Source organism: Juglans microcarpa x Juglans regia, chromosome 5D (assembly GCF_004785595.1).
Source record: "Juglans microcarpa x Juglans regia isolate MS1-56 chromosome 5D, Jm3101_v1.0, whole genome shotgun sequence".
In the NCBI taxonomy this organism is placed as follows: Eukaryota; Viridiplantae; Streptophyta; class Magnoliopsida; order Fagales; family Juglandaceae; genus Juglans; species Juglans microcarpa x Juglans regia.
Window position 1 is genome coordinate 9,792,689 of NC_054602.1, and position 72,089 is coordinate 9,864,777.

Genomic DNA, 72,089 nt, shown 5'->3' on the forward strand with positions numbered 1-72,089 from the left:
CTTAAGTTTTAGGGTGCGTTTGGTTACTAAATTCACCTCAACTCATTTTAATTCATCATTATAATTTTTTCAAATCTCAATACAAAATATAATAAATAATTCAACTTTTTCAAATTTTAAAATAATAATAATATTAAAAATAATATTCTAATAATATTTTATCATCACAATTCAACTCAACTCAACTCATTTCAACATCCACACACCCTTAGACTCAGCTAAAATATTGATGCCACTTAAATCTGAAATATAGATAACTTTTATCAAAATGATATGTATTAGACTCATCAAAAACATATAACTTAAGTTTTGAGCTAAGTAATTTAACGTTTTCTCTAAATTTGGAGAGGTAATATTTATCTATCAATTAATATTTTATTTCCAAATAATTAAAAAATAAAAATTAGGAATTATATACCTACTGTGTGTATCTATTGTATTGTGAATTTGAATTATTATTAAAATATATAATATTATATTATTATTTTCATTTTGGGATTACTAGTCCAATGTGAACTAGTTTCTTCAATGGCTTTGGCTTTAACCAAAACCTTAATTTTTAGCCAAATTTTAGACTTGGTTTGGTTAGATCAATGCTAATGCTCTAAGGTGCAGTTTAGATAGTGAGATAAGATAAGATGATTCTAGATAAAAATTGAAAGTTGAATAATATATTATTAAAATATTATTTTTTAATATTATTATTATTTTAGAATTTGAAAAAGTTGAATTGTTTATTATATTTTGTGCAAAAATTTAAAAACATTGTAATGATGAGATGAGATAAGGTAGTTTATCGCTTATCCTCCTTTTTTATGCTAAAAAAAAAATTTTCACAACAGGTCGGAAGGAAATAAAGAGTCATTCCCTGCCCACTAAGTCAATTAGGCCTTGGTCGGTATTATTTGAAGCCCCCAACAGTGTTTCGGTGCGGCTATACGATGGCGATGCGAAAATAAGTGCAAAGAAAGTAAGAGTAAGGGACACATATATTTACATGGTTCGGCATGTTGTCTACGCCCACGGGTGTTTGGAGAGGAAAAGTCCACCATAATATACTCATTTACAGTCTCTCATGGCCTCTCATTTCTCACTGTACAGAGAAAGTAAGAGCTCTTCCTGTTGGAGCTGCTGTCTTCCTCCGGAGGTTGCTGAAGAAGAAGAAGAAGATTTTTTCAAGAGAATCATTTTCTCATCTAGCTAAAGGCTTTGTATATATCTCCTTGTTGCGTATGCCAGCAATGATGGGACCTGACCCCTTTGCATGTGTCTACTTCCCTTCTCTTCCTATTTTCCCTCTAACCCCTCCGACACTTGCATGCTCTCATGTCCCTCATTATCTCTTTCTTGTTTCCCTTCTTGTCCCTAGTGGTGGCCTGGTGGGCTGGGCCTAATTATTGGCTATGGTATTTTATCCCTCCCCAGAAGCCTGCGATTCTTAAAGGCAACTTGTTTTAACAAAAGTCCTTGAGAATTTTTAAGATAAGATACGCCACAAAAGTCGTCAACAAGAAAACAAAATAATCCACTTGTGTTAAGTAATAAATGCATCCAGGGATGAATTTAGGCGAGGGGTGTATTCTACCGCATATGATGCAAGCTCGGAGCTCGGATGTGACGAGAGATTGGCTTGACCGTGTATGGTGCGAGAGCGAAGCTCGGATGGGGCGGGAGGCTGGCTCCACTGCGTAAGGTGCGAGCGCGGAGCTCGGATGCGGCGAGAGGCTGGCTCGACCGCGAATGGCTCGAGCACGGAGCTTGGATGCGGCGGGAGGCTGGCTCGACCTCATAAGGTGCGAGTACGGAGCTCGGATGCAGTGGGAGGCTGGCTCGACCACGAATGGTTCGAGTGCGAAGCTCGGATGCGGCGAGAGGCTGGCTCGACCGCGAATGGCTCGAGCACAGAGCTTGGATGCGGCGGGAGGCTGGCTTGACCTCATAAGGTGCGAGTGCGGAGCTCGGATGCGGTGGGAGGCTGGCTCGACCATGAATGGTTCGAGTGCGAAGCTCGGATGCGATGGGAAGCCGGCTCGACCGCAAATGGTTCGAGCGCGAAGCTTGGATGCGGCGAGAGGCTGGCTCGACAGCAAATGGTTCGAGCATGGAGCTCGGATGTGGCGGGAGGCTGGCTTAACTGCGAGAGGTGTGAGCACGAAGCTTAGTTGCAAGGGGAGGCTAGCTCGACTGTGTATGGTACTAGCGCGGAGCTCAAATGCGGTGGGAGGCTGGCTCGACCGCGTATGGTGCGAGTGTGGAGCTTGGATGTTTGTTGTTATTTGTAAAATGTATGTTCGTTTGATGCCTTTGTTTTTGATTTGTTGTTAGTGTTGAAGTTTGTGTGAAGTTACCCACACAAAGCAGTCAAAGGGCTCATCGACCCCTAGGTCCACTTTAGGCGATTGCTGAGCCCGTAGGCTCATTCCCGAAGGTAACCTGCGCTAGGCGGTTGTGGAGCTCGGAGGCCTGTTAACTCCGAAGGCTCGTTCCCGGAGGTAACCAGCTGGCAGCAGTTATGCATCATGGCGAACCAAGAGACTAGGCTTGTTCCCTGCGAAGGTTGACGAGTCTAGAGATTTGTATTCTGACTGGCTGTTGTTTGGGAAGAGCTCGGGGACTATGGCCCTAAGCCAATGCATTGAAGGCAGCAACCTAGCACAAAGGTCGGCAAGTCAAGGGACTTGTGTTCCGACTGGCTGTAGTTTGGGCAGAGCTCGGGACTCTGGCCCTTAGCTAACACACCGTGTCCAACCAAGGGATTGGGCTTGTACCCCGTAAAAGTCAGCAAGTCTAGATACTTGTGTTCCGACAGGCTGTTGTTTGGGGAGAGTTAGGGGACTCTGGCCTTGAGCCAATGCATTGAGGACAACAACCTGGCACGAAGGTCGGCAAGTCAAAGGACTTGTATTCCGACTGATTGTTGCTCGGGCAGAGCTCGAGGCTCTAGCCCTTAGCCAATGCATCGTGACCAACAAAGGGACTGAGCTTGTATGCCGCGAAGGTCAGCAAGTCTAGAGACTTGTGTTCCGATTGGTTGTTGTTTGGGCAGAGCTCGGGGACTCTGGCTCTGAGCAAATGCATCGTGGGCAGCAACCTAGCATGAAGGTCGACAAATCAAGAGACTTGTGTTCCTACTGACTGTTGTTCGGGTAGAGTTTGGGACTTTAGCCCTTAGCCAATGCATCGTGGTCAACCAAAGGATTGGACTTTAGCCATGTTGTAGCACGAAGGGCCAATAAGTCAAGAGACTTGTGCTCGGGCGAGGTTGTGATGGGGCAAGGCTCGGTGGCCCTAGCCCTAACCATACTTTGTGGTGAGTCAAAGGAATCGATTTGTCTGATGGAGACGCTTGTTCGTGCCAAGCAGACTAGCATTAGTGCCCAGCGATTTGTTCCGATGAAGCCGTATTGGGACGGTCGAGAGGTGCCCTGATGACCCCTATTGTCTGCATTTGCCATTCCGAGCCACAGGAAATAACTTTGTTAATAGAAACAAAATTTACATAAGTATTGAGAGAGATAAACCTAGAGTTGTTGTAGGTTTGGGGGAGTCCGTGCTTGCCTGCTAGGGGAGTCTGTCGGGAGAGCCCGCTGGGAAAGCCCGTCGTGTGAACCGACTGGGAGAGTTTGTCGGGTGAGCCCACTGGGGGAGTCCGCCAGGTGAGCCCCTTGAGGTGGAGGGCCCATCATAGTTGAATAGCCTGTCGCTGTTGGAGGGCTCCGTGCAGTGGGAGAGCCTATCGAGGTGGAGGGCCCGTCGAAGTTGAAGGGCTCAGTGCAGGTGGAGAGCCTTGAACAGAGGAGCAGAGGAGGGCCCTGCAAATGGGCACTGTCCAAGCCCAACCAATGGCGATCGATGTGGTGACCGCTGGCAGGTCAATGGACCTCAGGCATGGTGGTGTGAGGCCCTAGGTGCATGACAACGTGCACTTGTCATGCCCTATGCATATGTCCCTGGGTGTTTTTACTGTGCATATGTCCCAAGCGTAAATTATACCCCCTGGGTCGAGAAGATAAGCGGCCCGATCACTTGAGCTACAAGTGTCATGTGCAGGCACTTAAGCGCACAATATTACCAATTACATGGGCGTTGAAGAGTTTACTCGCTCGATTTTTGTGCTTGCGCCATTAATAAAAATAAGAGCAGGCGAACTTGCAGTACTTATATGGAGGAAGCTTCATTCATCATTCGGAATTTATTTAGTGCACCTGAAAAACGTCATTCTCCCACTTTCGGCTTACAAAGTGAAACGAATCCCTCAAACAACGCCACTGTTGATGCTAAAAAAATTGCACAATAGGCCGGAATGAGAGAAAGAGTCATTTTCGGTCCACTGAGTCGATTGAGCCTTGATCGAAATTGTTTGAAGCCCCCGACAGTGTTCCGGTGAGGTTATATGGTGGCGATGCGTACATCCATGGCAATGGATAGAAAATAAGTGCAGAGAAAGTAAGAGTAAGGAACACACATATTTACGTAGTTCGTTATGTTGCCTATGTCCACGAGCGTTTGAGGAGGAAAAGTTCACTATAATATACTTGTTTATTGTCTCTCATGACCTCTCATTTTTCACTGTACAAAGAAAAGAGGAGCTCTTCCTATTGGAGCCACTGTCTTCCTCGAGAGGTTGTTGAAGAAGAAGAAGAAGAAAAAAAAAAAGATAGAGTGCTTTTGTCATCTAGCTGAAGGCTTTTTATATATCTCCTTATTGCATGTGCTAGTCTGCAATGATTTGGACCTGACTCCTTTGCGTGTGTTAGATTTCCTTCTCTTCCTATTTTTCCTCTGACCCCTCTGACACTTGCATGCTCTTATGTCCCTCCTTATCTCTTTCTTGTTTCCCTTCTTGTCCCTAGTGGTGGCCTGGGTCCAACTACGTACAGGTTATGGTATTTTATCCCTCCACACTCCTTCCATTCCAATATTGATGTTCTTATACATGTTGGTAGACAAGGCAATGAACTAGGTGGCTCATCGATTAGCACGACATGCACGTTGATACTACTCAATATCGGTAGTATGAACCTCGGATTTTATTTTGGGTAGCATTATGTGGATGTTGCTGGCATGGCCCTGTTGTTATGTAACTTTCTTTGCTGTTTATGCTTGGATTGGAAGACTTTCTGTATCTGTTTATATATGAATGTCATAATGTTATTTCTCAAAAAGAGAGAGCTAGCTGATTCGTGTTTCCGGCAAGGGTTCTCGAAGGATCTTGCTAGGAAATTATGAAGTACAAAAAAGTTTCTAACTCGGGAAATATTTCCTCCTTCGGAAAGTCCCCCGAAAGGAATTTATTCCTTATTAATCGGTCCGTAGAAGTTGTGGTTGACGCCAACAATCTCCATGCATGTCTTTCTTGACCCGAAAAACACGCGCGAAATTGCCTGCAAGGCTCTAAAGTAAAAAAACCAAAACATTGTACGTACGTATGTCCCCACGCGGAATTGGCTGCACCTTTTCAATTAATAATTTTTATTTTTCTAAATGATCAGGGCATAAACTTGACACTTATTTCCAGCAGCTAGCTATAGCAAGTTATATATAAGGATTCCATATGCAGATCTAGCAGCTAGCCATGCGCATTCAGTGCTCAAGCTAACTGATAAACATGTACGCAAGCTCTGGCCATCAAAAGTCTGATCATGAACGTCAGATGATGGTAATACAAGCAGGTAGTAACGGTACTACCACGCCAAGAGAGCGTTGGCGCCTGGCTCTTTCGATCCTTCGGGAGCGGAATCTACTTGTATCAAAACCGGCGGCGAATAAATTAGCTGAGATGGGCTCTCTTAATGCTCTCCATGGAGTCTCATCCTCGAATGACGACATAGGAGCAGCAGCAACAGCAGCAGTAAGTTTCAAAATATCATTTTAGAACTAGAATATGTGTTTTAGCTAGGATTTGTCCCTGGCGGATTCTTATCAATTTCTTTTTGCTACAATATATATAAATACTGTAGCCAATTTGTTGTGTACTTGCATTTTCTTTTTTGTTTGGATTTTTTGGGAAGTGGGGGTGTGGGGTTGTATTTCTTCAAGCTGATAATTAATAAGCCTGAGAATAAGCAGTCTGCAAGATCCTAATTAAGATGACGATCATGAGTTAATTCCTGTCTCTTAAAATCACAAATCAATAATCTATATTGTACTCTAACAGACAGGGAAAACTACTCTATAACATGTAAAACTCATTTATTTCAAAATTTGACGTTCCTTCGTAATGAAGTTCCAAAGTGTAAACATAAACTTGACAAAGAAACTCTACAAGTCTCAAATAATGCCTATTAAGTACTCAAACCAATGTTTTGAATACCGTACCGGACGCTGTATCGGTCAAGGCACTGGAACGAAATATTTCGATACCGGTACCGTTTCAGGATAGCGTTTCGGGATAACGTTTCGGGATAGTCAATCTATAAATAAATTGTATATATAAATATATATAAAAATTATATTCTAAAATAATAGTCTATATATAAATAAATGATATACAAATATATATATATAAATTGTAAATAGTCTAGTCTGAATTGGGGGTTAAAAAATAAGCTTGTAGTTTGAAAAAAAAAAAAAAACACAGGCCGAAATATCGGCCGGTATGAAATATAGGCCGGTACAGGCCGAAATTGAGTCCGGTACGGTCGGTATTTTGGCTGGTACTGAACAGGTATAGTACCTGTACTGGCCGGACGGCCGAAACGAAAAATTTCGGCCGTACCGGCCGGTACGGTACGAAATTTAAAACACTGACTCAAACTAATAACATAGTAAAGAATTATTAGATTCTTTAATAAATATTCTAATGGTCCCTTGTGTTCTTTGACACTTGTTTAAAACTAGTACTCCACTTGTGCCTCCCAAGCACTTATTCCTTTACACTTAACTAGTCTCATTCTGACTTCCTATTCCTATTTTCAATTAGCACTTTAAAGTCATCTGAAAAATATTAGAGGTAAGAGGTGAGTTTATCAACAGTTCAATAGGTAGCGATTATATATGAGTATATAAATATAAGTTATTTATATATATATATATATGTATGTATGTATATATGTGTAAAATACAAAGAGATCACCTTCGTTGCAAGAATACTGAACAACATTATGCAAAAGCAAGCATAGAACTGAACTGACATTAATTAACAGATTATTGATAGTAGTAAGTAGGTTATCAGTTGATTAAAAAAAAAAAGGTTATTAGTCACTTTCAATGTGGTTCGATTTTTCGAGCGATCGAAGGCCCTACATGAAAATATATGGCTCGTGTACGTACGCGTGTCTGTCCCTAGCTAGCTAGCAAATGATATAGAGTATTCCTAGACCATTAATTAATCCACAAAAATTGATCTCCTAGTCTTTCATCTATCTATCTCTCTCTCTCTCCCCTATTGTCAACTGCCAGTTTCGATTAATAAAATAAAAATCAATTACTATCTAATTACGTACAGATATCTTCTAGCTAGTCGGATATCTTGCAGGATTCACCAAATACGAGAAGCAAAAATCTGATCTCATCCGCAATATCATCATCTCAAGTTTCCACAGATCATGTCGGTCAAGAGATCAGCGAATTGTATCATATCAGTGCTGCTACCAACCTCCAACAGGCAAGCATTAATCAACAACCTTTATTTAAAATTAGCAGTTTTGTAATTTTACTAATTATAAATAAGTAATTTTATATATAATTGTAAAGTATATAAATATTATATAATCGTTTTAAAAAAAATAAAATATAGCATTAAAAAATTAATTTTTTTCATATAAATCCTATACTTTATTTATTTTTTTAAAGTGATTATTTAACGATTACACAATTTATAATTATAAATATCTTCTATATATATATATATATAAATGATTTGTACATGCCTTTTTTCTCTAACTTATTTTCTTTTACTTTGGTACAGTGGTATAAATAGCATAATTTTGACCCTTCGTGACGTTCACTCAAACAATTGCATGTTGTGAGATCGAGTTGCTCAATCAAAATTTTGGAGATTGAAATTATATATTTCTACTCTATTATAATAAGTGACTATCTAATTATAAATAATAATTTTTATTATTTTTTCGTTAAGTTTTCTTATTTTTCCGTTAAGTCATGTTTTACCAAAATATCCTTCAAACTCTTAACCATTTGACGTGTAGCTCCCTTATAGAATTTAATGAATGATCATGTTTTACCAAAAGGTCCTTTAGACCCTTGACCATTTGATTGTAGCTTCCTTGTCGAATTCAATGAAAGATCATGTTTTACTAAAAGACCCTTAATAGCTCCGCGGCGCATATAAATTGACGTCTCTTTTTCATGTCATTTTTGTTTTGACAATGTACTCATTTTCCTTTCTTTTTTTTTCAATTTTTTTAAATAAAAAATTAAAATGACTTTATTCTTTAGAATAGAAATGCTTTAGAGCATTCTCATTGTAAAATTCAACTTTAAGTAAATTTAACTAATAAAATACTTAAAACACTCAATATATAATATTAATTATTAATTTAATTAGAACATAATTATTATTAATATTTTAATTAGTAGAACTATAAAATGTGATAAAAATAAAAATTTAAAAAATTATTAAATTAATAATATTTTATTATTATATAGAGAGTAAATAGATAATCCAATATGGATACAGACCAATGCTCATACTTTGTTGAAGTTGAGATTTTTTTTTTAATCTTTATTTTTTGTCTTTCTTTAACCTTGTATTTTCTTTTTCCAGATAAATAAGTTACTGACTTTTTCACTTTTTTTTTATTATTAAAATCATTATGTCATGTGCACCCAGGGCCATTCCCTAATATAATAATTATAAGCCTATATATAGAGGTTCTATTTATTGTGTAATGCATGTCTTAAGGTATGCTAAATGAGATTTTTCATTCAATGTGTAGCTATTTCGATCTACCCACGCATAGCTATATATACGACTAGTTATCATAAAAATTAGCTACTTTTTCCAAAAGAATTATTTGCAACACTCGTGCTTGAATTTGGAAAAGTGCCCAACTTTCTCTTGAACTTTTCTGCCTTGAGCTACCAAGTACTGATGATCAGTTTGTTGAAGAAAGTTCACAATATATACTTATATATCTTGTGATTGATATTGATTTTTTGCAGGATCCACACATTACACTAGGAAGTGCAGAAATCTCATCGGCATCGCCTCATGTTTCCATCAATGTAAATTTGGATGATGAGATTGACAATCATAACAATGATCCAGAATTGCAAAGAGCAAGCATTGCTAGGATTGTAACGGAGAAGGATCTACGTTCCTTACAGAAGTTTGGAGGCGTCCAAGGAATTGCAAAGGCTCTTAATACCGATTTACAGAATGGAATACCTGGTGATGAGACTCCTGCACATTATCGCTTCTTTCAGTTTAACTTAAAATATTGGAATCGTTATATCATTGTCCTTCTCTCTTTGTCGGCGGTGCTGTCACTCGTCTTTGGGATTGTGGAGGAAGGCCCAAAGACTGGTTGGTACGAAGGCGCCATTATAATTTTTGCCATCCTCATTCTTGAGGTTGCTCCTTCCGTACGTAACTTTTGCCTTGAGCTTTCATGGAAGATCCTAGAAAAGCAGAAGCCCTTGGAAATGCAACCACTAGAAGTCAATGTCTTCAGAAGGGGATGCGTTCAGAAAATATCCATCTGCAAAGTTTTGTTGGGGGATATAGTTTGCCTCGATGGGGAGTATAATTTGGTCCCTGCTAATGGTTTGTTCATATCTGGTGAATCCCTAAAACTGGATGGCGAGCTACAAACCATCATCAATGATGAGAACCCGTTTATGTTATGTGGTGCAAAGGTGATTGATGGAAGTGGGCGCATGCTAGTTACCTCTGTGGGCATGGACACAACATGGGGTGGTGATCATTTGATGCACTTTATAAGCGACCATGCCACGCCCTTCAAGACCACACTTCCAGCAGAACTTGAAAATGTGAGCAGCAGCATACAAATTACTGGGCTTCTAATCTATATTCTTCTCCTTGTAGTGTTGTTCCTCCGTTTTAAGCTTGGAAGAGATGATGTTAACTCTAATCTCCCTGAGCTAAAAGGGAAACCAACTGAGATAACTGATATGATGAACAAAGTTTTCATGAAACCAAATGCAAAGATCGCTGCCATGACAACTTCACTTGCCATGCCAATACTGGTTGGTGTAATGGAAGGAGTACCTTTTGTAATCAAACTTGCTATTACTTTTTGGAATAGAAGGATGCTGTCTGGCAAGGACTTTGCTCAAAACCCTTTCGCTTGTCTCTCCATGGGTTCAGTTACAAACATCTGCTTTGACCAATATGCTTGGCCAACACTCGACCAACTGGGAGATAACAAGTGCTTGGCAGAAACAAGAAACGCAATAAAAGCTTTGAAAAGGGCTGGAATTAGCATCATATTGATTTCAGAAGATGAAATATCGGAGGTGGAAGCTATAGCTCTCAATTGTGAAATGTTTCCTTGCTCAAATGGAATGGTGCTTGAAGGTAAAGACTTCCGAAATTACAGCAAGGAAGAGAGGATGAATAATGTAGATAATATCACTGTGATGAGAAGCTCCTCACCTTCTGATAAGCTTCTTCTTGTGAAGTGTTTGAAGGAAAAAGGTCGTGTCGTAGCAATGGTAGTTGGATACAAAACGAATGATATTCCATCAATAAGAGAAGCTAATGTGGGAATTGTGATGGGGAGCAGTGAGATCCCCAAAGAATATTCTGACATTGTCATCATGGAAAGAAATTTCAGTTTCTTAGTTGAAATTGTAAGGTGCGGAAGATGCATTCATGACAACATTCGGAAGTACATACAACTTCAGCTCACCCAGAATATTGCCGGGCTCTTGATAACCGCCATCACAACCGTGTGTCTTGGATATTCTCCTATTACGACAATCCAATTGCTTTGGGCAAACCTTGTTGTTGCCTTTCTTGGCGGTCTTGCGCTACTGACTGAGCCACCAACAGATCATCAGAAATTGATGAACAAGTGGCCATTGAGACAACATAAACCACTCATCACAAAGGCTATGTGGGGAAAGCTTTTCAGTCAAACTCTATATCAGACTGCCATCTTGGTGACCTTCCAGTTCAAAGGGCAGGCGATCCTACGAGTCTGTAAGAATGTTAGTGAAACCATGATTTTCAATAGTTTTGTTCTCTGTCAAGTATTTAACCTAGTGAATGCAAGGGAACCGGAGAAGAAGAATATGTTTCGGGGCATTCATCGTAACCGATTGTTTGTGGTGGCTGTGATCGTTACTCTTGTACTGCAGTTTGCTTTTATTGAGATTGAAAATATCCTGGCGGGCAATGCAAAATTGAATTGGGTGCAGTGGGTGGCATGTCTTGTAATTGGGATGGTTTCATGGGCTATAGATTGGGGTACCAAGTGCATACCAGGCTATGTCATGGGATTGGTTAAGTAGACCATTTGGCTCATGTATTGGAACCTAGAATAACACCCTCTGCTCTGTTAGAATCTACTCATCTTGAGGTGACTCTCATCAAACTCAGACGCCAACCCCATTTTAGTTTAGTTTTGACTTGGTCCAGTTTCAAAATTGTTAGATGCGGGACACATGTCTCTTGACAGAACGTACCTTAGAAGGAACATGTATCTCACATCCAACTAATTTTAATTGTCCGCATTTAGTATTAAAAAGGCGCGCGCTGACTATCCATCAATGGGCTGTATATATAGCACCTATTTCAGGTTTCACTTTACTTTTTCCCCCAAGGACTTTGCTTGCTTAATTTATGTTCCTGTTAGCTAGTGTTCAGTGCATCTCTAAAGAAACTTGTTAGCATGCAATGAACGCATATCTAAGGGCGCGAGACATCATAATGCATGATGCGGTCATTCACTCCAAAATAAAGCACAAGCACGTCATGCATTACGTACGTACAATGTCTTCAAAGTGTCAAGCTTTCCTCGAAAACATTTTCAGTCGACGTTAACGTTGTTTATCGTCAGTAAAAGGATCTTCCCAAAAATTTGAACGAAGCTTCAAAGAAAAATCTCCTTTCATCCCTCTCTGTCATCCACAAACACTTTAATATTATACAAACAAGAAAAATCTAAATTAAATGACATTTTTTACCTGACCATTTGGCTTGGAATTGGAACCGTTGTAATTGAGACACCAGTAGAGTTCTCAAGTAATTCGTAAAGTTAAACACGTCGAGCACCATTTACCATATAAACAACTGAGTTGTACTGCTGCAAAACAGGGACTCGTGTATCATTAAAAAATTATTTATTATAGAAACTATTTATTATATTTTATTTGTGGGCTAATTATTTAATATCAAATTAAGAAATATTGAGAGGAATAACAAATAATTTTTTTTTCTAGGATCAAATTTTCAGCAAAGATATATATATATATATATATATATATATATATATATATTGAGAGGAATAACAAATAATTTTTTTTTTCTAGGATCAAATTTTCAGCAAAGATATATATATATATATTGAGAGGAATAACAAATAATTTTTTTTTCTAGGATCAAATTTTCAGCAAAGATATATATATATATATATATAGTGGTAACTTTTGATTCACCCCAACAACTAATAACAGCTCGGACCCATTAAATGTAAATAAATAAATAAATCACGAAAATTTGGCTTTAAAAAAAAACAATAATAACTAACGACAACAAAGAATATTTAATTTTTTTTTTTGGCCATATTATCTCATGAAGAAAAAACCCCCGATTATTTGGCTACAGGTGAATTTCTCAGTAGCATACCTTGCGAAGACGTGGATACATCGCTGCAATTCCCCACAGCTCACGACAATTAATAGAAGAAGACGTAATAATATGATCGAGTCATCGACCTCAGTTCCCTCCAGTACGGTGGTACGGAAATTTCAGTGACCACTTCACAATCTACCTGTCAGATGGCTGGACCCTCGGATCTGTCCCACATGATCACGTTGGTTGAGGCACGACGCCGCATGATCTTAATCAGATGATTGATCAAGTACAAGCTGCATTCAATTATTGTCTGTTCTGCTCTTCATAATGCCAAGCAAATCATTTTAAAAGTTCACGCGGTTTTGGATGATCGGTAGAGACGTAATGGAAGCCTCAATCTCCAACCTTAGCACGCGGCAGTTACACTAGTCTTGGAGCTACCTAAACATTTGGAGGAAGTTTCGAGGAAAACAAATAATCTGAACAGAAAAAGCAACATATATATATACACACACACACGACCAGCTACCTATGAAGCAATTTTTCTATCGGCATCAGTACCGTTATTGTGTGGCTGCTCAGGAGAAAAATACAGTTATGTGAGTATATATGTCTGGCTACCAATCATACCATCGAATTCTTTCATTCTATTTTTGCCTACCCATTAATGATTAATTTGTTTGTTGAAGTGCAGAAAGTGAGTTTTATGCACAGCGCCAGCCGCCATGCATATTCAGACAAGCTGTATGTCGAGCACAAGCTCTGGCCACGATGTGGACCTCGAGTCTCGGCAGACGGCCTTGCTAATATCCGGCAACAGTAGCACTGCAAGAGAACGTTGGCGCTGGATTCTTTTGATCCTGCAGCAGAGAAATCTAATATCGAGAGCAGATAAATTAGCTCATGATGAGAAGGGTTCTCCTTCTCTCGATACAGTCTCATCATCAACTTCCTATTACAGTATAATCAGCAATATCGATGGCATGACCGGAGAAATGGTAAATTTTCTTACTCTTGCATGTCTCGATCGCTTGGATCTTCTGTGCATGGCAGGTACAGATATATTTCTAGCTTCTTGACAACTTCTCCAAATAGATCAATGCTAGCTGATTTCATATATTAGTGTATAACTAGGTACAAACAAAGATATATTACTAAATGAGTATTTGAAATGCCATCCCTATCATGCATGGCCTGTCAAAGATAACTATTATTAGAGATTCATTATTATTGATATTTCAAACTACATAATGATGCAAGCGAAATCATTTTGAGCGAAATCTATGTATGAATAATTAAATATACTGCTATGGAGATGATTACATGTCAGTTGTGATCACTATGTTTCTTTTATATATAGTCCTTAATTTATTACATTTGTATGATTTCAGAAATTAGCAAAGGGAGAAAAATTAGTTGAAAACCATATATATTGACCATCAAACAGTTACAGAATTAAGACCATGCTCAGGAATGATCCCCCAACCCCTTTAACAAAGAAACTAAGAAATTGAGAAGACACAAAAAAAAAAAAAAAAACATAAATTTCTTCATTTTTCTAATCGATAAAGTATAAATTATCTTGCTTATCTCTCTGAAATTTAAAGAAAAGAAACCTAGCTAATGAGGTTTTAAAATTTCGTAGGCTAAACCCAAAGAATATGTCCTTGTTGATGAAAAAAAAAAATGACCGAGCCTTCCTTACCATGTTCAGGGCCGGACCTATCATCTTTAATTAGATGTACGTACCTGTTCTCCAAGATTTAGGGATGCTCAAAACCGCATCCAAACCTGGGTAAATACCAGAAAATTAAATATAGCAACAAGTGGTAGTGCTTGAAGAAAGAAGAGCAGTTCGGCGCCTTTTGGCTAGGGATCTAAATATTGCAATTCCAAGCACAAGGGGAACATGAATAAAGTAGAGATTATAAACTAATATTCATATTTTAGCTGAAACAATTTCGTACTTAGCTTTCATAATATATTAGGTGCAATTTAACCTCTTAGGGGAATCAAAGGCATGTGAAGAATTTCACAAGCACATAAATTAGAAAATTGAAATTTATTAGATGAAAACTAAAGTTAACGTCATACCTTGAGTCATTATACAATAGATAGAACTTTAATTAAGAGTACTGTCGATGCATATATATGTTATAAGCACCTTGATCTCCAATTTTTTTTTTTTTTTTGAATAATTTTGATATTCTCTTCTTGGTCATCAAAGTCATAACTGATTGCCCTGGCCTCTTTAACTTCTCATTAATTTCAATAAAATGTATGAATTAATTGATTACAAAACTTAAAAACTATAACTAGAGAAAACCATAAAGACACGCATGAGGAAAAAAAAGTTAAATTCTAAATAAGATTTTAATTATATTTACTTAGATATATTACATTTCATATAAAAAGTTTAACTTAATGACATATTTTTTTATATTTAGTAATAATACAATAATATATATAATTGATGAGTGTGTATATATAGTTACTTCTTTTGGATAAAGTTTGCTACACATGCAGTATGGTTACATTGTGAAAACACCAAGTTCGTATGGACTATAGCTATATATATTGAGGATGAGCTTTACATCTGCCCTGAAGACTACTGACTTAAGTTTAAGATTATAGTCATCACTCTGATATATATGTTGTAATTGATATTTTGCAGGATCCACAAATTATAACAGGCGTGGAAATATCATCTGCATCACCTCAAGTTTTCATGAATGTAAGTTTGGACGGTGAAAGTGGTAATCGTATAAGCAGAGACGCAAAACTCCAGCAAGAAAACATTTCAAAGATGGTAAAGGATAAGGACACGGATTCCTTACAGAAGTTTGGAGGCATTCAAGGAATTGCAGAGGCTCTGGATACGAGTTTAGAGGATGGAATACGTGGTGATGAGGAAGATCTACGTTCTCGACGCAAAACCAGCACACTCTCGGCCACAACCCAAACTCCTGCACGAAGCTTCCTTCAAATCCTCCTGAAATCATGCAATAGTTACATCATTTTCCTTCTCTTCGTGTCTGCAGTGCTGTCACTTGGCTTTGGGATCAAGGAGGAAGGACACAGGACTGGTTGGTACGAAGGGTTCATAATACTTCTTGCCATTGTTGTACTTGTAGTTGTTCCTGCGCTTCGTGACATCTGGCTCAAGCATTCCCAAACAATGAAATGTACAGGAAATCAGAAAGCATTAGAAATGTGGGAAAATGTTGATGTCTTCCGGGGTGGATGCCAACAGAAAGTATCCTTCTGTAATGTTTTGCTGGGTGACATAGTATGCCTGGAGAGGGAATATCTAGTCCCAGCTGATGGTTTGTTCATATCTGGTGAATTCCTAAAACTAAATGATGGTTCAGAGTTCATTGTTGATAAAAATAACCCTTTTCTGTTCTATGGTGCAAAGGTGACGGAAGGAACTGGTCGCATGCTTGTTACCACTGTAGGCATGGACACAACATGGGGTCATTTAATGAAGCAGGGTACGCATGCCCCCAAAAATACCCCTTTACCAGCAGAACTTGACAAGGTGAATATTGGCATACAAATTGCTGGGCTTTCAATCTCAATCCTCATCCTAGTAGTGTTGTTCCTCCGTTTTAAGCTTGAAAAGAAAGATGTTGACTCTAGCCCTCCAGACCTGAAGGGGAAACCAATCTCATGTGAGGAGATAATAAATGCAATCAAGAGAATTGTTCTGAAACCAAATGGGAAGATCAGTACCCTGACAACTTCACTTGTTATGTCTTTGGTTGGATTAATGGAAGGAATTCCTTTTGTAATCACACTAGCCATCACTTATTGGAATAAGAAGATGCTCTCCGACAAGGCCATTGCTCAAGAACCTTTGGCTTGTCTTACCATGGCTTCAGTCACAACTATCTGTCTTGATAAATCTAGTTGGTTAACACTAAATCCAATGGCAGTTGATATGTGCAGCACAGAGATGCTAAAAGAAATAGAAGCTAGGAGAAATGCTGGATTTAACATCATATTGGTATCAGAAGATAATGTGTCAGGGTTGGAAGTTTGCGAAGGTGGACTGCTTCCCGACTCAAATAGGATGGTCCTCGAAGGTGAAAAGTTTCTCAATCACAGCCCAGATGAGAGGATGAATATTGTAGATAAAATCACTGTGATGAGAAGCTCTTTCCCTTCTGATAGGCTCCTTCTGGTGCAGTGTTTGAAGAAAAAAGGCCATAAAGTAGCAATGATTGGGGTCAAAACAAATGAGATTCCAGTACTAAAAGAAGCTGATGTGGGGATCGTGATAGAGGCTTGTAGCAGTGAAATGGCCAGAAAAAGTGCTGACATCATCATCAGGGATGGAAATTTCAATTTCTTGGTCACCATTGTAAGTTGCGGAAAATGTACTCATGACAACATAAGGAAATATATCCTACTTGTACTCACCATGAATGCTGCAGGGCTGTTGATAACCTTGCTAACAACGATATGTTTTGGATCTTCTTCAATAACTTCAGTCCAGTTGCTCTGGGCAAACTTCGTTGTAGCCCTTCTTGGCGGCCTTGCACTACTGACTGAGCCACCAGCAGAGACACTAATGGAGATGCTGACAATGAGACGAACTGAACCACTTATCACCAAGCCTATGTGGAGAAATCTTGTCAGTCAAGTTCTTTATCAGGTAGCCATCTTACTGGCCTTCCAATTTAAATGGCAAGCTATCCTGCACATCGAAGAGAAGGTTAGTAAAACCATTATCTTCAATAGCTTTGTTCTTTGTCAAGTATTCAACCAAGTCAATGCAAGAGAACTGGAGAAGAAGAACGCATTTAGGGGCATTCATCGAAACATCTTGTTTTGGGTGGCAGTGGGTGTCACTCTGGTACTCCAGGTGGCTTTCATTGAGATTGCACATATAGTTGGCTGTGCAAGATTGAATTTGGTGCAGTGGTTAGTCTGTCTTCCAATTGGTGTGGTTTCATGGGCCATCGATTACACTACAAAGTGCACATCAGGCTGCATCAGGGATTGGTTGATTGCACCAATTAACTCACATATGGGAGTCAACAGTATGACACTCTCTGCTCCCTCAGAACCGACTTTTAATCTTGAGCTGCCACTCATCAACGAAAACTCCACACCCGTTTCATCTTAATTTATGTCAATTTCCACTTCTTGTATATAAAGAAGGGGCACGTACAAATAACATTCCCCAACCGTATAATATGTCTCCCCAACGATGTTTGGGAGCTTTATATTCTGGTTGCTGGACAGCAACATTTACTAATCTCCATGTCTTTTTCCTGTTCTCAAACCAGAAACGTTGTGCACATAAGAATGATGTTACTCCCGCCTAAGCACCATGAACTCATGTAAGTTTACCGTATAATGACATGATAAAAGGGAAATACATCAAGTTCTAATTTCACTTTAGTCAACTAACAATTGTTTGGAACAAGAAACTGCTAAAACAATTAGTGACACACCGAACCCTGCAGTTCTCTGCATTCTAATTCAAGATATTTCAATAATTAGCGTGCAGATAAAGTGCTTATACCGAACCAGAGGGATCTTTATTATCGTTGAAACGAAAGATAAAACAAAGCAAAATTTGTGAAATGGGTATCGTACAGAGAGAAAGAGCAACTTAGAATCAGGCAATACCAGCAAGAGGCCAATATGGTGCCAATGTTTTGCCAATTGAAAAACCTTTAACTGTGCTAACCAAAAAAATATCTAACTAAACAAAGAGAAAACATATAGCATTGAACTAAAATATCAGCATAGACAACATAACATTACACACACACTGAGAGAGAGAGATCAAACATGAAAGTGATTGAAACATGGAAAATGTAAGAACCCATTGAAGGAAACTGTTCAGAAATGTATGAAACCCACCAAAGATTCTCGTACTAGCCAACAATGGATCAAAGTGAAGCAGAGCATACACATTGCATTACCGGAGGGTTAGTGATCGAAGGACCGTTCAATTGACTCACTGGGAAAATGTTGAAAGGCTTCAATCGCAACATCTCTCTCGCTCTCTCTCCCCAAAGATTAGCAGAGCATTGACTTCGGTTAAAGAAGACAGCGAAGACTTGTACCATTACTTGGGATAAACGTGCGCCACACAGTTATTGACGCAATGTCTATCGACCCAATAAAGAGGAAGTCGGTTTTAAAAACTCGTTCACAAGTTCGTTACTCTATCTACGTGCAAAGACTACTTGCCTAACTTTGTAAGGACCGTCAATGAATGGTTACTATTACTACTAAAAAAAATATGATTACCAGAAAATCTGATCTTAAGAGCCCTTATTTTTGTGATTAATTTCTTGATTGATTATTTATTTAAGATGATGATTTTTAGGGAAAAGGGAAAACATATGGGAGGATAAATTCAAACCTTTTAAAACTACTGTGCGTTTATGATTAGTATTTTTTTAACAGAATATTAACTCTAATTTATCTACCTTTTTTTTTTAATTTCTCATTAACACTTTATGAACTATCGATTAAAAAAAATGACAATATAAAACAGTTTCTCTCAGTTTTTTTTTTTTGGAAACCATTTCTGTATTATTGCTAAAGTCAAGTACTGATCCTAGTAATTAACACCGTAATGGTGTAAATTTAAACTGGAAAACCGGTCCGAACCGGACCGGTTCGTCCGGAACCGGTTCCTATATTATGAAAACCGGTTGGATCCGGTCCGGTTTCGGTTCCGTAGATTCTAGGACCGGACCGGACCGAACCGGACCGGACAGGTTAGAAAAAATATATATATATAAATTAATTTTATATATTATACAAAATATTTATATATATAAGTTTTATATATAATATATAATTATATATCACATATGAAATAATTTCATATTATAATTTATAAATTATAACATAAAATGTTAATCTTAAATATGAACATTTGTAATTTGTTTGATTATATGTTATTAATATAATTATATATAAGATAATATTATTATAATTTATAAAATAAAAGTTTAAAATCTAAAGATGAAAATTTAATTGATCATATGCTTTAAACATAATATATATATTAAATTATTAATAAAATTTTATCATTAGAAGTAATACGTTATTATATTTATTTTACATTTAAAAAAAAGCGAAAAATTGGACCGGACCGAAAACCGGTAAAATCGGAGGTACCGGTTTATGAGGGTAACCGGAGCGTAATCAGTTTTGAAAAATACAAAACTGGTACATACCGGTTCAGTCCTAGATTTTTTCCAAAACTGAACCGGACTGGACCAGTTACACCCCTAATTAACACAACCAGAAATAGACTCAATACCCCCAACATGGCTGCAAGCGTACAGCCCTTGGGATCATTAAAGATTATAGTGCACCTTCACCATCTCCAAGGTTTGAAACAGTCCCAAAATTGTAGAACTACAAGCCGTAGTGTCCCAAAATCGTGCACCTTCATGTTGAGTATTATGGAGTCTGGTTCACACCGCACGAGCTAAGCGTCTAGCCGCTCGAGCGAATACAAGTCAGAGAGTTTCACTCAAAGACAGCTCGATAGACTACTTGAGCAAAGGCAAGTCAGAGAGAGTTCGCTCGACACACAGCTCGAGCGAAGGGAAGTCAAAGAGTTTCGCTTGAAAAGCCGCTCGACACATGGCTCGAGCAATTGCGAGAAACAAGTTCGCTCGATGCGGGCTCGACACACCGCTCGAGCGAACATCACTATTTCTGATTTTTTAGGGTTTTCGACGCATGATGTATAAAATGGTTTTGTTCTTGACTTGTGACTGTTCTAGCATGAATAGTAGCCATCCCATAATATTGAATTGTGATTCCTCAAGAAATACAAATCTTGCTCCCGTAGATGTAGGTAATTTGCCGAACCATGTAAATATTGTATCATGTGTGATTGCTTATTTTTCCCTTGTTTGATTTTACTTTATTGTCATCATTTTTCATAACAATTGATATCAGAGCCAAGATTCGGATCTGAGGAAAAACGATGGCTAGAGAGGAAGTGAAGGCATCGGGGATAGAGAAGTTTGATAGCACGTATTATGGATACTGGAGGATGCAGATAGAGGATTACTTATATGGAAAAAGATTTCATCTTTCATAGTTGAGGAAGAAGCCGGACAACATGTCAGTTGCTGATTGGACCTATTAGATTGACAGGTTCTGGGGCTTATTCAGTTAACCCTATCGAGATTCGTTGCACACAACGTCATCAAGGAGAAGACGACTGCGAATCTCATAGCGGCTTTGTCAAGTATGTATGAAAAGCCGTTAGCGAATAACAAGGTACATTTAATGAAAAAGTTATTCAATTTGAAGATGGTACATCTGTTGCACAACATCTGAATGATTTTAATACTATCATAAATCAATTGTCGTCTATTGAAATTGAATTTGATGATGAGATACGTGGACTGATACTACTGGCATCACTGCCAAATAGTTGGGAAGCCATGAGAATGGCTATCAGTAACTCTGTCGGTAAGTCCAAGTTGAAATATGATGATATCCATGATTTGATTTTGGCTGAGGAGGTGTGCAGGAGAGATTCAAGCGAGACCTCGGGTTCGAGTTCAGCGCTGAATGTTGACTCTCGAGGGAGAGCACAAGACAGGAACTCAAATAAAGGCAGATCAAAATCAAAGAATAAGGACAAGAGCAAGTTAAAGCCTGGTCAGCAGGCAACGTGCTAGAATTGTTGCAATGCTGACTACATTAAGAAGAATTGCAAAAATTTCAAGAAGACCGAAAATGATAGTACTAATGTGGTAACTAAAGAAGTACATAATGCACTATTACTTGCAGTTCATAGTCCAGTTGATGATTGGATACTTGATTCAGGGACTTCCTTCCATACTCTTCCTATCTGGAAATAATGCATAACTATGTTGCAGGTAATTTTGGGAATGTGTATTTGGCTGATGGAGAGGCTTTGAATGTAGTAGGGATGAGAGACATTGACGTTGCACTTCCTAACAAGAACAAATGGACCATGCAGAAGGTCAGACACATTCCTGAGTTGAAGAAAAATCTCATTTCTGTTGGGTAGCTTGCTGATTGTGGTCATTCAGTGGTGTTTTCAGATAGCACCTGGAAGGTCACCAAATGGGCATTGGTACTGGCTCGGGGTAAGAAAATTGGTATACTCTATATGACTACTGGCTTGAATAATACTATTGCTACTACCATTGCAGAGAGCACAACAAATTTGTGGTATTACAAGCTTGGCCATATAAGTCAGAAGGGCATGAAAGAACTTCTAACTAGAGGCAAGCTACCATAACTGAAGTCAGTTAATCTCAGTATGTGTGAGAGTTGCATTATGGGGAAACAAAAGAATGTCAATTTCTTGAAGAGTGGCAGAACACTGAAGAAAGGGAAACTAGATCTTGTGCACACTGATGTGTGGGGACCTTCCCCAGTGGCATCTCTTGGAGGTTCTCTTTACTACGTCACATTTATTGATGACCACAGCATGAAGGTATGGGTCTATTTTTTGAAATATAAATTTGATGTATTTAATGTGTTCAAAATTTGAAAGGCTATGGTTGAGATAGAGACATACTTGAAGTTGAAATGCTTGATGTCTGATAATGGTAGTGAGTATATTGATGGTGGGTTCAAGGAGTATTGTGCAACTCAGGGTATCAGAATGGAGAAGACCATTCCTGGGACACCACAGCAAAATGGAATTGCTAAACGCATGAATAGAACCATAAATGAGCGTGCTAGAAGCATGAGTCTGCACGCTGGGCTACCACCTACTTTCTGGGTAGATGCAGTTAGCACTATAGTATGCTTGATAAACAGAGGGCCATCAGTTCCATTGGATTGTGGACTGCCTGAGGAGGCTTAGAGGGGAAAGAGGTCAAATTTTCTCATCTTAAAACTTTTGGCTGTCTTTCTTATGTTCTTATTTATTATGATGCTCATAGTAAACTTGAGACTAAGTCAAGGAAATGTTATTTCATTGGCTATAGAGACGAAGCATTTGGCTATCGTTTCTGGGATGATCAGGGTCGGAAGATTATAAAAGCAGGAATGTGATTTTCAATGAGAAGATTGTGTACAAGGACAAGTCTAGTACAGTTGCTAAAACAGCTCCTTAGGAGTCTGAGTTTGTGAGTTTGGATGTCTACCAGAGGCCATAGTGCAGTGTAGAGAAATGAGTGGCGGGGAGAGTGGGTCCAGTACACCCATTCCTATTATTCCGCAGTTAGATCCAGAGTCATCCACTCCTACACCTACAGTTCACAGGTCAGTTAGGACTATTTGTCCTACACAACATTTCTCACCGAATTTGAATTATATTATGTTGACAAATGGTGGAGAACTGCAGAGTTACCAAGAAACCTTGCAAGATGAAAATTCCAGCAAGTGAGAGTTGGCCACGAAGGACAAGATGAATTCATTGCTAGGGAATCAGACATGGGAGTTAACAGAACTTCCATCGAGAAAGAAGATATTGCACAACAAGTAGGTGTATCGGATGAAAATTGAGCATGATGGTAGTAAGAAGTACAAGGCCAGACTTGTTGTAAAACGCTTTCAGCAGAAACAAGGTATTGATTACTTTGAGATTTTTTCGCCTGTGGTAAAGATCACAACCATCAGGTTAGTTTTGGCTATGGTTGTTATTAAAGATCTATTTCTTAAGCAGTTAGAAGTAAAGACAGCTTTTCATCATGGAGATCTTGAAGAAGACATCTACATGCACTAACCTGAGAGGTTTGTGGTACAGGAAAATGAAGGTTCAGTTTGCAGACTGAAGAAGAGCTTGTATGGCCTAAAACAAGCTCCTAGACAATGATACAATAAATTTGACAGCTTCATGTGTAGTGCAAGGTACATCAGATGTCAGGCAAATCACTGCTGCTATGTCAGGCAATTTGACAATTCTTACATTATTTTGTTACTATATGTGGATGACATGCTTGTTGTAGGGGCTAATATTGATGAGATCAATAATCTGCAGAAGCAGATGTCAGAGCAATTTGTAATGAAGGATTTGGGAGCTGCAAAGCAAATCCTTGTCATGAGAATTGTTAGAGACAGCGTCAGAAGCATGTTGAGACCCTCACAAGCTGAGTATGTGAAAAATGTACTCAACAGGTTCTATATGGACAAGGCCAAGCCAGTTGGCACACCCTTGGGTAGTCACTTCAGGCTCAGCAAGGATCAGGTACCAAAGTCAGAAGAGGAACAAGACTATATGAGTAAGATTCCTTATGCCTCAACTATTAGTTCACTTATGTATGCTATGGTTTACACTAGATCAAATATTGCCCATGCAGTGGGAGTTGTGAGTAGATACATGAGTAATCCTGAAAAACAACATTGGGAAGTAGTGAAGTGGATTTTGAGGTACCTAAAAGGCTCCTTAGAAACGTGCTTGTGTTTCTCAAGAGATGACTTAGAGGTGCAGGACTATGTTGATGCTGATTTAGCTGGAGATACTGATAGCAAAAAAAGTACCACTGGGTTTGTTTACACTTTGGGTGGTACTGCAATTTCATGGGGTTCCAATCTACAGAAGACAGTTTCTTTATCTACTACAGAAGCTGAGTATATTGCAGTTTCAGAAGCTGCAAATGAGATGGTTTGGATACATGGCTTCTTGGAGGAATTGGGTAAAAAGAATCGGAATGGCACTCTCTACAGTGACAGTTAGAGTATCATATTCCTTGCCAAGAACTCAGCATTTCATTCCAGGACTAAGCACATTCAGATCAGGTATCACTTTATACGATCATTGTTAGATGATGGACAGTTGTTACTTGAGAAAATTTGTGGAAGTAAGAACCTTGTTGATATGTTGACAAAGGGTGTTACACTTAAGAAACTAAAGTTGTGCGCAACTTCAGTTGGTTTTCTAGCATGAAGACAGGAGGAGTGAGTTGCAGAGGTGGAGGATATCATGTTTGAGGTAGAGGGCAATATTGTGGGTGTACCAGTCTCCAAGTGGGAGTATTGTTGAGTATTATGGAGTCTAGTTCACACCACTCGAGCGGAGCGTCTAGCCGCTCGAGCGAATACAAGTCAAAGAGTTTTGCTCAAAGATAGCTCGACAGACAGCTCGAGTAAAGGCAAGTCAGAGAGAGTTCGCTCGACACACAGCTCGCGCGGAGGTAAGTCAGAGAGCTTCGCTTGAAGAGCCGCTCGACACATGGCTCGAGCAATTGCAGGAAACAGGTTCGCTCGATACGGGCTCGACACACCGCTTAAGCGAACATCACTATTTCTTATGTTTTTAGGGTTTCCGCTGCATGATGTATAAAATAGTTTTGTTCTTGACTTATGATTGTTCTAGCGTGAACAGTAGTTGTCTCATATTATTGTATTGTGATTCCTCAAGAAATACAAATTCTCTGCAGCTCTGGTGGCCTTAGGTAATTTGCAGAACCACGTAAATACCGTATCGTGTGTAATTACTTGTTTTTCCCTTGTTTGATTTTACTTTATTGTCATCGTTTTTTCAAAACACTTCACCCTTCGATTATGTGTCCGTGTACAAGAGAAATCCCAAGCTCCACACATTGAGGTGCCAGCCATTCCCAGACACCACATTGGGCATGCAATTACAATATCTCATGAGAGAGCCAGTACTCAAAGCCTGATCATTTGGCTGTTGGCTTCTAGAATCGGTAGCAACATTGATCTGCCTCGCATGCATGGACTGCACAGCTCTTTCGGAGTTTTGAAGGACTTCATTATAAGATAATATATGGGAAAGGACGAAAATTCTCTCAAACGAATTGAAGTCTTACTAACAATGATTGTTCGTCCAAACGAAATCTGGACTTTAAGGCTACTGATCAGATGTCAAAACTGGCCGTGTGAATGATTGCAGGTTGGATTCAGCTTTGAGATTGACAAGAATTAGGCATCCTTCCTAGAGTTAGTTTTTATAGGCAGGTTAATATATAGTGTTCTTAGTGTTTGTAAATGTAGAATTTGCAGATTTTTAAAAGCTTGATTTTAGAATTGTAACCCTCGAGCTTATTACCACGACTATACCAAAAATAAAGGTTATCATTAATTGAGTTTGAGTATTATTTTCTTCTTAAAAAGTGAAATCTTGAGTGTTTTTAGTGCTTATTATAATCCAATATAACTAAAACTCTTATTAAAAATTAAAATTCTGAAAAATAAAACTGATCCACTAGCTAGGTTAGAGCTGTCACTGCGAGGTGTGTAAAGTGAGATTTGGATAGTAAGTTGAGATGAAAGTTTTAATAAAATATTATTAGAATATTATTTTTTAATATTATTATTGATTTAGAATTTGAGAAAGTTAAATTTTTTATTATATTTTGTATGGAAATTTAGAAAAGTTGTAATGATGAGATGATATGAGATGAGATAAGACACTTTCACCATCCAAACGAGCCTTAAAACTAGTCTAGCTATCTGGAAAGGCAAATCTCTCTAGATTGGATGATATCTACCAAGGGTTAAGCTAGCGAATTATCAAGTTGAGCTATTGCTCAGTCACGCCTCGAATGAGCTCTCTTTATTTTCTCCATTGTGTGTTTTTTATCTCCCCCCCCCCCCCCCCCCCCTTCTTACTACTTTCAATCCCTTTGATCATGTGCTTGTACGATCGCAATGCAACCCAAGTCATAACACCATTGTAGTTTGGAGCAAAATTGAGAGGAAACTTGGTATTATTGTAAGACCCAGCCACTGCCAGACCATGCACGCGGAAAACATTTCCAAAATACGTCGCACGAGTTCATGCAATCCGTTGCACGGGTTCACGAGTTCACACCGTTTTTTTTTTTTTTTTTTTCCATTTCCATGCAAGTTCCTTCTTCCCTTTTATTTAGGTTTGATCTGTTTTCTATTTTTAGTCTATATATATGTTAATCAACTTCAACCCTAGACTAAGTGCCACTCATTCTCCTCTTCACAGAAGGCCAAACCGAGATCCCCTCTCCACTATGCTAGCAAGGATCTTTGTCGGCAACCATAGCTTCCATCACCCACTGTACTGCCCGTTGTTGCCGCACCACTTCATCCACGCTCCACGGAGAACCTCTGTCCGGACCTCACCACCGTGCCCAGCCACATGAAGCTACCGCCCAACGCCCCGTAGCCTCTGTTTGCAAGCCTTGAAATCCCCTGTTTTCGTTATCCAAAAACAAAGCACCATTCGGCCACCTTAAGCTGCCACCTTCACCCTCCACCGAAAGCTAATCCGCGTGGCGACCCCCCCATAGAAACTGCCGGTGAGGATTCCCCATCACCCCTGTCCGCCGCACGCCATTCAGGTTTCTCGGTAAGCTCACGTTTTTTGGTTCGTTGGCAGTTCTTCCCACTCGGTCTCTCCCTCATTTCTCTCACCGTGCGTCTTTCTCTCACTCTCGCCGTCCAGTGTAGGTAACCCCACTGTCGTACACCTCTGTTGCACTCCAATCACACCACCGTAGCTCCTCCAGCCAGCCCACCGCGCCTTGCCCCTCCACGCATACACACGGTTTGGTCAAAGCTCCTACACTTCCTTTCTTTGTTTTCTTGTCATTTTGTTAATTTTAAATTTTTGTGTATATATATATATATACATATATATGTGTGTGTGTGTGTATGTGTGTGTTTATATAGATATTCAAAAGCCTTTGCATAGTCAATCTAATATAATTAAAAAAAAAATCATTATTATCTACGAATTTCAAGTTTCATCACTGTGTTTTAAACCTTCAACATGTATTTGTAAATTCTAAGTTTTCCATGTTTACAGAAATGATTTTTAGTAAGTTAAAATTTATTTCTAGTAAAGCTTCTTTTAAAGGTAAACGATAACGTTGTAATTCTATTATGATCTAGTTTATTAAATAATTATTGTTATATAATTTAAAATATTTTGGTGTGATTATTCTATTTAGTATTAAATTTGATAGTTTGATTCTTCAATAGTAAATAAGTTAGAATTTAATATTTTAGTTAAAGGTCAAGTTGGATACTGAAGAATTTGGGAAGTGATGATATTTTAGGGATTGGAAATTTAAGTTTTTGAGAAATTAAAATAGTTCATTCTAACATTTTAGGCTTAAATTTTGAAGTACGTGATCGACTGAAAATTTACAGAAATTACGTGATTATTTTATAGGTGACGATTAATTTTTGTTCGACACGTTTGAGGAAATTTTTGAAAAGCTAAGAAGTCCAGATAAGCGGGGTTCCTATGCTAGATTTGCATAAGAAGAATTTTTTTTTTTTTTTTTTTATAGAAGAGCTAAATTCACCTGTCCATGAGTGACCTTGTCCCAAATTTTATTAATAAACCCTCACTTGTGGCGAAGAAAAATCGTGGTTACAGACCGGCACCTGGGGATACAGATAAGCATGAAGATCCTAAACCAGGTGTCAAAATAATTGAAAACCTCTTACCAAAAGAAAATTACATCAGGACAAAACATACTAAAGAAAACCATTCCTGTAAAAAAAACCACAATCAACGTTAACTCAAAAACATAAAAACATAAAATCTTACCAATCCAACCAAAAAGCCACATGAATAAAGACACTAACAGCAACGCAAAGATGGCAAACCCAATAAATCCAAACAGATTAATCCTTGAAGCAACCTAGGCACATCCCTGGGAAATCTCCATTCAGAGGTCAATCCAGTCGCACCACTCTGTGCCAACCAATCAGCAACTTTATTACTCTCCCTATAAACATGTCTAACTATGCACACCATAGAATCCATAAGTGCTAGAGTCTCTTCCCAAAAATCTTCCAGGTACCACACCCTACACCTTCGCCTATTCCACCACGACATTACTACTTGAGAATCTAATTCAATTTCCACAAAATTAATCCCCAGATCCTTACAGGCTTTGAGACCCTGCAAAACAGCTAACAATTCAGCTCTATTATTAGAACCATAACCAATAAAAGAATTGAAGGCGTAAACCATATAGGCTCGATCATTTCTAATAATACCACCCACTCCTGAAGAACTTAGGTTACCAAGACTACTTCCATCTGTATTCAACTTAAACCACCCTTGAGCTGGCTTTTGCCAAGCAACTATCTTTAAAAACTTCCTATCATGAACCAAAGCCGGAATATTCAAAATCTGTAAGTCATGTATAGAACATTTCCTAACCTTTTTCGTATCTCGACTTACTAAAGTATCCAACTTCTAATAGAAAGCCCGACCGAACTAATAGATTGAATACTACCCTCCATGCGAGCATTACATCTTCTATTCCAAAGATGTCAAGTAATAATGGAAAGTAAAAGCCCCACTATGATTCCCACTTGAGATACTGAGGACGCTCGTCGAAACCAAATTATTGCCGTCTCTTTCCAAGTAAGCCCAAGAGGAAGACCAAAGATAGCTCCATAATAATGCCATAATTCCTTTGCAAACTCACCTTCGAAAAGTATGTGGTTTTGGTCCTCATACTTACCTTCGTCACAACAGTCACAACGAGAAACTACCGGGATTCCAATACGTCGAAGACGATCATCTACACTCAAAGCATTGTTCCATGCTTTCCACATCAACACTGAAATCTTAAGTGGAAGCAACTTGTGCCACATCCAAGGATGCCACTTCATACTAGAGCCTTGTATTCGAATGCAATCCCAAGCGGATTTAGTAGAAAAATTCCCACTCTCATGCTTCATCCAGATCAATACATCAGACCCTTCCTTACAAACAGCTAAAGCCTCAATAATTTCCTCCAACTTATCTTGTCCCACTATCGTGCTCAACAGTTCCACATCCCAACTATTAGACAATTTACACTCTTTAACTTTAAGCATCAGATTACCCACTATCTGGAACTCATCAATTAATGGACCCCCATCTCTCCATTTATCATACCAAAATAGAATGTTCCCATCTCTAACTCTCCACTTTACATTATTAAGGACACAAGGAATGCATTTAATAATCATTTTCCAAAAATCTCGTTCCTTTTTTTCTATCACTGAGACACCAAGGTGAAGATGCCACATATTTTCCTTTAAAGAACCTAGCCCACAGAGACTCTCCTTGAATTAAGTTCCATGCAAACCGCATATGCAATGCTTTTTGCATGTCCTCTAAATTACGCAATCCCAATCCTCCCTCCTCTATTGGTTTACAAATACTATCCCATGCCACCCACTTTTTTTTCCCTTTGCCATTTACCTCACCCCAAAAAAATGTGCTCATCATGCGATTTAACTCTTTAATAATTGATTGCGGGACCTGCAACACTGCAAAAATATGTAAAGCCATACTAGAAAGCACATGCCGAAGAAGAATCAACCGGCCTCCTACAGATAGGATTTTCATTTTCCAACCACTGATTTTGTTCCAGACTTTGTTAACCATATCCTCCAGGTGCTCATGCTTAAGACACCCCAAGACAATCGGGACCCCTAGATATTTAAAAGGAAACGAGCCTTCAGAAAACCCTGTCAGCCTTTTAAGAGCTCTCTTTCGGACCAACGAAATTTTTGGCGAATAAAATATAGCCGTCTTTTCTTTATTAATTTTTTGTCCTGACCAATCTTCGTACTTTGCAAATACCCTTAACAATTCCCTGACCGACTTCTTTCTTCCATTCAAAAAAATCACAATGTCATCAGCATACATAAGATGTGAAATATGAGGAGTGCCTCTAGCTTGGGAAAATTTTCCAATCTTTTTTTCCATAAAACTATGTTTTAAAATTCTAGATAGTACCTCCTGAAGAATGATAAAGAGATAAGGCGAAATGGGATCCCCCTGACGTAGTCCCCGACCCCCTTGAAAAAATCCTTTCGTCGTTCCATTTAGCATCACAGAGTACCATACATTCGAAATATAAGCATGAATTAGTTCACAAAATGGAGGAAAACCAAAACACCTCAATACCTCCAGCAAAAAATTCCATTCCACCCGATTATATGCTTTTGCCATGTCAACTTTAATCATAACATTTCCACCATGAGATGTTTTATTCAATGAATGAACCATTTCCTGAGTAAGACTAATATTTTCAAATATACTCCTCCCAGATATAAAGGCACCTTGCTCAAAAGATACCAATTTAGGGAGAAAACCTGTCAGACGATTCACAATAATTTTTGAGCAAATTTTATAGAAGACTGAGCAAAGGCTTATCGGCCTAAATTTATCAAACCCCGAAGGCACATCTACTTTCGGGATAAGCACAATGAAAGAAGCCGAATAAAATCTCGGAAGTCTTTTAGATAGAAAAAATTCTGAGATAGCACCCAAAACATCCATTTTTACCACCTCCCAGTAGCTCATAAAAAAACCCGCACCAAAACCATCTGGCCCAAGAGAACTATTTATAGGAATAGACGAAAGAGCCTATTTTACTTCTTCCAACGAAGGGACACAACTAAGCCGATCACAGTCCTCTTCTTCAATAACCGGCGAAATTAAATTAGTTAAGTCCGGCAACTCTCTTGGCTGATTTGATCGTTGTAGGAACTCCGAAAAATATTCAACAGCCCCAAGATGAATTTCTTCTGGTGAGTTCAACTCTAACCCATCTGTAGTTCTCAACTTATGAATTTTCCTATGCCTTTTATTGGATAACCAAACATGAAAGAATTTTAAGTTCCGATCACCTTCCATTCTCCACATAATTTTAGCCATCTGAGCCAATCTTATATCTTCCCTTCGTCTCCAAGTAGACAACTCAGTAGAGTACCTCACAAGCTCCCTCTCGACCTCATTATCCCAATTACTTTGCAGGGAATGCTCAAGACCCTCAACCTTCTCTTCAAGAATAGCAATCTGAGCGTTGGTCTGCCCAAACACCCTCTTGTTCCATTCACGAAGAGCCACCTTAAGCTTTTTCAGTTTACTAGCTAATTTCATGAGTCTCGTACCTACCGATGGTTCATCCCACACCATCTGTACAAAGCTCATAAAATCAGGGTGCTCAATCCACATTTGTTGAAACCTAAATGGAGAGGGACCATAAGTAAAAGGATCTTTCAGGAGTTCTATAAACATGGGACAATGATCCGACGTTAACCTTGATAAATACGAACACCATGAATTCGGAAATGCCATCAGTAACTTTGCATCAAGAAACACTCTATCCAACTTAGCCCAAGCTCTAGATAAGCCATGCGGACCATTGCACCATGAAAACTTTCTCCCTTGAGAATTCATTTCCAACAACCCGCCCTGGTGAATCCATCTATTAAAGTCATCCATTGCAACTCTTGTCCTTGGACTACCACCACATATTTCCACATCCAAATGAATTATATTGAAATCTCCAGCAAACAAACAAGGCTCCACACCCATTCTAGCCGAACTCATTTCCTCCCAAAGCAATTGTCTTTCATATCTATTACACTTAGTATAGATAAAAGTACCCAAAAAATGTGAAGAGCCGTCGTCTATACGTAAAGTCACAAACTGTGTTCCCATTCTGACCAGCTACACGTCCATTTCAGTTTTCCAAAATACCCAGATTTTCCCACCAAAATCCTCATTAGTAATTACCTTATCAAAATGAAACATCCGCATAAACATCTGAGATTTATCAACACGCTGAAATGGTTCCAGCAGCACTGCCACCTTCGGCTTACATTTATTCAGAAGACTCCTTAACCGTCCCTTAGAAGTACCTAATCCCCTTATATTCCAAACTAATATTGACCCTATCACTGAGATAACTTTTTGGCACGAGTGATCACCCTCTTGGAACTCCTGATTTTCTCAAATTGCCACTTATGGTATTTTCTCTTCCCTACCTCATCCTCTGTTTCCGTGTGATATTCCTTATCTTGCAGGAAGACTTCCGCATGTAACTTTGGTTTCGGATCAAACATCGACCCTTCTTCCAAGCAAACCTCTTCGTCCTGCAAGTTATCAACCTCCCTCTCCTCAGTACAAGGAACTATTTCCACCTCCCTCAAACTTGAGTCCACCTCATTCGACGTTGAAGAACAAACCAGTCTTACATCATTTCTCTCCACCTCCTTATTATTGGCTGCCTCCGCAGGAACCTCAATAACAGGAGACTCACCATGATCCTTATCCGTTTCCAACTCCTCAATCAAAGGTATGGAGGAATCACCTATTTCCAAATTTGCCTCAGAATCTTGATTTGCTTCACCTTCTTTTTCCTCAACTACTGGAAGATTCTTAGTTTCCTTCGGTGCTTCCACAATCGGTTCTTCCACAACTGGCTCTTGTTGCCGAACCCATACTTTCCGTCCCGTAATCTTTTTCCCCGCGCGACATGTTCTTTCATTATGCCCCTGTATTTTGCACTTGGAACAGAACGCCGGTAGAGTTTCATAAATTATCTCTTGTTTGCGGCTAGACCCCAGTCCAAGAATCTCAATCCAAAAATGAGATAACGAATCCTTTGCAACATCCATCTCCACACAAATACGGGCACCGTCAGTGCGAGTGGCACAACGGGTGGGATTATCTCGTCTAATAAATCTACCAATTGGAGCAGTAAGAATTTTAAGAAAAGACTCATGATAATAGTTAGTAGGCAAACCTAGCAAAACGATCCAAACCGGTACAATAGATGGCTCTTCTTCTTCCTTAAAATCTGGACTCCAGTGGAATGGACGGTATGGAATCCCGTCAATATCATTAACTTCACGTGAAAGGGCCTTCATGTAGTCTTCTTCCGAAGTCATTCTTATAAACACGTTCCGAGGATGCAACATGTTAGAAACAACTGGAATGCCATCAAGATTCCAGCATTTTTGAATGAATGCCCGAATAGCATCCAGGGAAGGACGGTTCCGAAGAAATTTCAAGACAATGGAAAATCTAAAGGGTTCTGCCGAGCGTTGAATTTCCTCCTTAGAGAACTGAAAGAAACTCTCACCATCCTTGGATTTTGGCACACGGTGCGCCACAGACAATTCTGGAAGAGGATGAGGAACCACCGATACGAGATCCACGAACAGACGTCGACGTACGTTCTCAACGGCAGCCATATAGCCTTGCATAAAGAAGTCTCAAGGAGAACTTTCAAGAAGAAAGCAATGTTCTTGGAGCGCTTGAGTCATTCTTGGAGCGCTTTCTAAAATTCCTGTATAAAAAGAAATAAATTGAGGTTGGTTTGTAAAAAAAATGTACATGTTGTTTTAAAAAGAAAATGTGAAAAACAACCTCAGTATATGTTTTGCATTCACTTATGAGATATGTATGAAAGAGAAAAGAAATGTTTTTGACATGAATAGTATAGACATGAGCAACATTTGACATGTTTCTGAAATATGCAAAAGAGCGAATATGATATCATTGAGATTTTTATGCATGTGATATGAAATGATTTGGATCTGTTTTTGATAAAATGGAAATTATATGAATATGTTTCACATGTGTTTTGATATGATATGGATATGATAAGACTTTGGCATACTTACTGTTCTTAATCTGATTCTTAATATGGTTCTGATATGATGATACTGGTTCACGTGATATGGTTGGTACCAACATGATATGATATGATATGAGTGCACCCACTTTGGAAACAAAATAATTTTTTACATTTTCTTTCCTGTGTGCATACTCGGGGCTCCGAGATTGAAAAAATGGGAAAGTTTCACAACATGATACTGTCTGGTTTGGCCACCAGGGATAGCACAACCCTACCACGGGGGTTAAACATAATATATGATATGATACGATACGATACGATACGATATGATATAATAAGATGAAAATGTGCAGTTATGTTATGCCAAAGCGGTTTTTGAATATGAAAATAGTTTATGAGTATGAAAAGATTTAAAAGTCGCTCTGATTTTTCTCATAACACGTTTTGAGATGTGCATATGAAAATGAAATGTTTTATCTCTACATACCAAACTTTCTAAAAATGACTCATGTTTACATACTAGTATATGTTATCTGCTTACTAAGTGGTGGATAACTCACCCCCTTATCTTCTTATATTTTTCAGATGATATTGATTGTCCAGCTGGGGATCAGGATTATAAATTGGAGCTTGGCTAGATATGGATAGAAGGTCGAGTTCCATTGTTAGTAGAAGGGTAAAACTTGAGTATTGAAGTACTTTGAGTTGTTTGGACCTATTGAGATTTAAAGATATATCATTCTGTTTCGTTGAGATAATTAAAAAATTGTGAACCCCTTTGGTTTATGTTATTTTGTAATGATGACTTATGGAGTTTGTATTATGGTTATTTAAAAAATATGAGATTGTGTGCTATTTATGAAATCTTTGGAATTTTAGGTGCTTGGAGAGATAGGTTGGTAAGTGACAAGTAGTAATTTTCCGACCCTTCCAAGCACGGGGCGTTACAATTATTGCTTGCAATATATGGTACTATCAATTAAAAACAATTCGGTCCCATTCCCATATAGAACTTGTCTGTATAAATTAGACAAAGCAGTACAAATATACATCGTGACTGTGATTAAGGCCCCAAGGCAAGAATCTGCATATCTTAATTATGGCAATTATTGGGCTTGCAAAGAGCTGAATGAAACCTCATAATTTTATCAATGAACCTTCATTGAATTAATAGCGATGGAGATCATTATGGTAACAATTAAAACACATTGAGTTACCAAAAAAAAAATTTAAAAAATCTAGGTGTCAAAAAACCTTAAAAATCTGACTAATTGTAAACATTCTATATAAACCAAAATCATTTACAACTTAAACAAAGAAGCCACGTCCATGCACTGTCAAAATGTCTATCACTTCATTCACGGTGCTATGCCTTCGATCCCCTAGTATTTATTATCACTCCCTCTTTCACTGCCCTCGTTGAGCTATACAAGCATATGATCCCTTCTTGGTAATTATTGTAGGAAAAGTGAGCTTGACTTCCTACGTCAAGAGGGTCATTTTTCTTTGCATGCATTAAACGCAAGCATGCTTTCATGCATTCTAAAAGAGAAACCTATGCCTCGTAGGTGCAAGACTTATTTGTTTACCTAACTTAAAGTTTGTCATGGTTAATTTGTCTATACTCACGTCAAAAAAATGTGCATATCTCGTCTATAAGAGCATACATCGGAAAATTGAGAGAAGTTTGAAGAGAGTTCAAGAGATACACGAATAGTCAATCGAGTATTTTCCCTTTGATGAGGTTGTGATGCTTGGGTGTATTGGAGTTTTAGGTTTGAGTTATTTGTTATCGCTTTTTTTATTCAGTTTTTGTATCAGTGAATTTCTCTAAGATTATCTCTATCTATTTTTCAAGCCGAACCACTTAAATCTTGATATTTTATATGACTGTTGAAATTTATTTATTATCTCTTTTTTTACTTCTTGACCATCTTAAAATCTTCATTTGGCACAACAATTATTCTCTCTTTATAATAATAAGCTTTTAAGATGGCAACAAAGGGCATCTATTATCTTTTGTATTAGAAATGATATTTACAATCTTATAGTATATAAGTTTTATACGTTTTTTTTTTAAAAAAATAAATAAATCTAAGATCCACATAAAAAAAATATATATTTTTTAAAGAGAATATATATAACTTATATACTCTGTAATTATATCCAACATTACTCTTCTTATTACGCGGATACAACACATTTTTTATCATCTATGATATCATGGCATGGAGTAGTAGTGTTGAAAACTTTTCCTAGCTATTTATAGAATTATTGCTTCATAAAATTATATTAAAATGTTGTATTTGAATTTTAAATTTTATTACATAATTATTTTTTATTTAAAATAGATTGATAAAAGAAATGACATGTGTACTATTATCACTCTTTTATGTTTTGGTAGGCCAAGCAGTTCGGCATATGGACCGCTCCCTAGCTAGTTCCTTTACATGTATAGGCATTTGTTAGCCCAATGCAAATGGATATAATGGAGATTTTAAAAATGGCACGCCTTTCTCTATCTATCACTTTATACTGTCTTCTCAAACCGTCCTTGGAACTTCGAAGTTCCAAATAAAATAATAGAGGTGGGGGGCGCGCGAGCGCTTGGGCTTGATAAAAGAAGCATCACAATCCAACTCAAGCAGTACATCTGCAGCTTTCATTTCTGCATGCCATTCTCAGCCAAAAACTCCAAGACAAAACCTATATTGTGAGTGAGAGAGAATGTTGGTATGTTTGTCTTTGTCATACATTATTGTTCAATGAAAGCATAATGAATTCTCGAGATTATTCCCTCTTCTAATTCTTGTCTTTATCCTCTCGGACCATCCCCACCTCTTCTGCTGCAACAAAGAAAGCGAAGCATTTTATTTCCTGAGGGTGGGGAATTTGTAAGAAAAGGAAATAATAATTTTGAAAAAAGAATTGATATTCTGCAGGAGTAATATTATATACAAGTTTTAAATAGACAAATTTCATACAAATTTTTTATGAAAAGTGAGTCTTATAAATAAAAAATAATTTTATTTTACATTTTTTTAAAAATTAAATTTATTTTTTTAAAAAACTTATACAAAATTTATCTATTTAAAAAATATCATTCTCCTGCAATTGCGCTCACTTAAAAGGCAACGTAAGCTAGCTATATATCTAGCCCCTATCACCTCCGAAGCTAAGGAGAGCTTTTTTTGGGGCATGCTGACAGAGCATCACCTATTATTCCTCCCAACACATCCTTCCATGCGCTAGTTTTCAACATTCTCTTGGACTTTCCTCCAAGCCCTTTTCTTCTTTAGCAAAGCTGTTGCCTCTCTCCTCACGTACACTAAGCAAAACAACCCCCCTTAGATTTGGCTACTCAACCTCTTCTTCTTGGACTTTGCAGCATAGTTGCCGATTCTTAGTCCTTTTCTAAATCACTTAAAGTCTCATTGGACGACTAAACTTGCTTAAATTTAATTTAAAAGGGAACGATCTTAACAATACTGACTCCCTATATATATGTTGTAAAATCTATTCAAGACTCCTTACATACATAGAAGAGGTCACTCCACCTCCACGCACCAGCCCAACTTTCAGAAGCTCAGGAAGACTGTAAAGGAGTGATTAAACTCTCTCTCTCTCTCTCTCTGATCTCTCTCTCAAATGGGTAGGGGAGAGCAGGATTCCAGTACCGTCATTAATCGTTCCTCCATTGCTCTATTGCAGGAGAGATTCAGACAGCTAGAAAGAGTGAAGGAAATGAGAGAGCAAAGAGAGCTCATGAGAATGCTCGCCCAACCTAAACATCATGAACATGTACATCTCAATCTGATCAATCCCACCACCAATATGCATTACGATCAGCAGCAATTGAGGTTGTTTTTCCACTCCGACTTGGTCTTTCCACCGAGGTCGTCACCTCCCCAAGCTTCCCTCTCTATTTGTCCGCCGTCTCAGAGCAAACATGCCGGCTACAGTACTGGGAGCGCTGGCGCCGAGGCCCCTCTCTCGATGAAATCGTCGTGGCGGCCTACTGATCATACACCTGCCTCTGTTCTCACATCCTTGAATTTATTCAAGGATTTTGATTCTGACTCAGATGTTGACACTTCTCTTCATCTGTAACCTATATATATATACTAGTTCTCTCCGGTAGTGTAATATTGATAATGAGTTACCTTATAATGATCAGTGCTATGAATATATATATATATATATGACATATGCTTATCTTAATCGTATTTTTCATTAAGCGATCGATCCAAGATTTGATCAGTTCATCACTCTTAGTATCAGTTTAATGGATGAAACCGACGATGTCAAATCAAGCCTCGTAAATTTGCATGTAGCTGTATTGAGATTTATTGGAGATGGTGGTTTCTGAACCAAATGAATCGTGCTGTTGCAGTAAATACGTACGTGAGATCAGTAGAAGTTATATACGTTAACTAGATCCAATCTGTTGCATGTCCAATTAAAATTTCAAAGAATCTCAAAAAATATATATATAAATTAAACTTTCATTGCTTTAGCAGTCTGGCATTGCAGCTCGTATTTCGATAATAATAGCAGACAATTATTTCCAGGTCAGAACGTTATAACTTGATTGAAATCTGTGATCGATGACGTCGTTTAGGCGATCGATAGTTCACCATGTTAATATAACACTCTTTGTCGCATGGGGTGATCCAGCCAAAACGACAATAAGTCGTTTAACTTTGAATTTAGTACCTCTTCCTCGATCGTTACAAGCTCGTGCCATGCCGGCCAACAAACTTACATGCATTTCATGTCCGGAATGAAAGAACCAATTCCTTTGACTGTTACTAAACTAACCAACTGCATGTTTGAGTCTAGCAAATATAGTTTATAGTTTTAGAACTTATAGCTTACAACTTAAGCAATAAATTTTACTATTAAAAAATCATTGTAAGTATATATTGAAAACACTTTCAAATATGTTACGTGTGTATGAAAATAAATTAAAAAAGTACTTTATGATATAGTAATTACGATTATTTGAATTTTTAAAAATTATAACCATATTCTTGAAAGTTTAAATTAGTTGTAATTATCTAAAAATTGTATAGATATTTTCGTCTATTGATAGTGTTTTTAAAATCCGAATTACATTTCACATTATCTAGAAAAGAACGTTTCCTCAAACATATTTGAGATTAAAAGTGCTTTAATATGTAACACTCAAATAATCTAATTTTTTTATTAAAAAGCTTTTAAAACTGTTTAAACACTTTTTAAAACTTCTATTGCAATCCCAAACAAACCCTAAGTAATGATACGATAGGACTCATTTTACAATCAATCAATACAGCATATTATTTCATTAAAAATAAAATCTAATTTTACAAAACTACCATTCATTTGATATAAAGTCGTAGAAGTGTTAGCTGAAATTAATCATTTTCCATATAACTATATATGTGTCCCTTAGGATGCGTGCATTAATTACACGTTATCGTAAGAATAAATCTATATTAAGGACTAATAAAAATTAGACTCCGCTTGGATAGTGAAAGTATTTCATTTCATCTCATCATTACAATATTTTTAAATTTTTACATAAAATATAATAAACAATTCAATTTTTTTAAATTTTAAAATAATAATAATATTAAAAAAATAATATTCTAATAATATTTTATTTAACTTTCAACTTTTATCTCAACTCATATCATCTTAATTCACTATACAAACCGGGCACCTTAAAGTTTTTATGTATCTTTTTATAGTCTAAGCTAGAATGATGATTTCCTGAATAAGTTAAAGCTATAGTCATTAATAATTAAATTTTAATCAGAATAAAGTGTGATAACACTGTTAACTACGTGACAAAAATGCTATAGATCGACCAGGTGACAAAAAATGGTTTAGAATGTCCGTCATGTACATATGTATTGTGTAAGATACAGCATGATGTTTGATTAAAAAAGGGATAGAAAACATTATTTATTTCTTTTTCTTTTCTTTTCTTGGCATAAAAAGAGAGTTATTTCTCCATCAACAAAAAGTACCAACTGTACAAATTATTGCTCCAGAGTACAGACTAGAGAGTACAAACTCCTACCAGAGAGACAGAGCACTAGACCTGGAACCTTTCTCCTTGTCTCAACAGTACCCTTTGTATTCCCTTTTGTTAGTAAACTTTTTCTCATGTGATCTTATTCCTGGTAAGGACGTAGGCATTTGTGGCCAAACATATAAGTATAAATAGAGAAAGTTTACTATGCCGTTCTATTATGATCGTTTAATTTGACCGCTAGTTAAAATATATTTTTTTTATTTAGTGATTAAGAAAGTGATTTTAAATATATTGATATTTTTTTTATTTTTTAAAAATATTTAAATATATTAAAAAATTTAAAAAAATAAAAAGTAAGACTGGGCAACATAGTAGCCCTACTCATATAAATACTGATTGAGTCCCTTTTGTGTGTCATTATTGATTTTAGTTTCTTTTTTGGTTTTTTTGTTTACTTCTTTTAATTTGTTACCCTTTTTTTCCAGCTAATCCCGAAAGGTATTGTCGAGTACCGTTAATCTTCAAGTTTATTCTTTTATATTAAAATGATATATTCATTCTAACGTGTTATGTTATATGTTAAATGATCATCAGTTATCTCAAAGGTTGGACTAATAGTAAGAAATGAATTTTCTAATCATTTAAATCATATCTTAACATTATATCAAGAATGGTTTCATTTAAATCCCTCCCATTGTCGTTTGGATCCCACTTTGCATTCTCCATCTTTTTCATAATCATTCGTACTTCCCTTCCTCCTCTTTGAATCCTCCCTCCGTATGCATCTTGCCTCCCCTTCTTCCACATTTCCATTCACATGGCTCCTAAGAATCCTTCACCCTTTATCCTAAAAGCCACAAGCATGCCAAGCCTTCTAGTTCCTCAAAGACTCCTCGGGGCCTAAACCCTCCTGAGGTCTGTATTGTGTGGCGCCCCAACTCGTATGTACGGAAACATGAGAATCGAGACACTCAGATGATGACAACTGGGTCACGCATCTCAACGATAGTGTCAAGTATGTGTACATGCAATAGTATACAATAAATAACGCAACGGATAATTTAAATAAGTCAATTAGGTACCAGAATTTGTAATAGAAATTAACATAAGTAAAAAGATTAAAAAGAGTTACACAGTATCCCAAAATAAAATATAATGCAAATCCAAATACAATAACAAGTGATCCCATATCACTCCTCGGGCGAAGCCGAATCCTCAGGCTTACCCTCAACTTCCTCTGCATCGAAATATGCGTCACCATAAAACGGTACCGCAGGTAAGTATAATCCAAATAACCCACAAGATAAAAGTGCATTAATGCAACCAACATACATGCATATGATGAAGCATGCATTATTCACAAAACAACATTTTTCCAAAAACGAACATTTACCAACGTACGCCAAAATCCCATTTGACCCAAAAATAATAATCCGTCATTTTCCCAGAAAATAACAACACAAAATCCTTTTATCCAACACACGCTATTTTCCTAGAAAATAATCCAATAATCCATTTTAACCGTATGGACCATGATCTCCCCTAAAGATCATCCACACACGCTGGCTCTCATCATCACATCACGGGTAACGACCGTGCGAGTGACTTCGTAATGAGCGATACCCAGTTTCGTGCCCAGCGCGTTCGTGGCCAAGCATCCTCTAACCTTCGCCAGCAATAGGGTCACAGAGTCGGCACGAGAGCGTTACATCCCGTCTAATCCATGCGGATGTCACTCAGTATATTCCGCTCCCGACTGACTAGAGGAGCTCCACCGAGATAATGCATCATCTCAGCTTGGGGTCGTGATACGCAAGCACCCAAAAATCATTTCTCACATGAAAATCCAGTTTTCAATAAACACATGAACATGAATACAATTACACGAAAATCCAATTTTATTTACAAACATGATCATGCGTGCAAATATGCAATGTACATGAAACGTCACAATGTCCAACATCCAACAATTTACAACACAGTTCAAAATACACAAACAACTCCATCTTCCAATCCATCCAACTCCCTTACTCCTCGAACTCAATCCTGCACAACCAACCAAATCACAATAAAAATGAGTTAGTGTAAAAATACATTTAAATCTGAAAGTTCTTTGAAAAAATACTTATAATGCTATAGTATAATTTTCGAAAGATCATGGAGGTGCAAGAGATGGCGACACAGCAACAGAACAATGCAAAATGCACTGGGTCGTGGGTCTCAAAAACTCACTTTTGAACAGTGACAAACTAAGACTCGAGATTACTAGGGAAAGGCTTAGGGATGCCGGTGAAGCTAATGGTGGTGGTGGTTTGTAGTGGGTGGCGGCGTGGGAGGTGTTTGGAGGCCAAAATACTCAAAACAAAAATGTGGATGGTGGAGCTTCACCGGTGGCGAATCGGAGCTGGGTATAGGTGGTTTAGGTTGCTGGGAGGTCAAGGATGATGTGGTGAAAAGATAGTGGTCAGAGGTGGTGTGACGGTGGCGCTGCAACAAATGGTGGCCGCGGCTTGAAGCCGTGTGTGGAGGTTAACGGTGGCGCGAAAGGGGCTGGGAATGGAGGGGTGTGGTCGCCGGCTGGTGAGGAAGAGAATGGGAGGAGCGGTGAGGCACACGGCGGCGCACGGTGGCAATTGGTAGGAACCCATATCTTGTGGCCCATGGTCAAGCCACTAGCCAAGTCAAGACAAGGTTGGACAGCCCCAAAACAGGCCCACGGGCATGCCATGGGGCCTGCCTTGACATGCCCAGGATGCCCAAGGAGGTTGGTGACCAAACCAGCCCATTCAGCATGACCAGCACGCCCCACGCACATGCCCAACACCCCAGCACCCAGCACCCCAGCGCCTAGACCCCTGCCTGGGCCATGCCAGCCATGCCAGCGCCCAGACTAGCCCAGGGCCCTGTCAGCCAGCCTAGCCCACCCATGGGCTCATGCATGCCATGGATCAACTTGGCCCATGCCAACTATGTTATTTTTTATTATTAATTTTTATTTAATTATTTATTTTCCAATGGACCTATTGGGGATTTTCAACTTGTAATCCTTATAAATAGGACCTTTAGTCTTTGCATTCACATCTTTTGACAAATTCCCTAGTGGGTAGACTATTTTGTTCTTGAGATCATCTTTTGGTGCTAGAGCACTTGGGCTTTTTGGATGCAATTCGTGAATCCCAAAGTGAGGATCACACCTTGCAATTCGTGAATAGGTGTGGTTCAATCCATCTATCTTGCAACTTGGTGCAATTCGTGAATTCAAGTTGTGTTTATCAATATATGAGGTTTATTCAATTCTTGTGCAATTCGTGAATCAAGTATTGAATTATCTTGTTTGTTCTTTGGTTCATTCCAGTAGTTAAGTATTATTGCTTTTGCTCTTGAGTGTTCTTCAAAGTGTTCTTCATTTGTTCTTTGTGTTCTTCATAATTTTTTGCTCTTCTAATCCATCCAAGCCACCAAAGTCGACCAACACATTGTTTGTCACTTACCATATTTGAATTGCCTCTTCAAACCCTAGCCTAGCCGAAACACACTTCTCCCCCTTAGTGCAAAGTCCAATTCAGCTACTACTTGCCTTATTTGGACTTGACCTAGCCTCCACTCATACTTACTATATTCAGCCATCCTAAGTCGTCCACCATAAACCCTAGCCGACCACGTCCTTACCCTAAGTCCAAAACCCTAAACACAAACCCTAGTCAACTCCATCATCTTAACCCTTGACCTAGCCATCCATCAAGAGTCATCTTTGGCAACTTCCTTAATTCAAAGAAAGTTGACTCAATCCAATTCAATTCCATAATTCTAGGAACTCTCCTAGAATCACTCCATCCCTCCAATCACTCATCCAATTCCTAAAATCTCTCAAGGCTCCCTAAGGTGATTCTTTCCTTTTAGGAGTCTTGACTTCTTCCAATTCAATTTCAAATTCAAATCCCAAATCCAATCCCTTAATTTAAGGAATTGCAAATCCTCTTCAATTCCTTAAATCACTCTTCCTACAATCAATCCAAGTCAACTATTGACTTGTCATCTTAATTCAAATTCAAATTTCCCTCTTCACTCAAAGATTCCCTCCATCTTTCAAACTTACCATATCCATTCCTAAGCCAACCAAACCCTAGCCTCACTCTTCCAACTCATTCCCAAATCCTAACATCATCCTAAGCTCAAACCCTAAACCATCTCTTGCTAATCTCGAAATCCATCTTAGCCACCCCACAAAACCCTAGCTACACTACACTATATCTACCCAAATCACCATCCAAGTGGCCCAAACATCAAGGGTAAACCTTAGGCCATTCACATTGCATCAAACACCCATAATCCCAAGCCAATCTTCCAAGACCACGCCTACCCTACTTCTTCATAGTCCACGGCAACCCTAGTTGCCTCCAACCCAAACCCTAACCTCATCTCATCCATTCCACCCTAGCCTCCATCATCTTGGCACCTCACTCAAGAACAAGTCTAGCCACCCACATTGATTTGTCTTAGCCTAAACACTTAGCCTACCCAAATACATCATTATTCCATCACTCAAACACCATCATTTTGTGGAAGGCCAAGCAAGTTGGCAAGGTCACTCGGTCGTCATCTTCACCAAGGCAAGCTAGTGAACCTTAGTGTTAGGGACAAGACCGGGGTCCCTAACACAATGGTGGTGGACGACGCAACGAACGGGAGAAAGGGAGGAAAAATCGCACGGGAGAGGAGAAAAAGAAATGGGGAGAAAATAAAAGAGAAGAAAAGAAAAAGAGGAAAAGAAAAAGGAAAAAAGAAAAAAGTGAGGGAAAGAAATGAGGTCCAATCCTCACATATTGGGTCACAAAAATGATCCAACGAAAAAGATTTCAAAACAGCAAGTTAAATAAAATAATTTAAACATAGTGATTAAATTAAAATAATATAATTAAATCCAACAATAAATTAATTTAAAATAAAGAGAAATTTAAATGCATAACAATAATTAATATTAAGGGAACATATCAAATAAATTTCACAAATTAAAAATCATGAAAATAAACCCACTAAAAAATTCGACAAATTTAAAACAAGAGAATCAATTTTTAAATTAATAAAAATAATCTTTCAATTAAAAATACACTAAAATACGGGGTGTTACATATTGAGCCACAAAAATTCAATGAGTTCTCCTGGTGGTTGGTAGTGACTCTTGGCGAGTTGGACTCACTGGAGTTGAACTTCAAGGTGCCTGGCATCGTTGAGTTTGAGGTGACGTCACCCAACGAAGGCGCTGTAAATTCCGAAAGGTACGCCTTGAAGGTGGCGTTGTACCCTAGCATGTTTTCCAGCAACCTTAGGCTACCTTTCCATCGTCCTGTTTGCGATGTGCTAAATTACCTTCGTTTGGCACCTGCTCAACTCCACCCAATGCATGGAGGATCTTAGTGTCGTGTTGCGTCATCTGGAGAAGGGCATTGGAGGAGGTAGGTTCCGAGTGCCTTGACCTCATAGATCATGAGTTCCTTCTTACCCACAATCTCTTGAAGCAAACTTGCAATACATGCAGCTTCTAGTCTATCTAGACTTTGGCTCGTTTAGAGCCACATTATAACAAGGTGAAAAGGTGGAATCGGCTCTTCTTTTTCCTGTCCGGCAAAGGGTGGGAGTTCCCAGTCGGGCAGCTCAATCAGCTCGACTACCCCGTTCACATCATCTGGGGGGTTGTTGGTGAAGACAATAGCCTCAGACCCTCGGCGACTCCTGAGGAAGTAAGCTGGATTAAAATCGTTCGAGTCTAGGTGAAAGCCTACCCGAATGCTATTTTTTCCAAGGCTTGCTAAATGAGAGTAGCCTTCGGCGATACTTGGCTCCCCAAATCAATATGTGTTTTGCTGATCGAACCATACCGATGCAAGTGACCGTTCTTCAGGTTCGTAGGCGTTCCGCTAGACCACTGGTGGGGGAATGGAAGAAGCCCAAGAGGGAATCTCCTGCCAAAATCAATTCTGACTCAACGCCTTTGCCCCCCCCCCCAGGGGGAGTCTTTTATTCCAGTGCTCGTTTAGCGGCCAAAGCCATCATCGAAAAGGGGGGAGAAAACCGTATTGTCTCCTAATGCTGTGCCTTCTTCTCCTTTTCTGCGAGAGGCAGGCGGTGCTGATTCCCTTTAGCAAGTTTAGGCCGACCCCCCGATGGCTGGTGTTACACAGCCTGAGGGGACTCTCTCAATCACTCAAAATTTCTTCTCCAACCTCGCTGGGCAATACGGGGAATGTGGAACTCTCGTCTAGAAAGGAGTTGTTCTCCTTACGATTTTATGGGATCCTTTTGAACCGTTCTATTCGAGAGTCTTAGGTAGTGGTCCTATCCACTGAGATTGAGATTGAGAGGGTCCCTCACCCTTGTTCAAGGAGCACCTAGCTGGGGGCGAGGACTTTCTTCATGTCCAAGTTTCTATCTCGGAATCTCCCATCGCTTATTCCCCCGAAGTGGAGGTTGTCTCATCGTAGGCCATTTTGGAGGGTAGTAGAGGTGACGACATTGTGTCTGAGAAGGAAATAGCGAGAACAGTGTCGTGGGCTGCGGGGATTTTAATGGATGTACCCGAGACTGAGATCACAGCGGTGTCAATGGAAGTCAACGAAGTTTCAGCTATTATTGCTGATGTTAGGGCACCATTACCCTTCACTCACACCATCCCTGCCTTGGCCTTAGTAGGAGCTGAAGCTGGGGCTGGAATAGCATCGATGGGGGTTGGCGAGGTCCCAACTAGTTTGGTAGATGTTGGGGCATCATTGTCTTTCACTGACACCATCTCGACCTTGGTATCGACTGGGACTAGTGCCAAGGAAGGGAAGAGAGTGGCGAATGAGACTAGGAAGCCCTCCTCGGTCCTGACACTGATGCGCTGGCAGTCGGTAAGGTTCCTGAGTGTGCCACGGAAGGTGAAGGTTAGGGCAAAGGCCAAGGAGGTCCATCCTTGGCAAAGCTCGTGAGGGACGCTGAAGCATTGGGGGACAATGGCATCCTGATCGAGAATCCTTCTGAGGAGAAGGGGAATGCTGCTTTGAGGTCAGCAGTAGGCGAGGCTTGTCTTGACCTTGTCCAATAAATGGTCAGTAAGCTCAGGGGGTTCTTTTCCAGGGCTAGCTATCAACTCGTTACATTCTTTTTTTAAGTTTTATTGGTGCATTTTCCTTTGATACTTACTTGAAACTTTCATAGCAAGGCGTGGAGCGGTTGGCAGCCTTCATCGTGGATGATTAGGAGGGGTTGGAAAACGAGAATCGGGCACTTCCATCTTTGGCATGGTTGACCTTGCGTCATACCTAGAAAGAGAGGCAAAGAAAAGAGGAGCTAGAGGAAACCCTCGTCAAGGTGCAATTTAGCCAATGGCAGAGGCAGAAGAGGATACTCCAGCTTCGTCACTGAAAGGCCCAACTTAAGTCTAACTTAGCGAGGTCCTGTGAGGAGGTTGGTTCGTGTCTTCTTGAAGCAGTGCTCACTAAGAAAGCGAGGGACAACCTTTAGGAATCCTTCGATCGCCAGTAAGAGGAGCTGGAAAAGCTTCGAGTCACAAATTTGCGGTTGGGGAAGCAACACGCTTTCCGATGCTCGAGAGTAAAAGTGGCTCTAGGGGAGGTACGATGAGCTTTCCCAGTATCTCACAAAAAAGAAAGATTCGCTCAAGGTCAAATCTCAGAGAGTCAAGGACTTAGAGGTTGAGAATGCTTTGGCTCGTGCCAGGGAGTCTAGGGAGAAAAGTCGGGCAGTAGGGTTGAAGACTTGGCTTACCGAGGCCGACCATGTGATAGCCACCCATGAAACTACCATTCGGGACCTGTAGTCTCGCCTGGATATTGCTAAACTCGTCGTCTCCTGGCTATGCGAGGAGTTGTCACACATTCGTTTGGTTCGCAATGATGCATGGTCTGGCAGCTACTTTGAGGCTTGGAGAGAATGAGAGATCATGTGCTCCTAAACCCCCCCAAAGCAATTTGAGGGCACTGAAAGTGCAGGACCTCCTTCTGGACCAGGTGGCATTGAAGCGAGGTTCCTCGATAGGGAAGAAGCTAATCTCGAGCATACTTTCAGACAACCCCGCCAGCTGAATACTTTTCTCTTATATTTATCTATTTTCATTTTTCTTCATTTGTGTCTGTACTTCGTAATGACATTAATGGAATTCTCTGTACATACTTTTCTTTCTTCTTGTGTTTTTCTTTTTTTCATGCTTTTAACTTTTCATTCGTGTGTTTTGAGGAGTGAATGGAGCAAGGTGTGTAGAATTTATTCATTATCGTAATCATAAACCTAGATTGTCTCGATTCGTTGTCGTCTATTTGGGAGGTGGGTCTCCTCGGGAGTTAACACTGCATAGTGGAGGGACTGGACGCATACTCCACAGGGAGAGAGGCCGGGATGCCTTAGGCTAAGCCTTCCTCTTTGGTCTCCCCAGTGGGGTGAGTCATCAGGCAACTGAGAAGTTGTCCTACTTTTTGCCGTAAGGCAAGTAGAAGATGTTCAATAATGCTAGAAAAATTAAACAAGTTAATATATTTCATCTCCAACTACGAGTGCGAAATTTGCAAACCTGAGTTGTTTTGCTAGAGATGCGAGGCGTTATTCTTTTAGCGTTTCATTTGGTGGAGGTGGAGCGTGACGAGGATCTGAGGCGTTACTTGTTTGGCATTCCATTATAGGAGATGGCGTCCCAGGAGTACTGTCAGACAGTCAAAAGACTAAACCCACTCTCCACCGGGGGAAGGGTTGAGATTTCTCAGGTTAGATTGCTCTCTTCCGCGAGTGAGGTCGGGCTGCAAAGGGGTTAGACCCACCTCTTGACTCGCGTGAGGAGGTAAGTTGTCAGACAGTTTGAGACTAGACCCACTCTCCCCCGTTGACATCGCATGGAAGATAAGTGTTGGGTCAGGCTGGTGTTGAATTTCACTTTTCGCCTTGACAAAGGTTGGGGTAAGTTGCTGGGTAGCCTAAAGGCTGGACCCGCTCTTGCATGTTGACATTCAAGAGGAAGGTAAATGTTAGGCAGTCGAAGGTTGGCCCGCTCTCCAACGCGAGAGGGACAAAATAGTCTTTAGACGTAATTCATCCCTTTGGGGCCTTGCAATGAGGTAAGTGTTGGAAAACTGAGCAACCGGTCTGCTCTTCACCATGATAAGGGTTGGGATAAGTTGTCACGCAGCTGAGAGGCTGGACCTGCTCTCCCACGTGAGAGAGGTTGAGCTGCCTACTCCCTTATGAATCCTCATGGGGAGGTAAGTTGCTGAGCAGTTTGGGAGTGGACCCATTCCAGCCCGTTAACATCACAAGGAATGTAAGTGTTGAGTCAGGTTGGTGCTGGTCCCACTATTCGTCATGGCAGAGGTTGGGGTAAGTTGCCAGGTAGCCAAGGGGTTGGACCCGTTCTCCATCATGGGAAGGATAAGATTGCCTTAAGGCATATCTCATCCTTTAAGGCCCTGCTAGGAGTTAAGTTACCAAACAGTTTGGGACTAGAACCGCTCTCACCTGTCAATGCTCACAAGGAAGGTAAATATCGGGCATCGAGGCTAACCTGCTCTCCACCGTGAGAGGGATAAAGCATCATTTAGGTGTCACTCATCCCTTTGAAGCCTCAAGGGAAGGTAAGTAGTCGGCGATGGAGATTACGTTGCTGGAGTAATTTATCATAATAAACCACACTTTCATTAATAGAGTTTACATCATTGGTATGGTAATATAAATTGCAAGTCATAAAATTTGTTAACAATAAAACTTTCACAGATGCTCGGCATTCCAGGGGTGTGACAGCTCGTTCTCTCAGGAGTCTTGGAGCCAATAGAAGCCCGTGTGATTTTTGACAGTGACCACATAAGGGCATTCCCACCGAGGGCCTAGTTTCCCTTCATCTCGAGTAGTCGTCCCCGTTTGTTTTAGCACAAGGTCCCTTATCTTGAATGCCCTTAGGCGTACCCGTTTGTTGAAACATCATTCTGCTTTCCTCTTGTTATTGTCCTTACTTCTGCTTCAAGTCTGACCTCCTACAACAAGTCAAGTTGTTCTTCTAGTCATTCGTTGTTGGAGTTTTACTCGAAATGCTGCACCCTATAAGTAGGAATCCCGACCTCGACTGGTGGCATCACCTTATGTCCGTATGTGAGAGTGAAGGGTGTTTCTCCCGTCGGGGTCCTTACCGTGATTTGCTATGTCCATAAAACTCATCAGCGTCTCTGTCGTTGAGCTTCTTTTTTACTATACACATCAGTATCTTGTTGGTCGCCTTTACCTGCTCGTTGGACTGAGGATGTCCTAGAGACGACTATCGAAATTTAATCCCCAAGTCCTGACACCAATCTTGATAGTGGTCAAAGTCGAATTACCTTTCATTATCCGATATGATGATACGGGAGATGTCAAATCTGCAGATGACAGTCTTCCAAAAGAAATAGGTGATGTTGTTTGTCGTGATTATTGTCAATGCCTTAGCCTCTACACAGTTAGTGAAGTAGTCTACCGCCACTACTACAAATCTTACTACTCCTTTGCCTGGGGGAAGGGGCCCACTGAGCGAAGGGCCATGGTGAAGTGATCGACGTCAGTTCCTCCGATGGGCAATGAGGCACTTTGAAGTATTCCTACCAGTTTCTACATTTCCGTAAGCACTTCTCGACTTCCTGGAGGGCGCAAGGCCAGTAGTATCTCACCCTCATTACTTTGCCTACTAGCATCTTTCCTCCGGAGTGGTCGTCGTAGATTCCATCGTGTACTTCTGCTACCACATATTGGACTTCTTCGAACAAGACGCACCTCAAGAGAGGTGTGGAGTACCCCATTATATACAGGATCCCCTCAAGTAGAGTATAGCACGCTGCTCTATTCTTGATCTTTCTAGCTTCCCATTTGTTGTCAGGTAGCTCGTTGGCATCTAAGTACTTAATAATATCCAACACTCATTCTGGAGCTCCTGACTTTACTTTTACAACTTCAACTCCCACAGTGGGTATCTTGACAGTTCTGATCACCATTTGTTCTGACAGAGGAGAATTTTCTTGCTCAGGCACCGCTCGCGCCAACTTATTCGCCTTTTGATTCTCAACTATTAGCATTTGTTGGATATAAAAGTATCTAAAATGGGTGCGTTCGTCTTCTATCAATATTAGATACTTCTTCAACTTTCCACTCTTCGCAGTGAACTCCCCTCATACTTGATTAACTTCTACCTGAGAATCGGCTCACACCTCTACTTCTTTGGCGCCCAAAGACTTGGCGATCACAGATCAGAGAACAATGCCTCATACTTTGCCTCATTATTCATGGTTTTAAATGCTAACTTAATAGCATAATCATACTCTTCACCCTCGTCTGTAACAATATGCATCCCCACTCCCCCTCCAGCTCGACAAGACGAGCCGTCAACAAAGACCTACCAGGGCTTTATGGGAGGTGCATGTTCGTCTGGGAAGACGGTGAATTCTGTCATAAAATCTGCCAATACTTGCCCTTTAACAGAATTTTGGGGTGCGTTCTCGATGTCGAATTCACTCAGTTCCACGGCCCAGTTCTTAAGGAGGCTTAAGGCGTCCGGTCTTTGTGGGAATTTCTTTAAGGGCTCTTGGTGAGGACCCTTATCGGGTGAGCCTGAAAATATGGGTGGAGTTGTCGGGTGGTCACCACTAATGCTAAGGCGAGCTACTTTATGCGTGGGTATCTAGCCTATACTCCTCAGTAAGTCCGACTGGTGTAATACACAGGCTTTTGGATCCTCCATTCATCTCGTACCAGGGCCGAGGAAGTCGCCTATGGGAAGACTTATAGGTACAGGACCAAAGTTTCTCCACGTCTAGGTTGGCTAAGCAGCGGATGGCTGGTGAGATATTTCTTGAGAGTCTCGAACGCTTCGTCGCATTCATCATCCCATGCTTGCGCTTTCCACAATACTTTAAAAATATAGTAGGCACTTGTTAGTGGACCTTAACACAAACTTGTTAAGGGCTGTTATCAGTCCAGTGAGTTTCTACATTTCATTTATGCTTCAACAAGGGGCCATGCAGAGTATGGCTTCCACTTTCTCTGGGTTAACTTCTATCCCCCGTTCTAAAATAATGAAACCCAATAATTTTCTAGAGTCTACATCGAAAGCACACTTCGCAGCGTTCAGTTTCGTCTGGTATTGCCTCAATACTATAAAGGCTTCACGGAGGTTGTCGAGGTGTTGCTCAGGAGCTTCGTTTTTAACTAGCAAATCATCCATGTAGACCTCCATGTTTCTCCTAATCTGATTCTTGAACATGCAATTGTCCAACCGCTGGTAGGTGGGCCCTGCATTTTTTAACCCAAACAACATGGCAGAGTAACAGTATAATCCCTGATCGGTGATGAATGAATTCTTCTCCTCATCATCCGGGTTCATGCGGATTTGGTTGTACTGAGAGTAAGCATCCATAAAACTAAGCATGCAATGACCCGCCATGGATTCGACTTCTGTGACAATGGCGATATTCTTCTCAATGCTAAAGTTTCAACGTTTCTGCCTTACTCCCTTGGCTTTTGGTTCCATGCTCAAGTAGTGTTGCATGATCTCTGGATCAATTCCAGGCATGTCCTCATGATTCCAAGCGAAGACATCCTGGTGTTCCATGAGAAGTTGCTGCATGGCGCGCCTCATTTTGAGTGTCATCCCACTGTCAATTCTAGTCGTTGCTTCTGAGCGACTTGGTTCAAAGGGATTAACTCTAGTGGCTCATTCGACTCCACTTTCTTGAGTGCCTGTTCATCTCGAATCTCTCCATCTGTTGTGGTCTGTTCAGGCAGGGGCGAGAGAATGTGGTCATTGTCTAGGTTGTGGACCATATGTACATCGTCATCCCTTGACTTTAATTCCTACACGTAACACTCTCATGCCAAGACCTGCTCTCCTTGAATTTTGCCCACTCCCTGAAGGGTCAGGAACTTCATCTTTAAGTGGTAGGTCGACGTCACCGCCCTTAGGTTGTTAAGGGTAGGTTTGCCAATTATGGCATTGTAGGATGAGGGAGCTTTTACCACTAAGAAGTCAACCATGACGGAAGCCGTACAGGGAGTTTTGCCCGCCAAAACAGACAATGTGATGATGTCGATAGGCTGGACCATGTCCCTAGAGAAGCCCTTCAGTGGCATGGGAGCTGGTTGGAGTCGGGCGGTATCTATCCCTATCCGGGTGAAGGCTTCCCAGAAGAGAATGTCTGTAGAGCTACCATTATTGACAAGGATCCTCATAGTGGTGAAGTTGGCGATCAACATAGTCACCACTAGGGCGTTATCATATGGATAGAAGACCCCTTCCTCATCGTCTTCTCCAAAGGAGATGATGGGGGCCAACTCACTTTTCATGTATTTGGTGAGGCGGTACTCGACTAAATACACTTCTCAGTAGTGTGCTTGTCTAACGTGCGCCTTGTGACCAGACCCGCTAGCGAATCCTCTCGCAAAGGTTTTGATTTCTCCCAGTGGCGGTCCTTCCTGATATGGTGTGCGAGGGCGACCGTGCGAGGGTCCCCACTCAGCTACCCTTTGCCTCGGGCTCCCTTCCCTCTTTGGCCTGTCAGCCCTTTCTGCACTTTTTTCCCTTGATCTCCTCCTCCACTCCCGTTCTGGTCTCCAGGCGAGAGGATACCGTGGCCTTAATCACCCAACTTGTTCTCTTTTCTCTTCCAAGGAAATGCAATCTTCTATTTTATGAGTGTTGGACTGATGGTAGGTGCAACAGCGGGGATTAGTGCTCCTGTAATCATCTTCTTGGATGGTTGGTCGGTTGTCTTTTTCGATAGCGAGTGTCATCTAATCAAATCGAAACCCCAAGCCTCTCGTAGGGGCTTCCTCTCTCATGTTGTCATGTGGTCCTTTTTTCGGCTTCTAGCGAGCTTTGCTCTTGGTTGGTACCTTCCCTTTCTTATCTGCCTGTTCCAATTCTTTTTTCTTTAGTTTGATCAGGGCTCAAAGTGTATCTTCGGCATTGATAAAGTTGTCAGCTTCATCCATAAACTCTTACAGCATGGCGGAAGTTCTCCTTGCCAATTCTGCCATGAACTAGGATTGGGGCTATACTCCTCCTAAAAGCGCTACCAAAGTTATCTTCTCATCTTGGTCGTCTGTAGCCATGCGCTTTTTGTTTAATCTAGATAGGTATGCTTTCAAACCTTTGTCTTTCCCTGCTTGATGGTAAGGAGATACGCCACAAGCCATTTTCTTCTTCTGCTTGCCATAAACTATGTGAGGAATAGACAGGCCAAATCCCCAAGGTTGTCTATGGACCCCGGTGCCAAGGACCCTAACCATTCTCTCGTTGGTCCCTTCAAGGTCAGCAGGAAAGCTATACAAGCCCCTTTTCCTAGAAAACCATGCAAGGTTATGTGGGTTCTAAAGATTTCCCGATGTTCAAGAGGATCTCTGGCCCCATCATACATGTCTATGGGGGAACTCGGAACTTCGATGGTAGGGGCACAATCATTACCTCCTCACTGTCAGGTAGTGAGCAGTTGGTCTACTAATGATAATGTGCCCATCTTTTTTGCCATCTCTTAGCATTTCCCTTTGAGGTTATGTAGCTTGTTCAACATGTTTCTTCTTTCTTCCTCCGTGTCACATGCCCCTCTTGCATTTAAGAAAATACAAAGAGTGGGGGCTTTGGTGGAGGTCAGGGTGTCTCCAATGCTTAAGTTAATATATCTCCTTAGTAGTTTATGCGAGAGTTTTGAGGAATCAAAGAGTGTTCTTCGTACCTAGGGGTCGACTTTTATACGAGATTTTTTAGATGGAGACAACTCATACCTTGCTTCAGGGAGTTCATGTCAGTTCAACTGTTTGCCTAGTCATAATGCGGCGTGGCTCCTAAGGTGACACCATTAATGCTAAGTATAGTCTAGGGAGTGGCGCCATTAATGTGGCGCGACTCCCTGACTCACTTTATCTTGTAGATGTTCATTGTTAAGCCTATCCATGCCTACTGTCAGGAGATCGAGGGTCCATCGCATCTCTTGCCCACTAGCCTGTACAGGTTCCTAAGGATTAGTTGTCATTGGGGCTGTCAAGGCGGCGAGTCTCATATACCCCTACCATCTATTTTTCCCACATGTGGGTTGCTTCACAGGTTGATTTTGCTCATGGGTTGAATACTCTGTAAAGGCCCAGAGACTACATTTAGAGGATGGTCGTTGGACCTGATTGGGCTCTCTTCCTCATCCTCAAAGATCCCTTATGGGCTTGCTATATGGACCAATGGGGGAAAATTCCCTTATAGTAGTAAAATAGTTTTAGTTAAGATTTTTATAGGATTTTAGGAAAGAAGAAAAAAAAAGTTGAATAAAATATTATAAGTTAAAATAATGTTAGAATATTATTTTTTAATATTATTTTTATTTTGAGATTTGAGATTTGAGTTTTTTTTTTTTTTTTTTGTATTTTATTTGAAAGTTTGAGAAAGTTCTAATAATTAGACAATGATTAGATAAAAAAATTAAAAAATATTTATATTTAAATGATATTTAAATGTTGAGATGCAATGATTTAAAAGATTTGTAAAACAAAACCAGGCCTTAGTAAGTAGGAGATTAAAGAAAAGACCGACCATTCTTACTTCATAACTTGGGCTATTTATATTGGAAAACACTAGTATGCCGCTCCAACTTGATTGCTCCTTTTGCCAGCTTGGCAAAATTTTTTTTTTTTTTTACTTAATGATTAAGAAAATATTTTTAAGTGTATTAGTGTATTTTTTTATTTTTTAAAAATATTTAAATATATTAAAAAAATATAAAAAAAAATAAAAAATAAAATAGACTGGACGGCACGCCCAGCAATAAATCCTGGGCGGCAAAGTAGCATTGCCTATTTATATTTTATAGCCTAGCAAGCACATGAGCCATCGTTCGGTGGATATTCTCTAGGGGCGCCTTTACCTTGATGGCTACATTTTAATCAACTTTAAGTCGTACTCGTCACGCCTCTTTGGTCGAGTATCTTCCTAGTTCGATCTTGTTGCATTATATGAATTTGTGTCCCCTTCCCTTTTTATAGTTCAATTAAATGTGTTTGTCCGCCATTTTTTCTTGCCATAAATGTTAGATTCGTATGAAAGGACATCAATCATACTTGCCAAGATGTTGCCTTTGAGAAAGAGGGCTGGGCCCGGCATTGGGTCTTGCTAGGCCCATTTGGACATACATACCGACCCTCCAAAAAAGTTAGAGACAACAATTACAATCGTAGTCCCTTACTTTTTTTTCCCTGTAGAGTTTCCTTGGCAAATGGATCATCTGGCCGGCCGGATGCTTTATGAAAATCATAGATTTGTGTAGCATCTCTTCAACTTTTTGTACGAAAGTCCAAATCAATTGCAAGACCAAGACTCAGTACTACTGAGAAAGCTATAAACAGTGATAAATTAAATGTCACAGGAACACCGAACATGTCGGTACATATGTTTCAGCCATTATAGTTTCCATGTGAGGTCAGAACGAGCTGAAGAGATTCTGTGATCATTTGATGATAAACCATTTCTTTTTGTCTTTTCACAATCTATAGACAAATTATATATATATATATATATATGAGGGTAAGTGGGGGCGTTTCAAAAGAAAGAAAAGTCCAAAATGTTTACGTGAAACCGAAGGAACGCACATAGAATGGCATCCGATCTACTTTTTTAAAAGCTGAGAACCTCTCACATGATGTTGAAGTGAACTCGATCGTATAATATAGGACTAACTGTTGGTTGTAATATTGTGTATGTAGCCCTTCCGGGTTTTGATTGAATTAAGCTCCTGCATCAACTTCTAAATCAAGATCATCAATGTCGTCCGCTTTGCAGAAAAGTCTTCTTGTTCTTGATCTCCTTTTGATCCTTGCTCTTCAAACATCTGGTAAATTAATCATCCTTGCCATTCCATTGATGATCTATGCCATGCATACAATGAATTACCACATTGGAAGGGTCATAGTTTTGTGGCACTGAGCTAATTTTAATCGCAGATTATTAGTTGGTCTTAAAGCTCACGTAGATAACATGATGATAAAATTGCAAATCAAGATCTAACACTCATGTGTTTAATCTTTTTTTTTTTTTTTTTTTTTTTTTTTTTTTTTTTTTTTTTTTTTTTTTTTTTTTTTTGTCCCCATAAAACTGTTAATAGATGGGCAATCTGTGGAATGGTGCATAGCTGACGAGCAGACCCCAGATGACGAGCTGCAGACGGCGCTGGATTGGGCTTGTGGAAAAGGGGGTGCAGACTGCAGCAAAATACAAGCAGCACACCAGCCTTGTTTCTTACCAAATACAATAAGGGACCATGCCTCTTTTGCGTTCAACAACTATTACCAGAAGTTCAAGCACAAAGGAGCTACTTGCTATTTCAACGCTGCTGCAATGATCACAGATCTTGACCCAAGTAAGATGCAGCCTACTAAATATATAATTAATATCTAATCATCATCAACAGTTAATTTTCCTCTGAATGTCTAAAAGTTTTCCCAAAATGACCAATAGTATAGATTAAAAGAAGTACTTGAGAATACATATATACACGATCAATAGGAAATTAAGTTCATGTGACTTAAAAGCCTCGTTCTCGTTCAGAAACTTACTAACCCATTTCAATTTATCTCATCTAATCATTACAATTTTTCTAAATTTTCATATAAATTAAAATAAATTATTCAATTTTTTTAAATCTTAAAATAAAAATAATATTAAAAAAATATATTTTAATAATATTTTATTTAATTTTTAATTTTTATCTCAACTCATCTCGTATCCGTAAATCACGTGAAAACTTACTTGCCTTTGAACATGTCGTCCGTTCGTAATCTATGTTGGAACTGATTTTGGAGAAGAAGCTTGGGCTAGCATGCATCATGCAGGGCTAGCTGGGCGATGAGAAAGCATAATTAAAGAGGTACATGAATTCTGTCTCCTTTTGAGGACCATTTACCCATCTTTACAGGTGGAATTAATTATAAAAGTGACTGAGTTTTAATTTTTAATTTTTAACTATTTTTTATTTAATAATTAAAAAAGTAAATATTAATAAATTAATTTTTTTATTTTTTAAAAATATATAAAATTGTATAAAAAATGATTAAAAGAAAAGAAGAAAAAAAATAAAAAAGTGTATTTACACTCATCGGTACATTTTCTTCGATTAAATATCAGTCTAGAAGCACTATCTATATATATATATTATATAATATGCAATATTTCCTGAAGAAGATAATTTGATGATCTGCGTATGGACATTATATAATATGTTATAAATTGGTTTTAATTAGTTGATCAATGTATAATGAAAATCATGTCATGATAATATATTTTCTTTTATCTTTGGTGACAGGTCATAATTCGTGCAAGTTCGAGTATCTTCCATGAATGATGATCAAATTAAAGCATCGAAAATTTGCTGTGATTCATAATATAATTAATAATAATATTTAATTTGGTTTGATGATATGATAATTGATTGGCATTAACAACTTATATATTGCAAAATTTTATTCCCGAATCAATGGCGCCATTTGTTTGTTTTGTGCTTGTGGTCCTATATATATTAATCATTTCACGTTTCAATTTAATATTTTTGTTCATGATGGAATCTAATTTATTGAGAGAAAGTTTGACACACATATATATATATATTAATTAACTATTATTCTTTATAAATACGTTTATCATTTTTTTTTCCCACAATCCTCCTTTTATTTTCTCCAATCGAAGAAAGAAATTAATTAATTAAGCAAATGATCATAAAATGAATATAAACAAGTACTATAATTCAGACATATATAGTACTTAATGGAACAATAATCCTTCAATGTCTTGATGAGATATTATTTATATTTATATACAATAAAAGAGGCTTGGAAGACGTTCGTATCATTCATTTCATTCCCCATTTAGAAACAGCTAGCTAGGTACACATGTTAATAAAAATTTAAGATTAAATATACACGAGTAATGTTATATATCACATTCTCATTCTATTTTAATTATATTAAGTAGTATATGACACATTTATTACTATTAAATAATAAAAAAATATGTAATAAATGATTATTTAATAATAAAAAATATATCATATCATACTTAATGAAATAAAAATAAAATAATAATATGAAATATAGAATTTTTCAATCTATACCAAATACACGACCTACCTACCGCATCAACTTACATATAAACCAAAGTACTCGATCATATTTTTAACTTATTTTATAAATATAATAGGCTCCATTGTACGTTATGGTACATTACGGATACACACTAAACGTAACACTATAGTGATGCTGACATACAAATTAGGTTCATCCAAAAATTATGGCCGAAGTGAAGCGACCCATCCAATCCCCGAAAGTCTGGTGAATCTTCCATTGCGGCTATCCCTGTCAACCCAATACACGCCTGCACTTGTTCAAGTCAGTGGAACAAAGGGCTGTATATAATGCCAAGAGAGTACTATGGGAGATGAGAGGATATTTTGTTTGCGTAATGATGCCCTAATATATGTTGTAAAATAATGATATTTTTGTAATTTACTCATATGCTTTGTTTTTCAAAACGGGTAAGCTATGCTGGGCACCATATGGTTTCTTTTTTTTATACCCTCAAATTATTGGCATTTTCTACTTTGCACTTAAATCTATTAAAATTGAACCATCAAAATTATGATATTGTTTTATATTTTCATTGGTCCTTATAATAAACAAGAATGAGACTTATCAGTTTTTAATAACTGAGAGTATAACATATCAGTTTTAAAAATCTGAAATATAAATTATAAAAATATAAACAATCAAGTAATTAGAAGAAATAACAAGCTGCAACTGCCGTTTAGACTATAGAGGCTTACTACAGAGGAATAATGAATAAAAAAAATTAGAAAAAAATGAAATCAATATTTATTATGATTTGTCTCATCAAATCAAAAATAATATTTAGAATAATATTATTTTATTACATAATTATAAATAATTTGTTATAGAGTAGCAATCTCATCATTTATCATTTAATATCTGACCATAATTAATCGCTGAAAGAGCCATTAAAGTTGTCGAAGTGAAGCATCATTTTCCAGTTCATTAACTAGTACTTTTTGAGCTTTATTTTTTTTTTCTGAAAAAAGTTAGATACTGTAGACTATTATTAAAAAAAAAAAAAAACGGGGTTGAAAGTTGGAATCCGGATTTCCGGATCGTAGAAAGTCGGATTCATCCGAATTTTAGCATGGGTCATAACCGGATATATCCGGACTAAAATCCGGATAAACAGTCTAAATGAAGGAAGTGTCCAAAAAAAATAATAAAAAGAAAGTGATACGGAATAATCACGTAAGCAAACAGATCACCTTTTGGATTTGGGTTAGGCGTCCACGGGATGGGGGATCTCACCAAACCAGATTACGCTCCACCACTGTTTAAGAAAGCGCATGGCTTGATCATGATGAGTGACTTCAAAACCTAACCCCGAATGGCCCCCGCCACAAACAGCAAATCAACGCCAAAATGACCCACTTTAATCATTCTCTGTTGATGCTTTTTGTTTCATCTTGCAAGCAACTAATAAACCTATTGCATGTTTTCACACAGTTGAGATAAACCCTCTCTTGTTTTGTCCTTTCTGGAAATGCCTAGTGCGGTATGCAAAACAAATGGGGCATCATAATTGCCCCCACCATCTTCATTCAATGAGAACAGTAGCTTTAACCCCTCCTCTCTTCTCACCTTATCTGACTCTTTTTCCTTGGGACAAGAAACTGTTGCCTCTTCCTAGAAAAAAGAAGAAGAGCACTCAGGCTATCACTTTCCAAATCGACCTAGTAGTCCCTAAATTCAGAAAAATAAATAAATAAAAGTTGCACAAATACTGAAGAATAAATGCCACTAAATTGTAGGATGAGGTGCCCGTCTATGCGGGTCATGCATTTCTACGCTCTTCAACTTTGACCACTTGGCTGCGACTCAGCTCAACCACCAAATATATATTAAAGGGGCAGTGATATGTATCAGTCGCACTCTCCGCATATTTAATATGGTATTTTTTTTTTTTTTTCTCTCAACACGATGTGCTGCGATTATAGCGACAGATGTAAATAATTTCTCATATTAAAGAGCTCAAAAAAATCAAGAAAAGGAAAAGAAGTTGTGTTCGAGTATTTAAGTAGCGGAGTTTCTCTTGTGGGTGTTTGTGAACAATCCTACAGAGGCTGTTCTGTTCTCTCTTTTGAGTGTGAGTGAATCTTGGGAAGGATGAGTTATTTGGGTGTTGGAGTTAGTCCCGGGAATGTTCCAGTGTATCATGGCACAAATGTGAAGCTTATTGATAAGAGGGTGCGGGTGGCAGAGTTGGTTCTCAGGTGTTTGATTTGCGGTCTGGGAGTTCTTGCTGCTGTTCTTGTGGCGACGGATTCCCAGGTCAAAGAAATCTTCTCAATTCGGAAGAAAGCTAGATTTACAGACATGAAAGCTCTTGTGTAAGATCTCTCAAATACCTATCTCTCTCTCTCTCTCTCTCTCTCTCTGTGTGTGTTAATCTTTTAGGGTTACCATAATATAGTCCTAATCATCCCTTGATTTCGTGAGCAATTTTGCATTATATGACCATGTAGGTTTTTGGTGGTAGCCAATGGTATAGCTGCTGCCTATTCGTTCGTTCAAGTGCTGAGATGTGTTGTGAGCATGGTTAGAGGCAATGTGCTGTTCAGCAAGCCCTTGGCTTGGGCCATCTTCTCTGGTGATCAGGTACATTACTTCATATTCCAGACTTCTTATGGCCCTTCTACTCTTCACATGGCCATGGCATGTATGAAAAGCTCAAGGACACTGCCCCTGATTTTGTTTGTACCTTAGATATCAACACAAGTATTATAAATAGGCTCTCAATAATTGGTGGACTAATCCGTCCTATTAACTTGTTAATAGAAATGACATGCTTAGCATTGAAAACATGCATAATTCCAATGGCCTTTGGTTGGTTTGATAAGGGAATCTGAGGAGATTAGCTATTTCCTTTTCCCCTGTTTAGAGTATGAGTAAACCCATCTATGATCTTTATGGTAGGAGTGACATATTTTACTTAACGATTTGCCAAATGTCACGTTCTGTTTAGTGTTGGATCTCAATAAAATATGGACAACATTACATTTAGCTATATACCCAAAAAAGAAACTTGGTCCATAAATAATGTTATGTTTGTTTATATTTTCTGCATGCGTGTCATTTTGCAATACCATAAGCATAGTTTGCATTATCTCTGAGACCGTGTCCCTGCACGTGTCCTTTTTTTTTTTTTTTTTTTTTTTTTGTCACCATTTCAACCGTCCATTAATTCTTAGAATCAGGAAGATGTTTCTTTTGTCGCATTTGTAATAATAAATGGAAACTTGCATATTATTCATGAAATCAATTAATTTTCTATATTAAAACCAAACTTCTTTATAACAAATTATGATATACTCTGCATCCCAATTAAAATGTCAAATTTTATTCATAATAGGTGGATCCATGTGCTATGTGGTCTTGAATGGTGTCAGAGAATACAATTTAAACCTTTCCTACTGAACGGCCTTCTCCTGAAATCGTCCAATTTTCACACAAGTATTTCATTACTCAGGCATGATGTAAATCAGGAATGTGATGCTGTAAATGGTTGTAGAACTGTATTTTTGGTTGGGGCTCATAACTTCAAAGGTATAGATGTTGTTCAAGTGGGGTCCTGGTCAAGACCCGTGCTGCTAGTTGGGGAAGGATGGTTCACATGTTCATTAAATGATTTGCATAGTATTCCATGTGTCGAGAACATATAAGTAGAGCTATGATAAATGCCTCTTTGTTTATTGATGCGGTACGTATGGTTAAATTGTCCATCCCAGATTGAAGTGATCATTTTTGGATTCATGCCACCGGAAGAAGTGCAAAATACATGTGTTCTTATTATTGCATTTCATCAGTGATTACTTGTTTGGGCAGGTAATGGCGTACATGACCGTGGCTGCAGTCGCGGCTTCGGCACAATCGGCGGCGATTTCGAAGTTGGGACTGCCAGAACTGCAGTGGATGAAGGTATGCAATATGTATGGGAAGTTTTGTAACCAAGTTGGAGAAGGGGTAGCGAGTGCAGTAGTAGTTAGCCTTAGCATGGTGGCCTTGTCTTGCATCTCTGCTTTCAGTCTCTTCCGCTTGTATGGAGGTGGGAACAATGGCAAGAGCAGCGCTAGGTGGTAGGTTTTGAAAACCCAATGATGTAAGTAAGTAAATTGACCTGCCTATCACTCTTTTGGATCTTGTCCAATATGGTTTTGTAACTTGGAGGCCTTTGGGACTCTCCTCCAATACATGCAGCAATAAGTTTAGGCTGTGGATTTCCATAAAACTTGCTTGTGTTTTGGACCTTTGGTTCATTCAAACCCCAAATATGTAAGTGAATATGTATGTGTTAGTGTACTGAATTGGGCAATGGCCAATCAAAGAATAAATTCAAGTTTAGCATTTACTAGGAAATAACAGTGCTGATGTGTGAGCCAGCTGTAGAGAAGGAATGCTAACTAATTTCAATTGTGGATGTGATGTGGAATTGGTCGCATTCAACTAGCTTTGCAAACATATTGAGCGTTGCGTTTTTATTATGCTGTTGTCTTTATCTTATGGCTTTCAATGTGTCAATTTTGATATTTTTGAGGATAAAATGTACAACTTCTAATGAAAAAGACAACATTAAATGTTTAATATAATATTGTCACTTGTCAGTACATTTTATGTACGTCTCTAGCCGAAGTGGACCGACCATGTAGAATAAACAAAGAATTAAAGAAGTTTGTATCCCGAATTTGAGACAATGATTCATGTTATCTTTTATGCGAAACTCACTCACCATGTACATTAAGTAAAAAATAGGTCAAATAAAGAGTTTCCTTTTTTTGTTTTTTATAAGAAAATGACATGATTTTAATTTTATTATGCTAGTAAATGGGTATTCCATGAGCCATGTAGTATGCGCATGGGTTAAAGAGCATGGGTATAGAACTTACCCAACCTGGTTAAAAAAAAAAAAAATTTACTAATCATTTATATACCACATACTACACATAAATTTAAATAGGACCTCCCTGCTTAACAATGTACACATGTTTTTCGACTCTAAGTGTTCGAAATGGTACCACGATATTCTTTAATTATAAGTGATGATTTTTTAATATGTTTTAATTTAAATTATCTCAAGCGGAATAAAATTCTCACAAATTTAGATATTTGCTCGTTTTACAAATAACGATAATTATATGAGATTGTACTTCTATTTCACTTAGGAGGTTATTCTAATCGTTGCTTCAGAAAATTGCAAAGAGAGATGGAAAGACTTTTTGCAATTAGCAGCTATCTTTATTTCTATGTAAACAAGGTTCAATGAGATACCTACACGGCTTGACAGCTATTTGATTTAATCCCAATCTTCCCTTGGTTTGCTTCCAATCTGCAAGGGCTTTTTACTATGTCTTTGCTTCAATCTACATGAGTTTTTACTTCCACCGTCGTATTGATGCCAATGCCATAAAAGTAATGATATACACACAACATATTGTACAATAATATTATAAAATATGGGTATTTTTGTAAAATAATGTTATTTTTATAAGATGTATTACAAAAATAATCCTAACTTAAAATATAGTTATGTAAAGTGTTGTGAAAAATATTATATAAATCATTTTTTTAATATATCCATCCCACTCTCAACCTCACCAAGGTTTTTGGGGAGCTTGGTTGGAATAGGAGCAATACCAAGCCCGTGCAAGATGAGAAAATTAGGCCTGCTTACTCTTTATGCCGAGGAGAGCTTCAACATTTGGTTCATCGGCAATCATTTTACGTTATTATTGTTGACAAGATTTGATTTAAAAGATTCAAATCTTTTCACTATTTATTATAAATGAGAGTGTAAGATTTTCTCTTTTTTCTTAGGATAGAGAAAACTGACCAGTTTCAAATTTCAATAAGTCAAGATCGGACTGATTAAAGAACCGATTTGTCTTGGTCCAAACGTAAAGAACTTAAATTTTCGGTCCAATCTCGTGGTAGGATTTTTTTTCACCCTGGACGACCAAATAAGTTTGTAAATAAATTTTTATATGATATTTTATAATTTTTTAAGTAGTTATATAAATTAAAAGAAACTAATTATGTAATTTTATTTTAACTAATTGTAAGTAATTATTTAATTCTCTTCTAATTTAATTATTTATGCTTAAATTTAAAAATTGAGAAAAGCTACTTTATCTCTCTCATTTAACCGCTCAAGTTGATCGTTGGTCAAATTTTTTTTTTTTTTTACTTAGTAGTTAAGAAAGTGATTTTAAATGTAGTATTTTTTTATTTTTTAACAATATTTAAATATATTAAAAAATATGCAAAAAAAAACTCTGGACAGTACGCCCAATGATAAAGGTGGGAGAGGCATAGTAGCCATATTCCTAAAAATGAAAAGTTAAGAATTTTAAGACAAGGTATTAACTATTAATTATTTATAGTACAGATACTATTAACATTATTAATTTATTATACTTAATTAAAGTATTTAATTAGTTAACAATTTACTTAGTTAGACAACTTAGATTATATCATTAACTTAATTGTTCTTGTGAATGCTAAACATACTCACAAAAAACTTAAATATCCACATGGCTTTCTATGGTTTTTTTCTTTTCTTATGTTTTATTTATTTTTAAATGAAAGTGGTGTATATGATAAGGCCACGTGGATATGTAAGCTTTTTATGAATACAGTTAGCATTGCTTTTTTTTTTTTTAATCATTTTATATAATATTTTCCCAGAAACTTTACAAAAAAATGACTCGGACCGAATAATCCCCATGAGTAGGGGTGTACAAATAAATCGAAAAATTGAAAAATAAGATCCAATTCGAGTCCTGTTCTCGAACTGGTTTATTTTTAGAGATGAGATAATATTAAAATTAAAAAGTTAAATAAAATATTATTAGAATATATTTTTTAATATTATTTTTATTTTGAGATTTAAAAAAATTAAATTATTTATTTTATTTTGTATAAAGATTTGAGAAAATTGTAATGATGAGGTGAGATGAGATGAGATATTTTATGAAAACAAACAAAGTAGTTTCAAAACGAACCGGTACCAGTCTGATTTTGGTTCTACGCATGTTAGAATCGGATCGGATAGGTTTGATATATTATATATGTTAAATTATTTTTTTAATATTATATATAATTTATAATAATATAAATTATAATTATATATAAGCTAATGTTATTATAATTTATAACATAAAATTTTAATTTTAGACATGAACATTTATTTGATCATATATTTTAAATATAAAAAATACATATTAACAACATTTTATAGATGTGACGTCCCGACTCCCACTTACAAAAATAAGGGAATTGTGACGGCAGGATGATGACAACATGGGTCACGCACCCCAACGAAATGTGCTCAAGTGTGTGCAACATGCAAGAGTGCACAATAAAAATTGCAGCGGATAATACAAATAAGTCTACTAAGTACCAGAATTTTAAATACAAATATTCAAATCAAATCATCTTTAAAAGTTATACAGTCATCCCAAAATATATTACAAAACAAATACATAAATAATTGATAAATCAAATCTCGATAAACAGGAGCAATCCCAGATCACTCCGCCAACGGAGCCAAGTTTAAGGCTCGTCATCCACATCTGCATCAAAATCTGCGATACCATAAAATGGTACCACAGGTAAGTATAAACCAAACAACTCTCGGGATAAAAACATATTAATGCAACCAACATGCATTCATATGACAAAATACACTTAGCCATAAAATACCATTTTTTTTTCCAAAAAAAATGATTATTTCTAACACACGCCAAAATTCCATTTTGGCTCAAAAACATAGTCTATCATTTTCCCAGAAAATGATTCACATAAAACAAACTATTTATCGGACGCTGTAGACGGGAATCGCAGGTGGGACTCTACCACCGTCCCTGCTTACCACCATCCATACCGCGTGCACCGTAGGCAGAAATCACAGGCGGGACACAACCACCATCCCTACTTACCACTATCCCTACCGCGTACACCGTAGGCGGGAATTACAGGCAGGACTCTACCACCATCCCTGCTTACCACCATCCATACAGTTCCTTTCCACACAATGAATACTTATCACACAAAATGAATACTTATCACATACCATGAATACTTATCAGAGCACTGTAGGCGGGAATCACAGGCGGGACTATACCACCATCCCTGCTTACCACTATCTCTACCGCGTGCACTGTAGGCGAGAATCACAGACGGGACTCTATCACCATTCCTGCTTACCACCGTTCCTACAGTCTCCTTTCTTTTTTCTCAAGCCAGTCAATCTAGTCATTTCAAACACACTCAAATCATTTCACATGAAAATATAATTTTCAGATAAACACATGAACATGTATGCAATCATGTGAAAATCCAGTTTTCATTTACAAACATGAACATGCGTGCAAATATACCATATACATGAAACAACACCACAACAACCAACAATTCACAATACCAACTAAACACACAACTCCGTCCATAATCCATCCGACTACCGAACTCCTAGGACTCAGTCCGGCATGTCTAACCAGATCACAATAATATGTGTTAGTGCAAAAATACATTTAAATCACGAAAGTTCTTTGAAAAAATACTTACAGTGCTATATAATAATTTTCGAAGGATCACGAAACTGCAAGAAGTGGCGGCTCAGCAACGTAATAGTGTAAAATACACTGTGGCCGTGGGTCTCAAAAACTCACTTTTCAACAAAGACAAACTAAGACCCGAAATTGATAGGGTAGGGCCTAGAGAGGTCGGTGAAGCCAATGGTGGTGGTGGTTTGCCGTGGGTGGAGGCGCAAATAGTGGCTTTAGGCAAAAAATACCTAAATCGGAAATGGGGTTGGATGTGCTTCACCGGTGACGGATCGGAGCTGGGGTTGGGTCCATTAGGTTGCTAGGAGGTCAATGATGAAGTGGTGAAGAGATGGTGGCCAGTGGTGGCGCGACGGCGGCACAGGAGCTCAAGATGCACCGCGGCTTTGGACTGTTAGTACGGTCTCAAGGTGGCGAGGGAGGAGCTGAAAACCGGAGGGGGAGGTCGCCGACCAGTGGGGAAGGGAATGGGAGGGGCGGTGTCGCCGGACGGAGGCGCACGGCTGCAGACTGGGCGAGCGACGGAAAGCATGGGGAGAGAGAGGGAAGACGTCGCGCGGGAAGGGGAAGAAAAGAAAGAAATGAAAGAAAAAAGAAAGAGAAAAAGAAAAGTGGGGAAAAGAAATGAGGTCCAGTCCTCACATCTTGAGTCACAAAAATTATCCAACAGAAACGATTTTAAAACAGTATATCAATTAAATAATTTAAACGTAATAATACAATGAAAATAAAATAATTAAATCCCACAATTAATTAATTTAAAATAAAGAACAATTTAAATGCATCACAATAATAAATATTAAGAAAACATATCAGATTTAATTTTTGAAATTTTAAAAATCATAAAATAAACCCACTAAAAATCTACCAATTTTAAAATAAGAAAATAAATTTTTGAATAAATAAAAATAATCCTTCAGTAAAAATACACTAAAATACGGGGTGTTACAATAGACTAATAAATTTTCAATATATTCCTTTTGATAAGCATATTAGTAAATTAATATTACTAATATACATTAGTATATAATGTATATTAATTTCAATTTAGTCTGCTCCTGTATCTAATAGGGCAATTGTAGTAAAAGAGAATTCTTGATTAATTGCAATTGTTACTTCAGCATACCATCCTGAATGGAATCAAACGATCTGTTCCAAATCAGATGATAATTTTTGTTTCATACATTTCTTGCCTTACTTTACTCTTTCTCTGTAACAAAAGAATGAATTTTTACTAAAATACTGTAACTATTACACAAATTAGTAGAGCAATAAAATTTATTGATAAATTTTCAGATGAAATAAAAGACAAAAATCAATTACAGAGATTTCTAGGGAGTCTCAACTATGTTGCAGTTTTTTACTAATCTCTCAGACCATTATGTAAACCATTATTTAAGAGATTAAAAAAGAATCCACCTTCTTGGACAAAAAAAATACTAATATCATAAAACAAATTAAAACTCATGTTAAGAAATTACCATGCTTAGGACTTTCATCTCCTCTTAAAATACTTGGATAATAAATTCAATTTAAATTCATATTTCCCCAGTATCAAAAGAAATTAACTCTTTAAAGGAAGTCTCATTAACCAGAAAAATTAATTTTCTAACAAAAAATGGAATTAAAAGAAAAGAAAACCAGATAAATTTATTAAAACAAGAATTAAAATATAAAAGAATTCAAGAACAGTTAAAAGACCCATTATTAACATAAAAAATTGATAATTTTAAGACTATAATCGAAAATAAAGTATGCTCTAACCTGCCTAATGCTTTCTGGATTAGAAAACAACATATAGTTGAACTACAATATGAAAAAGAGTTTTCTGAGAAAAATATTCCAACCAAGGCTAGATCTATCCAAATGAATAATAGATTATTAGAATACTGCAAAAAAGAAATTAATGATTTAAAAACAAAAGGATTAATAAGGAAAAGTAAATCATCGTGGAGTTGTGCTGCCTTTTATGTAAAAAAAAAAGAATTAGAAAGAGGAGTTCCTCATCTAGTAATAAATTATAAACCCTTAAATAAGGTATTACAATGGATTATATACCCAATTCCTAATAAAAAAGATTTATTATTCCGATTATATGATGCTATAGTATTCTCAAAATTTGACATGAAAAGTGATTTTTGGCAAATCTAAATTACTGAAAATGACCGATATAAGACAGCTTTTACAGTTCCATTTGGACATTTTGAATTGAATGTTATGCCTTTTGGATTAAAAAATGCCTCTAGTGAATTTTAAAATATTATGAACGAAATATTTACCCTTTTCACTCATTTTTCGATAGTTTATATATATGATGTATTAATATTCTCTTCATCTATTGAACAACAGTGGAACATTTAAATACTTTTGTTCAAGTATCAAACAAAATAGATTAGTGGTTTCATCATCAAAAATAAAATTATTTCAAGAAAAAATTATATTTCTCGGACATGTAATCTATTAGGGAACTATAATTAGTATAACAATAGAATTTGCTGATAAATTTTCAGATGAAATAAAAGATAAAAATCAATTACAGAGATTTATAAGGAGTCTCAACTATGTTGTAGATTTTTAACAATCTCTCAGACTATTATGTAAACCATTATTTAAGAGATTAAAAAAGAATCCACCTCCTTAGATAGAAAAACATACTAATATCATAAAACAAATTAAAGCTCATGTTAAGATATTACCATGCTTAGGACTTCAATCTTCTCATACTTTTAAAATTGTTGAAACATATGCCTCTGATTTTGGATATGGAAGAATTATGAAATAAAAATTATCATCTGATTTGGAACAGATCGTTCGATTCCATTCAGGATGTTGGAATCCTACCCAAAAGAATTATAGTACTATTAAAAAAGAAATTTTAGCTATTGCATTATGTATTTCCAAATTTCAAGATGATTTGTTGAATTAAAAGTTTTTACTTAAAATAGATTGTAAATCAGCCAAGGAAGTTTTGATTAAAGATGTAAAAAACCTGGCTGGTAAGCAAATATTTGCCAGATAGCAAGCTATATTAAGTATTTTTTATTTTGATATCGAGCATATTAAAGAAGAATCTAATTCTCTTCCTGATTTTCTATCCCGAGAATTCTTACAAGGAAAATCATATCATCTTCAAAGTCATAAATAAAGTCAAAATCCTCATACGCGCGGTCACCATCTCCTCCTTATCCTTCACCTCGTCCTTCTGCAACTCCAAGACCATATAAAGTATTGGGATCATTACTGCAAAACATTAGACTCTCTTACAATTCATTTTCACCATTAGCTTCTCCAAAATTGCCAACCTATTCCAAAGTTGTTTCTCTCTCTTCCTCTTCTCCTTCCCAAATTATTTATCCTCCATTATTATCTCAGCCTTCTTCATCTCCTATTATCATCAAATCTCTTTGGCTTCCAATCTTTCCTATTGAATATGAAATTCAACATCTATCTGACCTCCAGAAATTACTTGATGCATTTCTTTTACCGGATCGGCATTATGTTCCACAAAACATTAAGAAAACTCAACATTTTTATGAATTCATATTAGTAGATACCGACTCAATTATTCTCTCAGAAATTCATTGTCCTCTTTAAACTCAACATTCTTCACCTGCATCCCCAATTATTGTTTTTTTCATAAAGTCACCATTAAACAATTTCTCACTTTGGAACAATGGAGAAAAAATTTCTATTTAACAAGAAAATTCTTTCATCCCTATGATCATCCTTATTATAATTATTATGATTACCAGCAAGCATGAACAAAAATGTTTCTAAAACAAAATAAAAATTTGCGTCATTCATGGTTCCTTCATTTTGACAAATTACAAGAAATTAGCACACTCCCGAAATGGTTTTCACTATGGTGGGAATATTATGGACCCGAACCTCTTCTCCTTCCTCTTCCCCTTCAGGAAAATCTCTGAAGTTTTACTTCACAAAATGACAATCTACCAGCATTAAACCATTGTTCACCACTTTTTCTCTTCTTTCTCAAAACAAAATTAAATTAGATTATTAAATGGGAATACGTCATCAAACCTCATCTCTCTCTCAAAACTATTATGTTTCTAGCCCACCAAGTCTCCGTTAAATGGTGGAAAAAATATAATTATGATAATGTATTAAAGATGTTTTCAAAAGTTACCAAAACTCCAGAAGTCATAGTCCAACGAAGCAGATTCAAGTACAATTAGCATCCATTACCAACAAGAAGGATTTGAAAAAATTAGCCAACGCAATGTCACAAGTATCAGACAGTGACGATGAAGAAGAAGCACAACCCAAATTATTTCCACTACAGCAACCCGCATTATCACTAGGTC

At 38.0% G+C, this 72,089-nt stretch overlaps 7 protein-coding genes and 1 long non-coding RNA gene across 8 annotated transcripts; 5 read left to right on the forward strand and 3 right to left on the reverse strand.

The window, feature by feature from the left end:
• The first annotated feature begins 5,608 nt into the window (after nt 1-5,608).
• Nucleotides 5,609-11,614, forward strand: LOC121265655 (putative calcium-transporting ATPase 13, plasma membrane-type). Its single transcript, XM_041169345.1, has 2 exons — nt 5,609-5,851; nt 9,127-11,614. Exons 1-2 carry the CDS (start codon nt 5,609-5,611, stop codon nt 11,440-11,442), a joined length of 2,559 nt encoding a protein of 852 aa, XP_041025279.1. The 3' UTR covers nt 11,443-11,614.
• Nucleotides 11,615-11,882: 268 nt separating this feature from the next.
• On the reverse strand, nt 11,883-14,860 carry LOC121265318. The gene is made up of 3 exons (XR_005940648.1): nt 12,779-14,860; nt 12,118-12,223; nt 11,883-12,051 (listed from the first exon to the last, which is right to left on the reverse strand). It is a non-coding gene; the product is annotated as an uncharacterized LOC121265318 (long non-coding RNA).
• A 370-nt stretch (nt 14,861-15,230) lies between these two features.
• On the forward strand, nt 15,231-17,886 carry LOC121265317 (calcium-transporting ATPase 12, plasma membrane-type-like). Its single transcript, XM_041168899.1, has one exon. The coding sequence runs from the start codon at nt 15,456-15,458 to the stop codon at nt 17,859-17,861; it is 2,406 nt and encodes an 801-aa protein (XP_041024833.1). The 5' UTR covers nt 15,231-15,455; the 3' UTR covers nt 17,862-17,886.
• Nucleotides 17,887-31,040: 13,154 nt separating this feature from the next.
• On the reverse strand, nt 31,041-31,994 carry LOC121265656. The gene has a single exon (XM_041169346.1). The coding sequence runs from the start codon at nt 31,992-31,994 to the stop codon at nt 31,041-31,043; it is 954 nt and encodes a 317-aa protein (XP_041025280.1).
• Nucleotides 31,995-32,356: 362 nt separating this feature from the next.
• On the reverse strand, nt 32,357-33,658 carry LOC121265657. The gene has a single exon (XM_041169347.1). It carries the CDS (start codon nt 33,656-33,658, stop codon nt 32,357-32,359), a length of 1,302 nt encoding a protein of 433 aa, XP_041025281.1.
• Nucleotides 33,659-37,692: 4,034 nt separating this feature from the next.
• Nucleotides 37,693-38,154, forward strand: LOC121265658. The gene has a single exon (XM_041169349.1). It carries the CDS (start codon nt 37,693-37,695, stop codon nt 38,152-38,154), a length of 462 nt encoding a protein of 153 aa, XP_041025283.1.
• An 18,511-nt stretch (nt 38,155-56,665) lies between these two features.
• LOC121265607 (PLASMODESMATA CALLOSE-BINDING PROTEIN 5-like) lies at nt 56,666-58,622 on the forward strand. The gene is made up of 3 exons (XM_041169288.1): nt 56,666-56,934; nt 57,205-57,459; nt 58,402-58,622. Exons 1-3 carry the CDS (start codon nt 56,865-56,867, stop codon nt 58,434-58,436), a joined length of 360 nt encoding a protein of 119 aa, XP_041025222.1. The 5' UTR covers nt 56,666-56,864; the 3' UTR covers nt 58,437-58,622.
• A 2,558-nt stretch (nt 58,623-61,180) lies between these two features.
• Nucleotides 61,181-63,551, forward strand: LOC121266283 (CASP-like protein 2B1). Its single transcript, XM_041170065.1, has 3 exons — nt 61,181-61,533; nt 61,669-61,801; nt 63,029-63,551. Exons 1-3 carry the CDS (start codon nt 61,310-61,312, stop codon nt 63,281-63,283), a joined length of 612 nt encoding a protein of 203 aa, XP_041025999.1. The 5' UTR covers nt 61,181-61,309; the 3' UTR covers nt 63,284-63,551.
• The last annotated feature ends 8,538 nt before the right edge of the window (nt 63,552-72,089 follow it).

Coding starts and splice junctions, on each gene's coding strand:
- LOC121265655 (XM_041169345.1), top strand. CDS start 5,609: ATGTACGCAAGCTCTGGCCATCAAAAGTCTGATCATGAACGTCAGATG. Junction 5,852..9,126: donor GAGCAGCAGCAACAGCAGCA/GTAAGTTTCAAA, acceptor GATTTTTTGCAG/GATCCACACATTACACTAGG.
- LOC121265657 (XM_041169347.1), bottom strand. CDS start 33,658: ATGGCTGCCGTTGAGAACGTACGTCGACGTCTGTTCGTGGATCTCGTA.
- LOC121266283 (XM_041170065.1), top strand. CDS start 61,310: ATGAGTTATTTGGGTGTTGGAGTTAGTCCCGGGAATGTTCCAGTGTAT. Junction 61,534..61,668: donor ACAGACATGAAAGCTCTTGT/GTAAGATCTCTC, acceptor ATGACCATGTAG/GTTTTTGGTGGTAGCCAATG. Junction 61,802..63,028: donor CCATCTTCTCTGGTGATCAG/GTACATTACTTC, acceptor TTGTTTGGGCAG/GTAATGGCGTACATGACCGT.
- LOC121265607 (XM_041169288.1), top strand. CDS start 56,865: ATGTCGTCCGCTTTGCAGAAAAGTCTTCTTGTTCTTGATCTCCTTTTG. Junction 56,935..57,204: donor CCTTGCTCTTCAAACATCTG/GTAAATTAATCA, acceptor AACTGTTAATAG/ATGGGCAATCTGTGGAATGG. Junction 57,460..58,401: donor GATCACAGATCTTGACCCAA/GTAAGATGCAGC, acceptor CTTTGGTGACAG/GTCATAATTCGTGCAAGTTC.
- LOC121265317 (XM_041168899.1), top strand. CDS start 15,456: ATGAATGTAAGTTTGGACGGTGAAAGTGGTAATCGTATAAGCAGAGAC.
- LOC121265656 (XM_041169346.1), bottom strand. CDS start 31,994: ATGGGTGTGGAGCCTTGTTTGTTTGCTGGAGATTTCAATATAATTCAT.
- LOC121265658 (XM_041169349.1), top strand. CDS start 37,693: ATGGGTAGGGGAGAGCAGGATTCCAGTACCGTCATTAATCGTTCCTCC.